A 72,089-nucleotide genomic window follows, 5' to 3' on the forward strand; every position below is an offset into this window, starting at 1 on the left:
TTTGATTGTGGAAAGCTAATAGGCACCAGATCCATATACTGCAGTAATGATGTAAGGACCGAGCTGGTTTGGTTCAAACTTTCCATTTTGTACTCATTATTGTTGATTCTTGGGGTTCTCCCTTAAGACGAGGTCACCCAACTAGAAGTCACGTGGCTTGACCCTTCGATTGTAGCTTATTGCCATTCATTGTTGATATGCTCACAGATAATCACATGCCACTTGTTGATGTTCATCCAGTAACACAATCTCTTGAAGTTGAGCTATCATGTAGTCATCATCAGTGATAAGGCCCTTCATAGAGATTCTCAAGGTAGGAATCTCAACCTCTATTTGAAGCATAGTGTCTGCCCATACACCAACGCAAATGGAGTTGTGCCCATTGGAGTTCTAATGCTTTTTCTATATGCCCATAGAGCTGGATTGATCTGGAGGTACCAGTCTCTCCCCGACTTGCTGACTGTGTGATGAATAATTTTGAGGATTGCCTTATTGGATGCCTCAGCCTGGCCATTACCCTGGGGGTAATAAATGGAAGACCAATGTTGTGTGATTTTGAATTTCTTGAACAATTCCTTGAGGTCTTTATTCTTGAATTGTCCTCCATTGTTAGTAATGATTAAGGATAGTACACTATATCTACAGATAATGTAGTTTGTGATGAAAACTACTATAGTTTTTCCATCAACAACTGTGAGAGGGACTTCCTCTATCCACTTTTTAAAATAATATGTAGCTATGATAATGAACTTATGTCCATTAGAGGAGGTTGGGTGGATCTGTCCCACCAAGTCAAAGGCCCATTCTTGAAATGGCCATGTTGTAGTAGAAGGAATTAGCTCTCTGGCTGGATCATGAATGAGATTCCCATGTAGCTGACACTGCTTGTAGGACCTAGCATACTTGATAGCTTCTTGCTCCATTTTGGGCCAATAGTAACCAGCATGAAGGAGTTTGTGAGCTAGTGTCAGGCCATTGGAATGGGCTCCACAAATACCCTCATGAACGTCAATTAGTGCACGTTTGGACTCTTCGAATTCTAAACACCTAAGGAGTGTTCCATCGAGACCTCTCCTATATAGATCGTCAGCAATAATGACATAATGTGAAGCATTACAGATTAGGTAACATTTCTCATTCCAAGTCAGACCTTTCGAAATGGTTTGATTGTGAAGGTAGGAATAAATGTGATGGTAGCAAGATGATTCTTGTCCTATAACAAAATAGATCATCTTAGAATCAGGGGTTTCATAGGCTAGGTAGTGTAATGCTTCCACCAAGAACTCATGTCGGAGATCATTTTCAGGCATTTTTAGCAGAGAGGCCAGAGTAGCCATGGCATCAACTGCTTTATTATCTGCTTGTGGAACTTGCTGGAAGGTAATGTATGCAAAATACTTCTTTAAGTCATCAACCATGTGCTTGTAAGGAATTAGTTTCTCATCCTTTGTTTGGTATGCATCATTAACCTAGTTGATGACAAGCTGAGAGTCGCCAAAGATATCTAATTGATCCACTCTTCATTCAACTGCAATTTTCATGCCATTGATCAAAGTCTCATATTCAGCAATGTTGTTTGTACAAGGAAACAAAATCTTGTATGCTTTGGGCAATGAATATCTCTATGGTGTAATGAAGAGTAATCCAGCACCTGATCCTTGTTGGGTGAGGGACCCATCAAAGAACATAACCCATGTGTGGTGTGTGAGTGTTAGAATGGACTCATCTGGGAAATTAATGTTCATTGGCAAAAGACTCTGTATGGGTGCATCGACCAGTTGATTTATAATTGCCTATCCCTTGATAGCCTTGCATTCAATGTATTGGATATCAAACTCACTAAGTATCATAACCCATTTAACCAATCTTCCTGTGAGAGCTGTCTTACTAAGCAAGTACTTTAATGAATCTATTTTAGCCACAAGCTATGTAGTGTGGGAAAGCATGTAGTGTCTCAACTTCTGGGAAGCAAAAATGACTACCAAGCAAGCTTTCTCAATAATGTTGTAGTTCTTTTCATAAGAGACTAATGTTCGGCTCAAGTAGTAAATAGCTCTTTCTTTGTTGTCATTGTCTTCCTGAACCAACAGGATTCCCAAAGACATTTTAGTTGCCGAGATGTATAAAAGAAAAGGCTTCCCATGAATAGGAGGCATCAAGATTGGTTGATTGACAAGATATTGTTTGATCCGTGTTAAGCTTTTCTCACAATCCTGGCTCCAATTGAATTTAACACCCTTATGTAAGGTCTTCGTGAAGGGTTGTGATCTATCCACCAATTATGAAATAAACCTGCGAATAGATTGAAGCCTTCCCTGTAGTCCTCTCATCTAACTGATGTTTCGAGGTGGTGGCATGCCCATTATTGCTTGCACTTTCTTCGGGTCTACCTCAATTCCTTTTGCAAAAATAATGTATCCCAGCAACTTCCCTGATGTGACACCAAATGTGCATTTCTTAGGATTGAGCCGAAGACTGAATTTTTCCATACGATCTAGGATGGGACCCAAATCTTGTAGATGAGTATTGCATTTAGCACTTTTAACCAAGGTATCATCAACATAGTCCTCCATGGTTCTATGCATCATGTCATGAAAAATTGTAGTAATAGCCTGCTGATATGTAGCACTAGCATTCTTCAAGCCGAATGGCATCACATTCCAACAAAAGGTTCCCCATACACATGTGAAAGTTGTTTTCTCCTGGTCTTCTAGCATAATTTTTATCTGATTGTATCCAGAAAAATCATCCATAAGTGATTACATCTCATAGCCAACCATCATGTCCACGATCATATCAATATTAGGGAGTGGAAAGTCATCTTTAGGACATGCCAAGTTAAGATCGCGGAAGTCTGTACAAACCTTGATAGATTTATCATGCTTGGAAACTAGAACAATATTGGATATCCATTTGGCATAATCAATTGCACGGATGAAACCAGCCTTTAGAAGTTTCTCCAATTCTGCTTTGACGAGCAATGCAATGTGAGGGTGCATTTTCTAAAGCTTCTATTTAACTGGTTTGATGCCTGGTGGTATGGAAAAATGATGCATGATAAGATCGGGATCCAATCCTGGCATGTCAGAGTATGTCCAAGCAAAATTTATTTTCTTTTTTTTGAAAAAGGCAATGAATTGTTCCTCCTCTTCAGGTGACAGTGACTGTGCTAGATGTATCATATGAGGATGTTCTTTTGTACCTAGGTTAATTGGCTATGTCAGCTCTATTAACACTGATGATCTCTCCTAAAAGTGATTGGGAAGTACATCAAATATCTCATCCATGGGCACCTCAGAGAGGTTTTCACCCTTGGATACGTCTTTTGTTTTTACTTTTTTCGGTTCCAATACTGCAACAATGTGGTTTTCACTATCGGACCTTTTGTATTTTTTCTTTTTAATTGTGTGACTGAGATATTTTATGTGAGCCTCAGTCATGTTGATGCTCTACTCATTGGTGGAAGATGTTACAAGTTTAATAGTATTTAGGTAATAGGTGAGAGCATAGTCATTCTGGAATGTGGAGACTTTGCTAGATGCATTGGGGTTCCAGTCTATAAGCTTGAGATGTGTGAGTGAGAGAGTAGTGGCCGGTTCAATTGCATTCATAGTATAATCATTAAGTGCTTGGACCAGCAATTCGAGACCTACGACGACCTCATCCACAGGTGTGTTCAAATGCCTCAGAGTATGAACATTAATAATTGATGACTGTGACCTAACCCTAGATGTTTCACCCACTTCAATTTGGTTTTCATAGGCATGCACTTAGTCAATGTCTGTATCAATAGTCACATCTGAAAGAGAGTCAAACTCATATACCTTAGAATCAATGCTACATGGTGAGAGATTATAGAACTCCCCAACAGTGATAGGGACATAGTCACCTTCATCCTCTGGGTTCTTACACAAATACTCAATATGGCATGACTGACTAGATTCTCCCTTTTCTGAATGATATTTGAGTTGCTTAGTATTGTCCTCAGAAGAATCACTAGTATCATCCACAATGCTAACACATGGCACAAAGTCATCTAGCTCAGCAAAGAATTTAGCGAGATCATAAGGAATAGGATGAGGATAAGAATCCTCATCATCAGATTCTTCCTCTTGAGTATCTGACTCAGCTTGTGACTCATTTTTAGATGAACTCTTAGGTGTTGGTATGAATTTATTTGGTCCCAAATGAAAAGGAACCTTCTTAAATCCTAGGCCAGTTGTATCACGGTTGCTTTGAGCTCTTGCTTTGATAGGATCAATTAGGCCATTGTTATTGCACCCAATAGGGCCAGTTCCCTTGTAACCAAATTTCTTCATAAGCCTAAGACCAGGCCCATTTTTTTAGGAGTGATTTTGTGAGCTTTCTCTATTAGGTCCATTGGAGCCTCTTTTCTGTAAAGCCATGCAGCAATGGCTCTGTTTTCACTTTCATCTTCTAAGGGAACTATAGCCTTGAAAAAGGTGCCATTGTACTTGGTTTGAGGTGTTAGCACGAATGGTTTCTTTGCCTCTGAAGGTCTCCCATAATGTCAAGGAGACTCTGGGAGAGATTTCAATGACAGCACTAGTTCAATGTCATACTCTCCCATGCCAGTTTCTTTTAGTTTGAATGACTGCTCAATTTGTTTCAACTTATTGTCGTGATAATCAGTGGACTCATGGTTAGAAGGGACGAAAGTTTTAGCAGCTTTGAGCATAATGTAGGTATAGCTAGTAGTGGCAAGAATGGTAACTTTAAATCCATGAAATGGGAACTTAATGCATTGATGGTATGTGGATGGCATAGAGTGCATCTCATGTATCTATGGCCATCCTAACAAAATGTTGTAGGCCAAGAGAATGTCAAGCACCTAACAGGTGACATCCCTTTCGATAGGATTGACGCAAATCGGTAAAACCATAAGTCTTAGAGACTTTCATTCCACTTCATCGTATGCTTTGATATTGATCTTTTGTCAAGGATCGATAGAGTCCTCAAAATAATTCAATTGTCTAAGCAGATCAGCAGAGATAATATTTAGGCCGGTGTCGTTATCAATGAGCACCTGACGAAAACATGTCTTATGGGTCATAACCTCGATGTGTAAAGGTTGATTGTGTGGGTGACTTAGTGAGTTATCATCCTCCTCAGAGAAGGTCATAAGATAAGGTGATGTCAAGTGACCTACCATGGATTGAAATTGCTCAAGATCAATATCTTGAGGAACATTTGCCTCAGCGAGGGCTTTGTCCAAAATTTTCCTATGAGCAGGCAAGATTTTAAGCAGCTCAAAGATGGAAATCTAAGCATTAGTTAATTTCAATTGATCGAGAACACTATAACTAGTTGTTGTCGAGTTCGTTGTGGGTTTTGCACCTTTGCCAGATGGACCAGCAAGGGCTTTATCTTTGTGTTGTTCAAGATCTAAAGTAGGAGGCGCAGGGCCTTTGAACACCAACTTGGCACGAGAATAAGTGATAGCATTAGCACAGTGTTGCAAAGGCATATTATCCATTACATTGGAAGTAGGGCCCCTCAAGACAAATGGTGTGTTGGGTTTGTCATTATCTTGCTTGCCCTTAATGGTAATAACATCATAGTATTCAGAATCCATAGGTTTAACCATGTGAATGACATTTTCATCATTGGAATATGTATAGTTGACCTTGTTGTAGGGTTGTGGTTTTGAAGTCTCTCCTTTTTCATAAGCTGGGAAAGGTTCTTTGAACGCCTTGTGATCTGAGTTTTTGTTATGTCCATCTACCACAAGATCACCAGCATAAATCATGTCTTGGACTTTATGGCACAAGTTTATATAGTTGCTAGTTTTGTGTTCCTTGTTTTGGTGATACTCACAGAATGAGGTCTCATTATACCATGGTGGAAGTGGTTCTGGATCATAGGGAAAAGGGTTATCCATTGGTGAAATAAGCTTATGTTGTAGCAATGTTTTGTAAACCACATCCAAAGGTTCTCCCAAGGGTGTATACTCTCACTTGGGGCATGTTGTCCATGAGTTTCTCAATTTTTTTTCAGATGTTTTGTTGTCAGAGGGAGGTTTCTCAGTATTTTTGGCTACTTTGAGGCCATCTATGAGATTAAATGTCACTTTAGCAGGTTTGTGTGTGACATTGTCAACAACTCCATCATGTACGATTTCTCAATTCTTGTTGACGTGTTTGGTTTTATCCCTGTTGGAAGTGGAACCTTGTTTTATGTCTCTCTAAAGAGTGAGTTCACCTTTCTTGACCATAAATTCCTCGATGTGAATAGCTTGTGTGATCATGTCTTCAAAGGTACGTGGACCTTGAAGTTGGACTCTGTATCTAAAATCAAGTAGGAGATTATCGGTGAAAATGTCAAGCTTCTCCATTTCTAAAATTTTGCAGGAATACTTAGTGTACAGTTGTCTCCGCCATATTAGGAATGTGAGAAAAGGTTCTCTATTTTTCTTTTTAAGGTTGCATAGATCTCAACTATTGATAGGATGTTGTATGTTATGAGAATATTGCTGAACAAATAGATTAGCAATTTCATCAAACATCTTGATACTAGGAGGTAAATGTGAGAACCACTCCAAAGCCTGACCACCTAGGCTTCTAGGGAATAAATGCATGAGGTAGGTTTGATCCTATATAAACTCCATAGACAAAGAACCAAATTCCCACAAGTGATCTTGGGGATCAGTAGTACCAAAGTGCTTGTCATATTTGGGTAGCTCTACGCCTTATGGGAAAGGTGGCATGTTTATACTTTTGTCAAATGGAAATGGACAAAGAGCATCCAATGTGTATGTCATTGTGGGTTTCTCTTTCTCATGCATCATCTAAGCCAATTGGTCTTGCATAATTTTTTATTTTTTTTGGAGTTTGGAAGTCTCAGTTTCTTCTTCAGGCGTGATAATGGTTTCCACATTGAAATGAGAAGGCAGTTTAGCTCCCTCTTGGGCAAGTTTGAGAAAGTACTTTTCTTTCTCTTCATTGAGGAGGATTATCATGACCTTTTGAAAGTTTTTATCTCTTCGACATTTTTCTATGTGTTCAAGGAGTATTTCTACTTCTTCCTGTTCCTCATCAATATCATGGTCTTTCTCTTTCTCTTTGTCATTCCTAGGTGGTTCTTGATGTCAACTATAACTACTATGTTCAAGTTCACGATTAGTCATTATAGGAATGTGTTCAGTTTTAGTGTTTTGTGTTTCAAAAGGTCCTCTGAAAAAGGAATCAGACATCGTGTTTGGTAATGGAGGACCTCTACCTATCTCAGTATCCTCTTGGTACAAAGGATTCCTAATTTGTTGCAAATTTATGGAAAAAGTTTGCTGAATACGAGGTGACCTAGCAGGTGAGGGGGATTGTGAAGATACCTCACTAGCCGAACTAGATACAGATTGTGTAACAAAAGGTAAGTGACCTTTTCCATGATTACAACCCCTAGCATGACGATGTCTAAGTCTAAGAGGATAAAATATGTTGCCACTTCTAGTTGCGACAGTCATAAACAAGGACAAGAAGCAAGAACCTGGACAAGGACTGCACCAAGACTAAGTCTCAAAAAGAACAAGATAATAGCAAGAATGTTGTCCACCAAGGCACAAATGGTCTGATTTAAAGGCTAGAATAGCCAGAGATTATGACCAATGTGACACAAGGTATGACAAACATTAAGAGATAAAGACAAAAGGTAACCTAAGAGATGAGACTAGTCAAAGTACGAGACACAAGTCTTCAACTAAGTAAAGTGTCACTATTTTAGGACTATTCATAGATAGAGATTGATAAACAGGTGTAGAAAAAGGCAACGTGCAGGCCGTAGATAGCTAAAACAGACCAAAAGTGGTAATGCTGACACAAAGTCTCATATGAGAAACCTTTATAGGCCACGCAAGGAAGTATTTTGGACCACGTGAGATTATACTCTGGGCCGTGTGAAATTCAATGACAATAGTTTAATTTTGGTCAGGAAGTTCACAGGGTCATGCAAAAACTCATGACAGCAGTTTGATTTTGCATGAGGACAAAATGATTTCGGACGCAAGAAGGCAAACTAGTTTTACAACAGCGACTAATTTCAACAAGATTTTTAGACTATTTGGAAAGATTGGATAGATTTATCAAAAAAATTTAATTGGGTAGGCAGCAAGGTTGACCGAGTAAGATGTTTAGACAATGTTTCAAGACTCAATTCAGGCAATGTGTTTGAACAAGATAGTGGGAAGCAAGCAGTAGTCAAAAACAGTCCTGCCGAGGACAAAGCAACTCGACAGGATAGGGGAGTCTTGACTTTTTTTTGTTGTAAAATGGTTTGGACTTTGTTGATGACTTGATAACAAACATGCTTTATCCCTTGAAAGAAAAATTGGTAGAGAAGGCAAAACCTTTGTCACACATCTTATGCGCATGCATGTACCTCACACAGCCATGTCACCCTCTAGAGGGCACACATTTTTTTGGTATATTCAAAGGACTCAATAGTATATGCTAAATGAGCACCCTTATGGTAGGGGACAAGCACGTATACCACCTTCAAATGTTCAGTAGCATGCCTATGGTGAGTTCTGCAGGAGAGATTCTTCCCCCTCCTTGCACAAAGATTATGCCTCCTTTCAGAGGTGAACCGAGTGGCTTCTAACTAAGAGGTTTTTACTTGGCTTCCATTTGTATTAATTCCTAGTGGCTCCACAAGTGGAGTTGACACCATCAGCCCACACCAACATCTGAAAGTGCACATTACTTGCTTAACAAACTAGGGGCCAATGCCAACTAGTGCATAGATAGAGCTTCCCCTTAATATGCGATATCAAGAATCAAGGGGAAGAAATTAATCCAGCTTTGGAGTCTTTTTTTCTACAAAGCATCTTGATTACAACGAGTTAGAATCTCTAGCGAAAGGAGTGTGCTCACTTGGGTTGTTCTCGGAGGTTGGATCACAAGCCCTCTAAAGGATAGACACAGACTGGTGATTTAAATCTAAGGGTCTAAGTTTCTAATTTCCCTCAAGGAGAAAGAGCATAATCCTCTACCTTATTTCCTCACTCAAACACGCAAAATAAGTTAATTACCGACTTTTCTTAATCAGTCCAAACTCATTCTTCCTTAAAGATTTTGATTCCTTTAAAGGAAATCATTGTCTCATCATAGAAGAGAATAAGCTTTGGAGAACCACCAAGCTGCTTGCCTCCCTCAGAATGTCATCTTTCCAAAGCGTCTAGGTTTTTTATTCACTCTCAGTCATGACCTCTAAGAAGTGAAGAGCATATTCCCCTATTCTTCCATCTTGCATCCTAAGAAGTTCACAAGCCCTAGTTATCTAGTTTTGAAAGCAATAAGAGAAGACACACATTATTTTGTGGGTTTGAAAATATTGATCTGTGACAAGCATATCTTCGACAATCATCCTACAATCAAACTGTTAATCTATTTTCAAGTGGGTTTTAAAAGGAATCTTCGGCAAACATCCTGCAAACAATAGCTAAGCTACCAGAAATAAGAAAAATAGATTCAAAATAAAACACGTTAGTGAAATTAGAAAATTTGTAAATTGAAAAATGCTTAAAATTGAAGCTGTTGTCGCAAGATTTCGTGTGAAATCTCTTTCAGAGCAGTGCAAAATTATTCCATGGCCCATGCAAAATTCTTTTACAGCTCGCACAAGGATTCACGGATGCTGCACTTTCTCGCGTGGTACGAAAAGAATCTTCGCGCGAAGATTCTAGATCCTTACGCAAAAATGAACAGTCTTGCGTGAAGATTTCTGAATCTGTATGGAACAGTACGGATAGAGAACATGAAAATGATTTAAAAATGTAGAAAGAGGCCAAAAAAGTTGATTTTCTTGGCCCCACGGTGTGCGGCAGAAATGTACCTATGAATTGTGGGCCTTTGAACCTCACAGACACTTCAACATGGTCATTACCTACAAAGTCATCCTGGGATAAACATTGGATTGTTCATCTAGAATGCTCGATACAGTGACCCGTTGCCTCCTATCTAAAAGGGATTTTTCCTGTTAATATCCTCAAAATCAAGGCACATGCAACTAGACCCTCTAAGAATGAAGGATTTGAATGCAACTATATGATTATGTAGATTAATCTATATGTTATGCAAACATTAATCTAAGAACAGATAAAACAAACTAGATTATGTGTATGCACATTAAATCTAAATGAGAGAGAACAATTAATCTAAATGATATTAAGCTAGATGATATCAAGATATGACAATAATAAGCAAATGAGTATGCAATTTAGCAGCAATTCGATAGCATAAGAATTCAACCTCTGTAATGAAGAAATGAGGGTCTCTTAAATAGACTTTCCTGGAATCCATCAATGATTGAGATCGATTTCAATCAATGGTCAGGATTGAAGATGAGGTTCAGTTAAGGTGGAAGATTCTCAAATTAGAGGGAGTTAACTGTCTTAGATCTGAGTGTAAGAGTTAGTCAACTCAAATAGACTTCAGTATGAGAGCAAGTGATCTGGGTCACTTCTAATTTGATCAACAATGAACTGGAAATTTCCATTCTTGAACTGAAGAGAAAATTAGGAGAGATATTTAATTTAATAAAATAAGATATGCTATCATAATTAACTTTTTCTATTTAATTAAATAATTCTATTTAATTAATTAGAGACATTTTTATTATTTAATTAAATAACTCCATTTAATTAATTTAGGAATAACTTCCCATTTAATTAAATGACTTTGTTTAATTAATTTAGAAGTAGCTTCTCCATTTAATTAAATAATTTTGTTTAATTAATTAAAATAGGCATATTTATTAAATTAAATTAATTTAATCCCGTAGCACAATAGCCTTAGGAGATAATTTAATTTAATAAAGTATGAACACTTTAGATTAAATTAAATTGAAATCAAATAGGTTTAACATGGCTAATATGAGTGCATACTATAGAGATTAAATAATGAGTGTGATGGATGCAGATTCTATTTAAAATTGAATACATCAAAATTCTATTTAATGCCAATCCTTATCCTCCTAATGTCTTAATCCTCCTAATCATATCTTAATCCTCCTATATTGTGTATTTAGTTGATTCTAGAGTTGATTTTATTTTACAATTTAACACATCAAACTCTATCCAATCTTACATCAATACTAAGTTGTTCATCCTAATTCAAAATAATTATAATAATCAAAATTTAATCATAATTCTTCATAATATATCATCTTTCCTTGTTTAATAGATGATATATTAGTAAAAGTGAGTTGTAATCATACAGATCAAACCCTATTGTTTTCTTTTTGATAATTGTAAACAATTTGTATTGAAATCCTTTTAACAAAGGTTGACCTAACAGTCATTTGAAGGACTTAATAGTCTATGTAAATCCTTTAAAAAGGTGGAATTCTAAATAGAATGATCAAAGTCATCTAACAAGGTCACTCCTAACAAGGTGATTAAATCCTCTAACCAAGTCGCATTTGATATTGTGTATTGTAACCTTTAATAGGCTTGGCTCCTACAAGAGCTTACTTCAAAAGAGTGCAAAAATGTTGACATATTGTTGATGGTTTTTTACAAATTGGGTTTCCACGTAAAATCCTAGTGTCAAACTTGTGATGAATTTTTTATAATGTTTTTACATTTAATAAAGTTTACATTCAATAAGTATGTTATGTTCAGGATAGTAATTTGTATAGTAGAGACCGAGCAACAGCAAGATAAGCATAATAGTTAATGTTTAAATGTTTAATTTTTCAAATGGTACTTATGGACCTTAAGTAATTAATTCACCACCCCCTCCCCCCAATTATTCTAAACATTTCTAGCAATCTTGTTACTTATTGTACATGCACTACTCTGATTAAAGTGCCATGGGGGGTTGATGTTCTACCTTTATTTGTCATCTTACTTTGTCCAGTGAGTTTTCCTTCTATGACATTAGCCTCATGTTGTGTATGAGATTGATCACCTAAGTACACACATATGTACTCTTTTGTACATCGTGATCGGGTTCCTTGACATGTAGTTCTTTTGGCCCACTTTCCCAATTGCCTATCATCTCACCTTTGTCTACATTAGGGGGGGGGGGGGGGGGGTGGTTCTTTTATTATTTCTCATGCTTCCTCGGTTTGATGGAGTGAGTTATTTATTAACTTTTTGTCCCTATGTATTAGGCAAATGTATTGGTTGGGTAACTATGCATTTTGGTGAGATGGATCATTTTCCATATAGACACTTTTATTTTTGTTTCTACTTTAGTTACAGCCTTCCATGTTTGATTGATCATCTTTTCAGGCTTTTGTGTTTCATGTCATATGTATCTTCGAGTTCAATTGTTTTCCTTTACATGCTTCTTAATTTGATGTAGATTATAGTCTTCTCTACCTAGTTAGGTTATATTTTAGTGGAGGTTCTTCAGATCGGTAGTTACTTTTGACAAAGCTTTGTAGCTTCTACATGCTTTAGTGGTGTTCTTCATGATCATCTTGTGTTCCTATCTTATGTTACATTCTAGTTTGGAGGCTTTTACAATCCTTCACTAGTTCTTTCCACCATTATTTCCATCTCTTTTTGGAGTATGGTTTTTTCCATATGGTTTTCTCTATTTCTCCTCTTTCTAGAGATTTCATTGTGCTTGGGTGCCTCATTAGGCCTTGTTGTTAGGACCCAAATTCTATTTTCTATAGTAGCTTTTAGGTTTTTAGCTACTCCCTAAGATTATCTTAAGGGGAGGTGTTAGAGTAATAAAGATTTTTCTTATTTATTAAATCATATTGATTTAATTATTAAGTCACTTATTATCTCTAGCTTACTTAAGATAAACTTTGGGCATATAATAATTAATTCTTTTATTATTAATTATTATCATGCAACCTAGGTTAGTTACCTGTTAGGGTTTTGATATCCTTTATACGAACAATCCCTCTTTTTAATTTAACATTAATTCTCTTTTGATAATAGAAATCTCTCTTTTTCCTCATCAAGAATATCTCATTTATGAATTTGAGAATTCCATCCTCCATAGCTTTTGCTTCTCTCTTTTTTTGATAGGTATTTGCATGCAGGTGATTCTTGAGAGTTGTGGCGTTGATCTTTCATCAACTTCAACATACACAATAGTTTTAAAATTTTAGAAAATTTAGAAATTGACTATTTATATTTGTAAAATATCAATTTTATATTTTCATATTATAAAATATGATTTAACTACAAATATGAAAATTATATTGCACTTATTAAAGTGAAGGCAAGAATTGCAAAAAAAACCACTAATTTAGTATTACTTTGTATTTTTCTTATGAACCTAGAGTGCACATTCATTTTCCTCCCCCTAAATGAATGTATAATTAGATTGCATGTATTTATCAAGTTTGAGCCATTAAGACCATGATTTAAATCTAAAATAATGATGTTTGGGTTATATTAGATTGAAGTGAAGAAATTTTTGTTGCAAAATAGCGACATGTCGGTCTATGGAAAGTAATGTTTTAAAGAGCATGATATAATAATAAATTAATAACATTATTCATTGTTACTCTTTATTTCAATTGTATACGATGTACCTATATATTACACGTCTTCTTAGAATTTAGCTTTACATTTGTCAATTATTCTCTTTAATGTGTTTAGTTTGTGCATATGTTGTCGTCATGACAATTCAAAAGACTATCTTTCTTTGAGGCATTTTGTAAGAATCCACATGTTAGTTTTGGCTTTCCAATTTTCACACGTGTACAGAAACATACAAAAGAAAAAACCACCTGTCAGCAAATAGAAATTGTGTCTACCAGATTAATGTTGTCTGTGTAAAAAATGGGAAGCACAAGAATGAGCAATGGAAGAGTGTATTATTCTTTATGATGAACTTCTTTTAGTACATAAAGCTCTACACAAGCACATGTACTACATTGAAATTATTATGAAAACCAATTGAGTGTAGGATGTGCTATTTTAGGACATAGGGGTCTTGCATCCATTTCTCAAATACATCATATTAAATAGTTAATATGCTAGCTAGAAGCTGGAAATTCTATTTATTTATTGCTATGGTTTATGTATGTTGTTTTCTATGCCTGCTAATCAACAAAGATGAATAATAGTATGTTATTTTATCTTTGGAGATGCTTTCCTATTAGTCCCCAAGAATGTTGACAAGATTAGTTAAATACCCTTATTTTTTTTATGGCTTAAAAATGTAAAATTGCATAGAAGTTAATTTTTGATACATGCAACTTTAAATTGATCCACAATATCATCAACCAAAGTTTTATAGATTTATGAGATTCATTATTTCTTCAATTTTTGAATGCATTTATCTCCACTTATAGAAGCTATCTATTGTTTTAACTAGTTGAACTCCCTATTTTTTTCAATGGCTAATCGTTGAACAATCTAAAAATGCATAAAAGTTTCTTTTTTATGTTGGTTTCTTTAGAATGGTCTATTTTATTACATGTATTCTTTGGGTCATACTACATCAATCAAAGCCACACACTTAAACCATTATCAAAACAAAAATTATAGATGTTGTACCCAAAGTCAATGCCTTGAATGGTTTGCATTACACCATCATCAAATTTAATTAAAGATAGCCTTGTAAAATTTGGATCCTTGGGCCAATTTTTATTTTTCCTCTAAAAAAATCATGAACAAATATTGGATCGTATACTCTTACAATGGCAACATAGCTTAAGAGTGCTCAGTAAGGCTTCTATATTTTGGTCCTACAACCCAAAATGCACAAAGAATCCCTATGGTAGGTGTCCCCTTAATCATGTTAAATGGCTCATCAACATAAAGAAAAGGAAAACAATAAGTGCGTTGCCCCTCCAAAAGGCAAATTAAACATGTACTTCAATGTGGCCTCTAAGGGAAATATCAAGACTTGTTCCATCAAGCTCTTTAATGGTACTAACAATAATGTCAAATTATGTACACTTGTAGAAATACCCAAGAAATGTCTCAAAGAAAAAAAAATCCCTAAAAAGCATTAAGAAAACTATTTATAATTAGAATGGAATAAAATTTTGAACTGTGTTGGTAGTTGGAATCACCCGACTACCATCATTACAAAATAAAATTGTTTGGGTCAACTTTATTTCCCAAGTTTTCCTTGCACCTGTGAACATGCCAAAAGGCTAGCATTGAGGCTCAACTAAAGTGTGATTTTATCATTCCTTTTTCTATCACAAAGAATGCAATTAATAAAAGACAATCATTAGAGGGCACAATCTCAATAGAGAAAAAATTCATGATGCATCTCTACTGGGAAATTTCTCTACACATAGTGTGAACTAAAGGAGATTCCATTTGGGCTTTCTAGTAGTTGATAAGCTAGGCAACTACATCTGAGGAAGGAGGTGGCATCATCCATCTCCACCATGGATGAACAACCTACCAAAGACCTTGTTACAAATTCCTAGAAGAGCCCTTCAATCACATGTTTCAAGGTTGGCATCAAAAGGAATAACATGGAAACATATTACTTCTTTATAGGCCATAATTTCTATCTACTTATTGCTTGTGTAACCCAAGAGCTAAAAATGTAGTTTTGAAAGAAGAAGCTAGTAGAGTTGTAAATGTTGAAAATGTTACAAAATTGGACATTTTTGTCTCAACAATAGTTCTTGATAATTCAATTGGTGGTGGATTTAAGGTAGTTAAACATATATATGTTGTTGGAATACTAAGGATAGATAGGGTGCTAAGAGGGGGGGTGAATCAATCTCGTCCAAATTTTCACTCTTAAACAAATTTAGTCCTTTTCCCTTTTTTACTTAATGTAACTCAGTAATCATCAATATCTCATCACAATACTTTGCAAATGAAAATAGCATTACTAATTTAATATTCACAATCTAAAAGATATAAGATCATGAAACATATAACATAACACAAATATCTAGTATTACAAAAACCCTTAGTTAGATGGAAAACTAAAATGGGGATGGTATCCACAAATCCATCACTACTACAGTAAGAGGTTTCCTTGTTAGGGCTACAATGTTTATCACTTTTGATGACTTACTCAGTTAGGAGTATACAATAAGACCTATTTAGTTCTACCTTTTATAATGATCTTATAATGCTCTTCAAGTGTGTCCTTGGTTAAGAGCTTACATATAAGATTGTTAAGTCCACCTTTTTAAAGGATTTAGAAAACTACTACATTGGTTAAACAATAGCAGCAATGATCTTTACAATAGAAACTTACTTTTCTTGATTACATCCCCCATCTGCTCTATAATTATCGCCTTGTTCTGATAGATTTGTAGTTCATTCCAACTCTGTCTCTGTCTCTGATCTCTCTAACCTCCATACTTGACCTTGATCTCTTCCTCACTTCAATACTTCCTTCAACAATACTTCTCCAAAAAACTCTACCTAACAACAACTTTAGTAGCAACTATAAAAAAAATTGTACAACTCTTTTTATAGTTTTCTTCTTTTTTTTCGTAGTTTGACCTAATTAGGGTTGTAGAACTTTCTAAAATTATTTTCTGACTATGATCAACATTTCTTAAAATCATCCATCCTTTCCTTCCGTTACATATTTATTTTTATTGTTCATTCCACTTTGTAATCAATAACAATCAATTTACATTATTCAATAAAAGATTTTCAAATCTTTACCTTGATTCATGTAAATTGGTTTCCATGTTTGGTAGAATCATGTTGCATTAGAATTTGTGCCAATTAAAACTCTAATGTCATCTCTTTATCACTTGGTGAATACACTATTTTTTCTTATAGACACTCGATAAACATTTTCTTAGTGTCCTCTATATATCTTAGTAAACTTCATGCTCAATGTAACTGACTTCTCCTCAGGTCGGTATAGGTAAAATTGCTTGGTGAATACTTGATCTTAGGTATACTTAGTAAATTTTACTTATCTCCTCCTTCATATCTTGGCCAATATTGATAGCTTGATTGTTATACACATTTTGACACTAATAGAAAATATGATTCTTTCTAGAAGTAACATTCTCCCCATTTGGCATTAGTGTCAAAAATATCAAATATCTTTTACCTTTCTACAAAGTTCTCCAACACATAAACTCCTCTTATACATATGCTTTCGCTCAGTATAGCTTTAGTCTTGCAAAATCATTTTCAAAATTATTTTTGTTTGTTGTATAAATATATAATATCTCCTTATAAGTTCAAAATATATACAAACAAACATATATATTAGAGAAACATATATATATTTTACCCCTTTTTTTGACACTTATGTCAAAAGATTTCTTAACATAGAAAAATATGTACTTTGGGGATAGTCAAAAATGTTCCAAGAAATCTTTGTGATTTTTTAATATTATCTCCAAAGTATTGTCCTAACTAGACCTTATCAACTCTAAACTTTCTTTTTAATCTTTAGCTTGGTTGCAAGATCAATCATATGATCAACAATGAAAAGACTTTGGGTGGCTATGAGAACCTTTGCATCTATGATATGTGTTTGCATAACTTTCAAATGAGGTAGTAGAAAAACTTGAATTGCATTTATTTATGTTCTCATATTGCTCTCTTCTTGTAGAAATTCATGTTGAAGTCCTATGAGGATTCTCACTCAGGTATAGTGTAGTAAAGATGTACTCAGGTCTTTGCTTAATTCTTCTACACTTGACTTCATATCTTCATCAATTTTCCTCAACTTATCTTTGACCTCTCTGGTAATAAATGGAATATCACACAATTTTCAGAATAATGACTAAAAATTTTGAACAATAGCTTCCAATGTTGTAACAATAGTGGATAAATCCACTTGCTCAATAGCAATATGGATTGAGACTTTGTCTGACACTCTATTTTCAAAATTCTTCTTACTCCTTTGCATCAATAGTGAGTATGTAAAAATATCTAGATCAATAATTTGAACAAATTGATCCAAAATAGGTACTTTTTCATTGAAATCAATTCTTGGAGCTACCTCAAGCAATATATCTTTTACATCATGAAGGACTTGCTTATGTTTTTTTTCTCTTCTTAGCCTTGCTTGCTCCTTTCTTTCACATAACTCTAAATAGTCATTTGGTCATCATCCAAGGTATTTGGATCCCAACTTGGTATAATGATTTCTTCTTCTAGAGTTATTGGGTTTGACCAAAATGTATGTGACTCCTTTTTAAGCTTCTTGCCTCTACTGGTGCTAGGTGAAACTATTTGTGGCAATGGAACTTGGATTTCCAAATTTGGCAATGTGGTCATTATTTCTATTTGTGATTCATCCTTCTGTTTGACTGGTTCATCAGTAGATAATGTTGAAAATAATTCTTTAATTGTATATTGTCATTGATGTTTACACAAATGTCAGTATTAACTAAGAAATATAGAGTTTGCAATATTTACCTTGTATATCTCAGTATTAATCGAGTAGTTAGGTAATGAAGACTTTCCAATATTAACCAAGTAGTTGGTTAATGAAAGGATTTATGCTTGCAGTATTGACTGAGTGGTTGGACATTAAACGAGTCATATTGTCAACTGAATGTTCAATTCTAGTGTTGACCAAGTGATAATAGAATGTAATTGTCAAATATTTTGTTAATTGAGGCCAACCATTTGGATGTTTATTGATGTTTTGGAAGGGTATTCAAGCCTACTTTTCCTAGCTTATGATATATAAGAAAGGTCAAGTTAAGAAGACAATTGTAACAAGTGGAATATGAAAAATATGGATATGTGAGTAGAGGAAATGCAGAGCAGGATAGTGTAAAAGATAAGTTGCAAAGAAACATCTGATTAGGAAGGATCCAAAGGTCAAGCAAAAATAGAGATCTAAATCTACAAAGAAATTTGCTTCATAAATCAAGTCAAATTATTGTTGCTTTTTGACCATTGTAATAGTAAAGAAATCTCTTAACAGAGTTGACCTAATAGTCATTTTGTAAATCCTCTAACAAGGTGACATTTCAAGATTGAAGTGTTTGAATACCTCTAACCAGGCCACTCCTAATAGGGTGATCTAAATCCTCTAATAGGGTCATACTTAATAGTATGTTTTGTAACCTTCAGTAGGGTTGGCTCCTAATAGGGCTCACTTTAGAAGAGTGAAAGTTATTGTGACTAGTTGCAAGGTAGTTTTTCCCAAATTGGGTTTCCTCATTAAATCTTGGTGTCATCTATGTTTGTGTTATTTTCTTATGCTTTATATTTTTGAAACTAAGTTACTAAAGGATAAAACAATTTTAATAATCTTAATATTGCTTTGTTAACTGAGCATCAATAATATTATAGTGCTAACTGAGCTATTCAGTATTGTATGATCAATGGAATTTTGTACTGACATCTAAGAGACAAGGATTTATCTTTGTGATAATTGATTCACCCCTCCCCTCTTAGTTACTCTCTTATATTTCCAACAATTGGTATCAAAGCAGTTGGTGCTTGTAGGAAAAGGTTTTAAGGACCTAAGCTAAAGATCAAGATTTCTTACAAAAGGGAGATCCCTAAGCTTAATAGAGAAAACTTTTCAGCATGGTAGGAGTTGATGAAGCTACATATATCAAGTATTAGTGATGTTGGTGTATTCTACTTAGAGAATAAATATGTGTCACCACCCAAGCCTATGTCTATGGAGAAAATAAAAGAAGAAAAGGATCACAATATAATGATGATTGATATAGTTTCTTCTCTTAGCTATTCTAAATTTGATGAGGTTAAAGATTGTCCTACTACATTTGACATGTGGGAAAAATTGTAGAACATTTATGGAAGCGTGAAGATTGATGAGTTTGTAGAAAGAAGTGAAGAAAAGAGCAACAAAGAACCTAAAGATTACAGAAAGTTTGTCTATTATGAAGAGGAACCTGAGACTTTACCTTAGAATTTTGAAGCCAATCAACAACTAAGTGCACCTAGCAATTCACTGGTACTTCAGCATGAGTCAGAGACAAAGGCACCTGAGTCTCGATTAGTTCAACCTAAGTTGTAGCCCCAAGAAGTAAAACTCGATTCATAGGAAGTACAACTTGAGTTACAACTTGATCAATCAAAGGAACTTGAGAAAAAAGGATGAAGATCTTGGAGAACCGAGATTAAGTAAGAAAGATCCAAGACTTGCAAAAAAATTTAGAAGGCATCATAGACCTAATCAAATAATTGGAGGAGAGACATAAGGCATTGACAAGAAAAAAAATTAAAAGGTACATGTTTACTTAGTGAATTTGAACCTATATCTATAAAAGATTCTTTAGAAAATGAAAATTGGATAAAGGCAATGAATGAAGAGCTTGAGTAAATAGAAAAGAATAAAACCTGGTCTCTTGTTCTTAGACTCAAGGATAAAAACGCGATTGGTACAAAATAGATATTTAGAAATAAGATGAATGAGAAATGAGAAGTAACAAGAAACAAGCCAAGAATTGTATGCAAAAGTTATGCTCAAGAAGAAGGTATTGATTATGAGGAAACATTTGCCCCTGTTGCAAGACTAGGATTTAGAACACTTCTAGCTTATGCAGCACAAAAGGGATTCAAAGTATATCAAATGGATGTCAAATCAACTTTCTTGAATAGAATCCTAGAAGAAGAAGTCTACATTGAACAACCTAAAGGTTTCATTTATCCAAGCCAAACAAACATGGTATGTAAAATTCATAAAACCTTATATGGATTAAAGCAAGCTCCCAGAGCATGGTATGAAAGACTACATGGATATCTAGTAAAAATTGGTTTTGAAATGATAAATGATAAATGATAATAGCAATTTGTATATCAAAGAAGGACCACATGACAATATATTACTTGCAAAAATATATTTGCAGATGATGTCATATTTGGAGGACATAAGATTTTACGCAAGTCCTTTGCTAAAGAAATGAGGAAAGAATTTAAAATGTTAGTGTTTGGAGAGATCAAAATTTTTATGGGTCTACAAGTTCATCAAATGAAGGATGGGTTATTCATCACTCAATCAAAATACATCAAGGGAACATTGAAATTATTTAGAATGGAAAATTCCAAACCAATTGGAACACCTATGTCTACTACACATAAGCTCTCAATAAATGATGATTCAAAGGAGGTACACCAAAATACTTATAGATTAATGGTTGGGAAAATTTGGTATGTGGTCCACACCAGTCCTGATGTTGCATTGGCAATTAGCATAGTTGCAAGATTTTCTACTTAAAAAATCACATTATGACAGCCAAAAGAATTTTGAGATATCTAAAAGGAACTAAAAGTTGTGGGTTATGGTACAAGAAAGGAGGAAATATTGAGTTAAGATCATTTACTAATGTAGGTTGGGTAGGAATCATTGATGATAGAAAAAGCACTTGTAGAGGAGCATTCTTTCTTGGAAAGAGGCTAGTGTCTTGGACAAATAGCATAATTATATTTCTCAATCCATAGAACAAGCAGAGTATGTTGCTGCAATAGTTAATTATCTAACATGATGTGGATCAGGGAACTGATGTCAGGAATGAAGGAAGAAATCAAGGAACTAGTGGTTATTTATTGGGATAGCACTAGTGCAATCAATATATCCAAAAATCATGTGATGCACTCAAAGACAAAACACATTGCAATAAAATATCATTTCCTAAGGAAATTGGTTCAAGACAAAGAGGTGAGATTGGAATATGTAAACACCAAGGAGCAGATAGCAAATATGTTTACTAAATCTTTACCTAAGGATGCATTAATGTATCTAAGAGGTAAACTAGGGTTTACTCCCCTATCTAATTCTTACTAAAGAAAAATATAGTGAGGCATCAACCAAGCTCCATTGAAAATCAATCAAGTTGATATAGAGTGTCACACTTCAGGTTTGAAATGTAGAGAATATTGCATATGAATCAATACAAAGGTACATTATAACTTCAAAGTTTATATCCTTTGGCAATTGATGTCAAAGAGGGAGATTTTAGTATCAACAAGGAAGATTATGAAAAGATCAGTATTAATGAGAAAGAGGGAGAGTCTTGTTATTCAGATGATTGAATGTACAACTAAGATGAAGAATATGATAGAAGAGTAGTGACAAGAAAGCAATAGACACAAATCCAAGTTGAATCTTAGAGGGAGTTGGTATGGATGAGAATCAGAATGAAACTAAGGATATTATCTAATTGCTCATATCTTTATCAGCTTATGTCAACACGTTATGTTGCCATCAATTCCAAAGAGGGGATTTGTTGAAAATAATTCTTTAATTATATATTGTCATTTATGTTTACAAAAATATCATATTAACCAAGAAATGTAGAGTTTTTAGTATTAATCTTGTATATCTCAGTATTAACCGAGTAGATGGCTAATGAAGACTTTCTAGTATTAACTAAGCAATTAGTTAATGAAAGGATTCCTAATTGTAGTATTAACTAAGTGGTCGGGCATCAAAGGCTTGCAATATTTGACCTAGTGGTCAGGCATCAAAGGCATGTAGTATTAACCAAGTGGTCAAGAATTGAAGGAGTCATAGTGTCAACTAAGTATTCAATTCCACTATTGATTGAGTGACAATAAAATGTAATTGTCAAATATTTTGTTAATTAAAGTCGACTATTTGGATGTTTATTGATGTTCTGGAAGGGTATTGAAGCCAACTTTTCCTAGCTTATGATATATAAGAAAGGTCAAGTTGAGAAGACAATTGTAACAAGTCGAATATGAAAAATATGGATATGTGAGCAAAGAAAAGGTAGAGTAGGATAGTGTGAAAGATAAGCTACAAAGAAACATCTGATCAGGAAGGATCCAAAGTTCAAGCTAGAACAAAGATCTAAATCTGCAAAGAAATTTGCTTCATAAATCATGTCAAATTGTTGTTGCTTTCTAACCATTGTAGTAGTAAAAAAATCTCTTAATAGAATTGACATAACAATTATTTTTTAAATCCTCTAACAAGGTGACATTTTAAGATTGAAGTGTTTGAAGACCTCTAACCAGGCCACTCCTAACAGGGTGATATAAATCCTCTAATAGGGTCATACTTAATAATATGTTTTGTAACCTTTAACATGGTTAGCTCCTAACATGGCTCACTTTAGAAGAGTGAAAATTATTGTGACTAGTTGCAAGGTGGTTTTTACTAAATTAGGTTTCCATGTTAAATCCTCGTGTCATATGTGTTCATGTTATTTTCTTATTCTTTATATTTCTACAACTAAGTTACTAAAGGATAAAACAATTTTAATAATCTTACGATTGTTTTGTTAACCACGCATCAATAATATTATAGTGTTAACTGAGCTATTTAGTATTGCATGATGCACTAGTACATTTGGGTTCATTTTTTGACCTTTATTGGTCAAATTTTCAACCCAATTTTTGACCAAATTCAACCAACCCATTGGTCAATATTTTTTCGGTCAAATTTTTGACCATCTCACTGGTTGGTCAAAATTTTGACCAATCTATTGGTCGAAAACCTTCCATAGTTATTGTCTAAGTTCAATTAGGAATTGGTCAAAATTTTGACCAACAAAGGTAGCAAAAAATTTGGCCGTTCGTGGAAATTTTGACCAACAAAGGTAGAAATTTTTTTGGTGTTGGTGGAAATTTCAACCTATGAAGGTGGAAATTTTGACCAACAAAGGTGGAAAAAAAATTTGGTGTTGGTGGAAATTTTGACCAATGAAGGTGGAAATTTCGACCAACAAAGGGGAAAAAAAATTTGGTGTTGGCAGAAATTTTGACCAACAAAGGTGGAAAAAATTGGGTATTGGTGGAGATTTCGACCAACAAAGGTAGAAAAAAATTTAGGCATTGGTGGAAATTTCCACCAACAAAGGTAGAAAAAACCTAGGCGTTGGTGGAAATTTTGACTAATGAAGGTGGAAATTTCCACCAACAGGTAGGTGTAAACTTTTTTCAAGCATTCTATAAAACAGTCACATGCCTTGCGTATGAAATGACAATTTGCATGCATCCTACACTCTCTCATCCGAATGATGATGGATTATGCAGAGTGATCTAAAACCATGATTCTAAAAAACACACACAATCAAATCCAAAATGAACTTGTACTACTAATGGATTGTGGAAATCTGATATTGTTAATTTTGCATGCATGTCTACCAGGACAAATATATGTTTCAGTTGTGATTGTCTTGGTAGACATGCATGCAATTTTACCAATATCAAATTTCCACAATCCATTTGTAGTGCAAGTTCATTTTGGATTTGATTGTGTGTTTTTTAGCATCATGGTTTCAGATCACTCTACATAATCCATCATTAGCCAAATGAGAGAGAGTGCAGGATGCATACAAAATGTCATATCATGGGCAAGGCATGTGCACTATTTTATAGAATGCCTAAAAAACACTAACAGTAACTAATATGAAAAATATATAATTAGTTATATGATTGAGACAAATCATGTACCAGTGAGTTGGTCAAATTTGGTCAAAAATTGGGTCAAAATTTTGATCAATGAAGGTCGAAAAATGAACCCAAATGCACTAGTGCAAGTATGCTCGCCAAGTTGACTCTTTGAGTTTGGTCATCAAGTCACCCCACCAAAGTGCCTCATCAAGATCAGTCTTTAGGTCTGCTCATCTAGCTTACTCACCAAGTCAGCTTGCCATGTCGCATCTCTAAGTGGCCTTGCTAAGTTAGCTCACCAACTTGCCCCACCAAGTTGCCACTTTAAGCCCACTCACCATGTTAGATTGCCAGGCTGACTCCCCAAGTCAACTCGCCAAGCTGACAATTAAAGTACGCTCACCAAGTTGACTCTCTAAGTTCACTCACCAAGTCTGCCCCCAATGCCAACTCTCCAAGTCAGCACACCAAGTCACCGCCACCCAGTCACCTCAATGAGTTGACTCATTAAGTTAGCTCACAAAGTTGACTCACCCAGTGGTTTTACCACCTTGCCCCAGCAAGTGGGCTCACTCAGTGTGCTTACAAAGTTTCCCCATAGAGTTTCTTCTCTAAGCTCGCTCAGCATGTAAACTCACTTGGTTGGCACGCCAAGTCGACTTTTCTAGTATGCTCGCCAAGTCAACTAATGAAGTCACCCCACCAAGTCATGTCACCAAGTTGTCTATTCAACTACGCTCATCAAGTTGACACTTTAAGTTTTCTCATCAAGTCACCCAACCAAAGCGTCTCATCAAGGTTAGTCTTTAAGTACACTTAGTAGGTCGGCTCACCAAGTCACTTTGTGAAGTTGCCTCACCAAGTGGCCTCGATAAGTCAGTTCACCAACTTGCACCACCAAGTCGCCACTTTAAATTGACTGGCCATATCAGCTTGCTAGGCTGACTCCCATAGTCAGCTCGCCAAGCTAACAATTCAAGTATGCTCACCAAGTCGACTCTTTAAGTTCGCTCACCAAGTCCACCCCCTAGGTCAACTCTCCATGTCAGCCCACTAAGTCACCCCCACTGAGTCACCTCAATGAGTTGACTCTTTAAGTCAGCTCACCAAGTCTACTATTCAAGTATGCATGCCAAGTCGGCTCACCAAGCCCACCGAGTCATGTCACCAAGTCGATTGTTCGAGTATGCTCACAAAGTTGACTCTTTAAGGTTAGCTCACCAAGCCAACCCACCAAGTCATGTCACCAAGTCAGCTTGCCCACATGTTCCACCAAGTCCCCAAGTCTGCTCGCCAAGCTGACAATTCAAGTGTGCTCACCAAGTCGACTCTTTAAGTTTTCTCACCAAGCCCATCCCCTAGGTCAACTCTCCAGGTCAACTCACCAAGTCACTCCCACCCAGTCACCTCAATGAGTTGACTCTTTTAGTTAGCTCACCAAGTCTATTGTTCAAGTACGCATGCCAGGTCGGCTTGCCAAGCCAACCCACCAAGTCATGTCACCAAGTCAATTGTTCGAGTACACTCACAAAGTTGACTCTTTAAGTTCGCTCATCAAGTCACCCCACCAAAGAACCTCATCAAGGTCAGTCTTTAAGTCTGCCCACCAAGTCAGCTCGCCAAGTCACCGCACCAAGTTGACTCACCTCTCGCCTCACTAAGTGGACTCACTAAGTCGGCTCGCCAACTTGCCCCACCAAGTCGACTATTCAAGTATGCTCGCCAAGTTGACTCTTTGAGTTTGGTCATCAAGTCACCCCACCAAAGTGCCTCATCAAGGTCATTCTTTAGGCCTGCTCATCAAGCTTGCTCACCAAGTTAGCTCACCATGTCACATCTCTAAGTGACCTCGCTAAGTCGGCTCGCCAACTTGCCCCACCAAGTTGCCACTTTAAGCCCACTCACCATGTTAGATTGCCAAGATAACTCCCCAAGTCAACTTGCCAAGCTGACAATTGAAGTACACTCACCAAGTTGACTCTCTAAGTTCACTCACCAAGTCTGCCCCCTAAGCCAACTCTCCAAGTCAGCTCACCAAGTCACCCCCACTTGCCCCACCAACTCACCACTTTAAGTCAACTCGCCATGTTAGCTCGCCAGGATGAATCCCCTAGTCAACTCACCAAACTGACAATTCAAGTACACTCACCAAGTGGACTCTTTATGTTTGCTCACCAAGTCCACCCCCTAGGTCATCTCACCAAGTCACCCCCACCCAGTGCTTATTGTGAACAAACCAATCTGAATCATAAGAGAAGTAATTAGAGATTATTATGAAAGGGTGCAACTGAAAAGAGATATAACTCACGTCATTTACAACATGACTAATCATTTCTAATGAAAGCTGTAAAAGGTAGTTCTACCATTCAACTCAAGATGATTGGAAGAACTTATTAAATTTTGTATCTTACAATGATCGCTCTGTAAGAGAGCATATTGCCTTTGGCACCCATTCAGTGCAGGCATATAAAGTCTACCATCAGAAATAGCATCATCTTTGAGTATATTTATATTGTCATATCAGACAACTTATCACAATATTTAGAGCATAAATATTAAGTTATATCAGAGATGGCTTGCATATTTGCAAATTCTTACTTGTATATCAGACACAACGAACAGTACAAGGTACTGAGAATTTACTCATTCATTGCATGTAATTTCCTATATATCAGAAATAGAAAATATATGTCATCTTGATTGTTATGCAATCATAATTATTTTGATCTAAACCATATTGTATATGCATTTGGAATTAAGAATCATTCAAATATTACTTTAATACAAGAAATTGTTTCTACATTCATTGAATTGTGAAGAATTCAAGTAGTATCTCGTAATTAGAAACATAAGGAAATTACAACCACCAAATTATGTGACTGAGAAGTGAGTCTGTAGAGTTTGCACTTTCTCATTTTACTATAGATAGCATTTTCCTAAGAAGCTTTACCCCAGTCAAGAATTGATACTCCAATGACACATACTCACAACCACTAGTTTTCTGTCCACCAAGGTCCTTGCCAATATTTGAAGGTTGCATATGATGCATGACTACTACTAGGATTTTCTCCACAAAAAGAAATTCATGTTGTCATAAAAGCTATTGTCTAGTAACATCCTAGAAAATCTCATGCCTCTAAATTTCTAATGATGTATGTATATGTCGGATCCCAATTGTGACGATCGCAAATAACACATTACATATCTTCCAAAAATGTTTTTGACAGGAAGAGATCCCCTATTTTAAAATAAGACAAATCAGAGTCAGTCCATTTAAAAGTCAGATATACAAATATAGGTGGCACACAGTCTATTAGAAACATAAGCTTCTACTCTACTTACCAAACATGATAGTCACAGTTGTTGTTCCGGTTATCGCCCATCACAAAAACACGGCCATGAGGCACATGCTACAAATGGATATAACATGAAATGTAGAGATTTTAGTTAACTTGTTTATTGATCGTGTAATCAATGAATAACAAAAGGATATGTGATGTGTGAAACCTCTATCTTTATGGATATTGTAACTTTAATTCCCATATGATTACTGTTTCCAGTGTATCAAATTATGTTAATTTATCAAGATTCAAATGCATGGAGGGTTTGAGTCAAAATTTATACATTTAGCATATTTTCAATTTTTTGCTTTAGAATGTTTGAAAATAAGAATAAGGTCATGGACATCATCAAAAATGAAAATACCAATCAGTTTTTAAAAATACAATTTCAACTACACCCCATAGAGTCATTTCAAATGAGGATCTAACTTAACTGTAAACAATTAGCAAAGTGTACTTAATTTTTTAATAATTTTTTTTTTTTTAAACATGCATTCAGGCATGACAAAAACAAAAAAGGAGTTGTGTAAATAAATAAGAGTTGTTAACGAATACTTTTTGATAATTGAACTAGTAGTAGCACACATAAATAGATGCTTTGATATATGTGAGGAATTACAAAGCAAAAAGTATTTGAACAACAAAATGCGTCACTCTTGGGGAACAAACTCAAATAATCTACATATACAAATAGTTCAATGCATGCAACTATGAGAGTGATACTTCAAAAGCATCAAATGCCTGCTGAATAGATATGGCATTCTGCCTAGGATTTTTGAAAATCTAAAGATAAAAACAACTGGAAGCAAACTAGAATGTTAATTAGCATTATCCTCATTGCAAAGAGATTAAACAATCTACCTTTTGTATAGCATCCTCTTTAGACTCTTCACTATCTGATTCTTTAGAGCTTGTTTCTTTCTTTGGGGGGCCTTTCACCTGGATAGAAGCATTATGCAAATGCAAAATATAGTAAAATTGTTATACAAAATATATTAACAAGCAACTTGAATTTCATACAAGAGAAACTGGTTAATATTCTCACATATAGAATGGACTTCATTAGAAACAACATCAAGAAAAAAGTGGCATTTTAGTTTAAAAAGAGATTTTAGGCACACCATAAACCCTAAATAGTAGAAAATTGTAAGCAACAAAAATACTAAAAAGCATGGTCACAATTCCCACACAAGTAGCAATATTAAAACTCATAGACCAAAATAATATCTTGTCATCTCTTAGCAATGCATGGCAACCTAAATGTTCCTTCTCCAACAGTTGACTCTCATACTAAGATAGTAATTCATTTTGTACTTAAGACCTTTTTCTCCGCAGGAACTATGCAAGAGAGTCACTGTAAAAATAGAGTTAAAATAAAATAGAGCACATTGAAATAATAGAGACAATCATCAAATCTACTACAGAATAATTAGATTGACTCAACATATAAAAATACAAACATGGAACTATGTAGATATGCACCAATATTACAAGGAATGCCTTACTTGAAATCACTTTTGTCCTATGATGAAACTGATCCAAACTAGGCATTGCAGTCTACTGAGATATCTATTTCCAAAGGGACACATTCACACAATCAGCAAGGTTGGATTTTTAATCAGTTCAATGTTTGGTTTGATATGAAATTTCAAAGTATGGAAGGAATTAGTCTAGTAAGAAGCGGAATTCTGATTTTCTTGAGAACATCCACAATCAAAATCAGAACTACAAGGTTCTAGTGATGAATCTTTTGGTCCATCCAAGCTATATGGTGAAAAACTTTTATTTTTGTTCAATGTATGGTGAATAAGGGCTAACCATTTTGTAGTGGGACCATTGTCTTCTACACCCAATATGTTGCCCATAAGGGCTAACCATAATAAATAATTGGAGATATAAAAACCTTACTGTTTTCAACAATTGTCTTATATCAAGCCAAAACCACAAAATATTGAAAAGCAGAATTGTCTGAACTCTGAACTTTGAAGGTGCATATATTATTGAAGTAATATGTTAAAACTTAAGACACATAAATCATTGATAAGTAGGTGATATTTTCCACATCAAGTCAAATTCTGATATTGCTATCAAGATTCAACAGTGTAGTTTTTGAGTCAAATTCATTGAACCATGATTCATGCATAGTAGTTCACACAGACTCATTTCTCATGAGAATGAATGAACACTTTGCACTCATTGCATCGAGGGAGTGCTCACAAAGATGAAGCACCATGACTTGCTCAAAGGCTCAACCATTCCAATACTACTCCAGTTGAAGAAGGCTTAACTATGGAGTTTCCTCCATGGTTTAAACCACTATACTTGGAATCCAATTTGAAAAACCTAAAACAAGTGTTGTGCCTTATGAAAAATTCATTAGAAAGCCCCTTGAGTTCATCAATAGATAAGCCTAAGATATTTTCCACAGCAAGTCAAATTGTGATATTCCTATCATGATTCAACTGTACATTTTTGAGTCAAACCCATTGACCCATGAATATAATATATGACCCAAGAAAGAGGGTGAAATTATAAATGTAATGGATTATAAATCCTTTCCTCCTACTACCAGATGACTAAAGGTGCTTGTGTGCTAATTGTACCCCCTTTTCTTGTAGTTATTTGCAATTTGTACCATCCGATCAGTATAGAAATTCATCTACAATTTTTAGGTCTTATCCTCAAAAATTTACATATTTAATAAAGAACAAATAACTCTCGTAGTAAGAAGTAGAAAGTAATCTGCGTGATACTTCAACATAATAGTTGTATTGCATAAAAATGTGACCTGTTGTATTTGCATCAAAACTCAAAATAGCATGGTAACAATGCAAAAATGGGAGATGCAAATTCTCGAGACAAGCCTTCTATTTATAGGCTTGACAGAGGGCTTGGTGAGGTGGCATCCATGTAGATGCCACATAAGGTGACATGCAAGCCATGCAAATGGTAAAGAATTCAAATTTTTCTCACACATGTGTGAGCAAACTTGAGAAGAAGAGTGGGAGACAAGAGTGTGTAGGCATGCCATCTCACACATGTGTGAGCACACTCTTAGGCTAATGAGGGGGATTAGGGAGATGATTAGGAATGATTAAGTGGGATTAGAGAAGAAGTAGGCTTAAGAGGATGAAAATGATGGTTATAGGTTTGATTAAGATTAAATTAAATGAAATTTAATTTAATCATGGTTTAGAAGAATTAATGGGTTATGAGGATTAAATAAACAAAATTTATTTTAAAAAGGAGATGATGGAGGATCATGTGTTAAATTAATTTAACACATTAAGGCTAGGAGTATTTAAATTAGATTTAAATACTTAAGAGAATGAACTCATTTAATTAATTAATTTAATTAAATAAGTAGAGGAATGTGAGCAATATAATTAATTAATTACAATGTCACGGACAATATTAATAAATTAATATAGTGTTTAGGGACAATTTTAAGTGTCTACAACAGCTCCCACTATACATTAATGACAAATAAATATGCCAAATTTGTGTTTCTTCTATAGAGGAATATGTCATAGCCTACAACATAATTCAGCACTTGTTACCTATTACTACCAAGCAGTAACAACTGAAACAATTTACCGGCATCTTCATGGTAGCTTGAGATTGAAGTAGATATAATAACCTTAAAAAGGCACTAACATATAAACTATTTCACAACATTAATAAATCATACAGTATTAGTGAATAATTTAAGCCAAATGTTCAAAGGAGCATAAAGACATACTTTGCTGGCAAATACAATATATAAAATAACAAAAAATTCAATCAAAATCAAATTTGACAAAAGAATCCAAATAGGAACGCTTCTCTGCAAAAAAATACATAGAACTGAACCAAAAGAACTTTCATTGTAACTTCAATCAGTCTGATAGGGACTAATTTATCCTCACATTATTGAAATTCTATCATATCAAAAGAAGTAGTATGTTGATCATTTCTTTGGTAGTACATATTTTGAGTTTTTTACAGTTGGTAGTTTACTTGGAGTTAAATTTGTTTAGACCTCTCAACAAATTTTAATGTCTTAAATTTGTCTAGAACTCTCAACAAATTTTAATGTCTAAATCCTTAGAAATCTTCTCCTACATTCTCTTCCTGTTATTCCAAAGCTATGTCAAGTGGAGTTGAAGGCAAATGACCCATATATGTTTCAAAAGGTGACTAATTTGTTGAGAATAACCTACTTTATAATAGAAATGTTAAATTTAGGGAAGTGACACACTCCAAGATTGAGGATGCTAGTTCTTGTATCCTCTTATGAGCTGCACTGAGTTCATGTTTATCACCTGTGCATGGTCATTTATCTGTGTGTGATAGGAAACACTCTTCTTGAGCCTTGTATCATTGTGGACCAAAATTTCCCAACAAATTTTATGTCTCTACTTCAAACAATAGACTCAGAAAGCCCAAAGTAGACCCAATGAATTAGCAAATAACATCAGTCAGCATCTTTGTTGCTTGATAATCTTTCTTGCAAGGATATGGCATTCACATTTTGCTAAAATCTAACTACTGCCACAAACAGATAATCCTACATTGTCCTGAGATACATACCTAGGTTCTCCTTCGGCCGCTCCATCCTGGCACATCCTAGGAACAAATTTCTAGGAGAATTTGACATTAATTATAGAGGCATTGACAAATTTTTGAACTTTTCCTACAAGCCATAATTTTGTTCTCCTTGATTGTTCTGGTTTTGTCTAGGCCTTGTGCATTTGGTGACACCCAAGTAGTTCCTAAAAGAGATGGTTGATTAGAAATTTGGTCCCAAGGCTCCCATATTTAGCCAATAGTTTAGCATGCTCATTTTCCTCCACCAATTTTACTTGTACATTTTCATCTTCTTGTATAAAGTGGGCATCGACAATGAGGATCAACCAGAAAAATGCACCTTATTGTATATAGTTTTGTTGCTTTCTTCTCTATGCACCAATGTCCTACCTTAGATGTGTTATGAGCCATTTAACTCAAATAGAGATTATTATGACTCAACAATCTTATCATGTCTGAAAACATCTATTTTGCTTCTTCTTCACTGGATAATGGAGATTGATTTGACCCTATCATTGTTCTTTTAAATTTCTACAAGCATTGACCATCTTTTCTTTGCATGCAATAAAAGCTAGTAGGCTACCAAGTCTTGCAACTTTGATACCACTATAATATCCTCAAATGGGATACTAAAAATTATTTTTGAGCTAGATCAGGTCGATCCCTATCTTTCATAATTGATAAATCTTGCACAAAATATTCGTATGATGGATTGTCGATGATTGAAGAACTCTTTGTCATCTATGCATTAGTAGCAAAGTTTTTTATGTGGATATTGCAATATGGTGACACCTTGCAACAATGCAGTGGTGAACTAGCCATATCATCTCTTATAATTTAGGCATAGCCATTTACCCTTCAATAAGTACCTTTTAAAGTAAGAAAAGTTTGGAATTTACTTGGTGCTTGGTGTCCCCTTCAACAAAATCTTTTTCTAGGAGCTCCGTAATATACCTACATCACTTTGTCTTTTTGAAAAAAGAATACCTTCTTTAGCCTTGAAATAGTTATCTCTCTATAGAAAGTGAACTGTCTCACAATGGAGTGAAGTAGTTGAGAGGGCTTCATGTCATAGTGAACACTACTGTAGAGAGCCTTGAGAAAATAAGTATAGGAACTAACCCTATCTTGTAATAGAGTATAACTCATAGCAACACAAAACCACTTAGAACTCTAGCCATCTTGATGTATCATCAATCATCTTTATCATATGTGGTTGGTGTCTCTTAAACAATGTTGTATGGTAAATTTCAAAATCATATCCAACATGACCAACCCTCCTCCAAGATGCTCCTAATTTTCCAATTTGAATATTGCTAGTTTTTTAAACACAAGGCAACTACCATTCAATCACCTTTGATTACTATATCATCCATATTAAAAGAAAAAAGAAAAAAATGAAAATGGAATTATAGAATCCTACAATTTTAAGTAAATAGTAAATATGTACCTACAAATGGCTAGATTGTCACAAACAAGTAGGGAATATCATCAAATTTTCAAGATATTTTAAAATATCAACGATTATCCTTCTATTTGATTGCTGATCAGTTTGGTGTTATTGATTCTATTCTAATAAGAGTCTGGCTATAATTTCACATCTACCATATCTCTCAAAACTATATAGTTTAAAAACAAGAACTATTCTGCAGTATTGACATCGATGCAGGCTAAATATGTGCACCAACTGAAGAATAATTTTAACAGTAAAGAGCATATCTATATGGAAAGTACTTTCAGGATTATAAAACAAGACAAGACAAGACATTTTAGGATTATAAAACAATAATGTCAAACACATCTGCTAAGGGAAATCAAACAAAAATAATTAATGATATGCACTAACACTAGTAAATGATAATTATGCCTGAAATGATTGGAAGCATCATTGGTGTATACAATGGAAGAGCTTCAACCAAGTTGAAATCAAGGTAATATTTTCTTTTTTCTTTATTCAAATGGACAGTGTTTTGTCTCATCAGTCCTGTTCCTTGGATCACAAAAAATAGTGAATAATAAGATTTTTTCTTGTGTTTTTTTATTTCAACCTTAAATGATAGGAAATTATCTGGTAGAGTTTTCTATTTCATACAAGCCAGTGAAGCATGTAAGGCCTGGTATTGGTGCCACTCACTCCTCTAGGTTCATTCCTCTGAAATAGGCTACATCTATCTAGTTTATGTAGAAGTGCAGAGAGGATGATTTAAATATTTTTGGTTTAGGTATGGATTATCTATTGTATATCTTAGCTTGTACGAGTAACTATTTCTTATGAGAATGAGTAGTTTGAAGGGTTTTGTTTTCTTATGTGTATTGAGTACATTCCATGGTTTGGGATTTCTTTGATCAGGCAAGTGTAGAGGCTTGCTATACTTGTCTAAATTGTTGCTTTATGCAAAGAGACATTTCTAATAAACATTGTTATAATTGTAAGTCTGGGTTCCTTTTTTCAATGAAATTTTATAATCATATATTTTAATTTGAAATTTTATTATTTTGAGATTTCTCTTATTATTGAAGATTGCAATTGATTCTACTTGTATAGCTATTAGGTGTTATCATATGATCTGTCTAAAAGGGTAAACTTGTTTACTGTTAAGGACTTAATACCAGAATGGAAATGTTTGATTTTAGCTTTTTTGATTCTTAGGTGGGTTCGATCCTGGACCCTCCCACATCAAATGAGTTTGATTTTAATTATATAATGGTAATTGACTGAATATTGCAAATTCATAGCTATCTTAGCTATAGGATTGACCTAACCTCCTAAACAAGTTCAGAGGGCTACTGCTAACACCATATGAACTAAAATGTTACTAATATGATAAAGTTCAAAGATAATTTTTTGAAGCTAGCTGTTCACTTCCAAGTAGTATCATCGCAATCACCACCATACATGTTCACTTGCGCAATTGTGTAATATACCCAATTGTTATTTCTTTAGTTACATAGTGAAAATTATTCAAATTTGCATAGTGATTTCTGTGTGAGATCACTCTTAAGGAATTGTGCATTTTCATTCAACTCTAGAGCTAGTTTTTTGTCATTAGCTTGAGTGAACTGAAGCCCCATGCTCCAACGAGGAGTAGATACTAGAATCAGACTAAAAAACAAAGTCTGCAAAACACAAACATTTTTGTTAACTTGTTTGCGACCTATTATTGAGATAATAATTTATAAATAAAGGAGGAAATGACAAATGATCTAACACTCTCAGTGCTTCCAACTATGGAAGCTCATTTTTACTGTCAGATTTAGACAATATCACTGGTTGATTGTCATAAAATAGTACTCCATATTTTAATGTATAAGTAGAGATTATTGACTCTCCCATAACCAACACTCATAATTCCTCATCTTAGATATAGAAAACCTTAATATTTATAGGAATACTACTGGTAGCTACTAAAATTCCTTGCAATTTTACCAATTTAGGTAATTTTGATAGTAGTGTTCCATAGGGATACATGATCCCTAAATCTCACATTTCTAAGAGGAGAGGATCCTCAGAAGGCCAATATGCCAAGGAAATTCCATCTCCTCTCCTGGGATGTGTTCCTCAAAGAGGGGATATTTCTGAGGTGCCCTCCCCTAATGACAATATTTAGAAATAAATAGCAATCAATATGATAATACAGTTGCTTTTGCAAGTGTGTAATACTGGTGCATGGAGCTAGATATGATGAGGAACAATAGAGAGAAAAGAATACTTAGGAAAGACTAGTGGAATGCTCAAAATATAGACAAATGAATACTTAGTGCACAAACTTCTTTACATATAAGGTGCAAAAAAAAATCTAGATAGCCTGGAGAGTTCCATACACCCATAGAGCTTTGAGTGCATGTACATCATCTTGTACAGTGTTTTGGTAGGAAATTTATATAATAGTAATACAAATTTATCATTTTTAGTAACTATTATTATATATTTTAGATTATAATTTATTTATTTTATTATCATCATTACCATTATATATAGTGTGTGTGCCACTGTCGCAGTTTACATCTTTGATTCCCCTTCCAACCATGTCCTCATCGAGTGGAGCTCTGCTTGGCAGTTTACCCCTTCTTATAATTAATGGAGAAGTCATATTGAATTTATTTATTTATAAACCCATCTTGGAGAGATTTCATATTCAAATTTTCATGACATATCATTGTAAACTTAGGACCAAGTAAGTATATCAATGTATGCATGATTACCAAAATGTAATGTTTACAAAATGATCCTCTAATAGTAAAAATGAGCTTCCAAGATGTAATGTTTAAAATTTTTTTAATAGTACAATAGAATTATTTAAATTGAATTAAAAATTCCTTCAAAGAGGAAAACAGATATTTAACCATCAGCTTATCAAGCAAGTACAGCAGAAGTACAACTACTGTAAAGTGTAAATAGCTAGCAACATGTGAAATAATTCTAAAGATTTTTTATCTAGATCATCAAAAACAATAATGATAAGAGTAAATCCAAGGGACAACTTACTGCAATTGTGGCTATTTGGCTATGATCTCCCCACTCGGCCAAAAATGTCAAAATAAATGCCTGCACCAAACACATTAAAATTGTAGCTGTCACAAAAGGCAAACCAATAGAACCCATGAAAGCACATAAACATTGCTAATGATCTCATGAGCCAATAAAACTTATAAACTACATATGTATAAATTATACAAGATTTGAAAAAGGTTGGATTGCAGAGATGATGTTAAGTTACAAAAAATGTGGAGTATATAAATCACATCATAAGAAACTAAGATAAAAAAATGTTTTAAATAATCCAAAGTGCTATGGCAACTTAATTTCTTAGAAAATCTATTAAAAATGATCCTCTAACCAATTGATATCAAGAGTTCATAGTCTAGTAAAGAGAGAGAAAACACTAACATACCTCTTGCATCTCTTTTTTTTGTAAATTCTTTGAGTTTGACCTCCAGGAAATATAAAGTAAACTCAAGCCAAAAAAAACATATAAAACTGCAAAGAGACATCACTTGTTAACAATCATAATATAATTTCATATATTAGCTATTCGACCATGACCACCACATACAAAGGAATAAAGTCTCCATATATCACAGGATGTAAATTTTGCTAGACAGGGTCTTCTACATTCTGAGAAAGAATGTGAATCCAGCAATTATCCTTCTTAATTTGTTTAAGATCATAAATCAGTCAAAAAGTGTAGTCACAAAAGCATTCTAACCAATTTCTAACTCTGGTTTCATTTTTGACATTTGATGGAAAATGTTTCCTCTATGATTATATATGTGATCCTCTAACACCCACTTTATTCAAATGGAAAATGATGAATACCACAGGACATAGGTATCTTAAGTTTTCTGAAGGAAATATCAAATAAGTAAGGAACATAGAGTATGCAATCAAACAAATAATAGAGAACTAAGTATCATAGATCTCTAGACATGGTGAGGTTGTAATTCAGAGCACTAAGAAATTATGATATGATAAAATATTTAAAAAGCTCTATGCAAAAAGAAAGTCAAATAGTATCTCATCAAAATAGTATGTACACTTCCCTACCTGTAGTGGCACTTTTTGTGTGCTTCCTTGAGATCAAATTTGAAACTATTTTCCCTAATCTAGTTGATAGCACCTTCACTCACAGCATCATACAAATTAAATCAATTTAGTATTTGCTCAAGCTCGACCCCATATGAATGAGACAAAGATGTCTTTACCAAAATCACTTCCATTAAGAACATTGTATTCCAAAACTAAAGCCAAAAATATACAATGCTAGAGTAACTGTCTTACTTATAGTCATAACAATAAGTGCACTAAGAGCACCAGACAAGACAATGGACTTTCGATGATGCACTGCCATGAGTGCAGCAATAATGAAAGTCTCATATCCAATCTTGTAGGGAAAAAAAACATGTAATCAGCATACTAGAAGTCTTAAAAGTCATACTGCAAGAAGCAATTATGGTGCAATGATCCCAGTGAATTCAATTTAAAAGCAAAATGTTCAAAAATAGAATACTACCTCATTAACAATGATCATAGAAAAACTTGCAAAAAAACCATCAAGAACACCCAGTCCAAGGGATTCCAAAGCACCGTTAATTATATTTGGCTTCCCCATAATGGAGCCCTTTTGCATAAAGTCTATATCCAATTGCAAAGTATCCATCACAAATCACATTCAAAGGAAAGAGAAAAAAAATGGTTTCAGTATATCATCAACTAATATATGAAGGTAAGAGCCTTGAGGGAACCTGCTTGTAGTCTATTTCATGCCCCCTTGGCATAGTAAATCTATCATCCTTCTTAAGGTTAGTAACTAGGAAAGAAGTAAGGAATTAAGACATATGTATTATGAATCAATGATTGTTCCTTAATTTGATTTAAAAACATAGTGACATACGATTACTCATTGGGAATTGGAATTTTCTACTAGGGAATGTCACAAAATGTCATTCCAAAGTGATCAAAAGCTTTTTTGTATCTGAGTTTCAATAAATTCTATGCCTTTGCTCATGCAAGAGGCAGTAATAGAAAGAACATAAGAAAAATGGGAAACACAATTGCCTTATAGAAAGGTTTTCAATTGATCTAAAATGGAACTGAAGATTTATAGAGAGACCATTAGCCACACAAACACCCTAGAAAACTCTATAATTGATGTAAAGGAAGAAGGCCCAGTCAAGTTTCAACGACTTTAAAAAAATATTAGCATACTTTAGATCACCATTTACCATACCCTCTGCGACTTGTAAGGTTCAGTCATGAGAAGGTGGTAATGGCTACCTTTGGCACAATATAATGTAGAGGAGGCATCCTCTTACAACCACCTCAAGTCTATAAATGCCTCCCAGTCAATCCATTTCAAAATTCAAGCAATATGTGAAGATCAAAAAACTAGATACATCAACCAGACTGGTGGCAAAAAATAAGGTAGAAGCCTTCTTTGGAGATACCACAAATTTAAGACTGAAAAAATGTCTTCAAGGCTATGTTATTAAAATGCTTGACACCATCAACGTAACTCTCAAGGAGCACTTACATCAACCACTTGCATGTGCAAGTTTAACACAGATGTTTTGTCAATGTTTTGTTGATAAAAAAACAATGCCATGGTAACTGATTTTGGGCTCCCTTCTATTAAAGTGTAGCTTCAGTAGAAGTGAAGTACACATTATATTAATTATATGAAAATCTATGACTACTACATTCATATATATATATATATATATATATATATATATATATATATATATATATATATATATATATATATATATATATATATATATATATATATATATATATATATATATATATATATATATATATATATATATATATATATATATATATATATATATATATATATATATATATATATATATATATATATATATATATATATATATATATATATTCTCACTCTTATGTACTCTGGAATAATTCTCATATACTTATACTAATCATTATATAATATGCAATGTACATTATTGCTCATTGTGAATCAATAGTTCTTGATCGGGTCTTTTAATTACACATTTGTTGGCTTAACTAGTCAAGTTCATGGCCCTGTAGAGTCATGTCCCTATGGGAACATGACACTCTATGTTTATATATATATATATATATATATATATATATATATATATCGATAGCTGAAGACTATCATCGATAACAAAAGGTAATGCATTAGTCTCAGTAGCAATCAGATCTACAACACAGTTTGTCTACATTCAATTTAGTTACATAATATAAATTATAGTTTGGAAGTAAAAGATAATATAGAATACCTTGAGTATTCATATAACTTTCATATATTAGAAGTCTAAATTTATTTCAGTCTTCCATAAGAGTTACATTTCAGTGTCTTGTCTTTCATATTAATATTAAAAGGATATCACTATATCTCTATCAAAGACCCTATTAAACTTTTACACCTTCTAGTGTAGGATTATATAAGAAATATAGGCCATGCAGCATAGCCTCCTCAAGTACCTAAATACCTTTTAACTGCTAGAGGTCAAAATGACACAATTTACAAACAAGAAGCTAAATGGGGATTTGAATTTCTCAAATATATGCAACTGGAGCAAAATGCTCTAGCATTGATTGGTCCTTCATAATGGGCAAGGACACCGTAGGTAGGAATGAGGACAAACAAGAACCGTAAAGCATAGACAACCAAATAAATGCTATAAACAAAAAAATGTGTAATGGGATGATTGTGTATAGATACTTCCTTTTAGATAGTACTTAATAAGCTATACCACTGCTAATAGTGTTGTCCATATGAAAACAAATACCACAATGGAGTTTTGCATTCTAGTCCCCCTCTAGATAGTTCATAACAAGTTATACAACTATTAATAGTGTTGTTTGTATTAAGACAAATATGACAATGGAGTTTGGCATTCTTGTCATCCTTAAGAGAGCGACCTTTTCTTTTATACTTCTAACAAAATTAATGGCCCACTACTCATAACTAAAAACAAAAAAGAAATTAGATATTAAAGTTTATATAGAATATAACAACTTCCATGACCAAGATAGCTATGTAATGTACCTCTCATGTTTACATTATATTTGTGGAGCATAAGTATTGTGTGCCAATTTGTGCCATCTGCAAACTTTATCCATCAAAATCATCATGAGACATGTATCCAACAGCCACCTCAAATGAATAAATGCCTCCCAGTAATTCCATTTCAAATTTCAAGCAATTTGTGAAGATGAGCAAATTGGATACATTGGTTAGACTGGAAGCAAAAAAGAAGTAGAAGCCTTCTTAAGGAGATACCACAGATTTAAAACTAAAAAAATGTCTTTATGGGTAATGTTAAAATTTTGACACCATCAACATAACTCTAAAGGAGTACTTATATCAACCTCTCACATGTGCAAGTTTAACACATATGTTTTGTCAATGTTCTATTGATCAAAAAACAATCCCATGGTAACTGGTTTTGGGCTCCCTTCAAGTGTAGGATTATATGAGTGATATGGGTTGTGTAGCATAGCTTCCTCAAGTAGCTAAATGACTTTTATAATAACTGCTAGAGGTCATAATGATACTCTTTGTAAACAAGAAGCTAAATGGGGATTTGAATTCCTCATATATATGCAACTGGAGCAAAACCCTCCAGTACTGATTGGTCCTTCAAAATGGGCATAGACATCACAGGAAGGAATGAAGGCAAAGAAGAACCATAAAGCATATACATACAAATAAATTCTATAAACAAAAAAAATGTGTAATGGGGTCATTGTAGGGGGTAGGGGGAGAAGATTGGTTGGTGCCCCGAATGGAGGAAGGTTCCAACACCAATAGAAGGTGGGTTCTTGTCACATTAAATGAAACTTCCAAAAATTGATTTTTTTGAAGTAGTGAGCATGCTTATGATGAACTTGCAATCCAAATTTTACTATTGAGTATGCTTATGATGAACTTTCTTTACCTACTTCATGGTCAAATCTTAGGCAACAAAGACTATGCAAGAAAGGTATAATCACTAGTACACAATGGCTACATACCAAAAAGAGTGGATACAAGCATAGACTATGACAAGCTAGATTATCATAAATGCCAATCATTTAGGTTTCCCCATGAGCAATCAAACCCTAGATGAATATTTGTCAAAGTTGATAATTGATTTACTTTGTGCTTGCTTAATAAGATATCCAAAATAATTTTGCATTGTTGTGGAACTACGTTCATCCTAGATCATATAACCATTTTTAAGATTTTAGAAGAAAAAAATTTAAAGAGGCAAGAAAGGACTGAACCAAGTCATATTCATCAAGAAGCTCCTAATGTGGTTCATCCTTGAAAGACCAAGTGAGTTATCTCAGAAAAGGTTTCATAAATGAAGGAATATTACTGCAGTCCTTGATTTCACTAATCAATCTTAAAATTTTCATTTTCTAGGTGTCTTAAACTTCAATTCTATTTTGTATACCATCCTCTCGTTAGTTCTACTTTATGTTGCATTATTGCAAGCATGAATGATTGTATTTTGCACATGGTTCAGTAAATCATTTAAGAGAACTATAAACACAGGTTAAGAAAAATGTTCAATTATTAAACTCATCATTCTTTAACACTGATCATAAACAACTCCCATGTTTTTAAGACACAACTCGCCATAAAAAAACTGGAGCAAAAAACCAAATGCATCAATAGGCAGTGCTTATCATGGCACAAAATATACCACTTTATTGAAGATTGAGTTAGTAGCAACCATTAAGAAAAACAAGGTCTAAAATCCAGCCAGAAACAAATCCTAGACGAGGCTCCAATATGCAATTAAATACCACATAAATTAGTAAATTACACATGGATAAATTTAAGGGGATGTTGTGCAATCCATCAATGTGAAATTAAAAAGTCTAGCATAGCTATGTTGTACAATAAATTGAGGGAGATATCTATAATCCACTATACTAAAGAGTAAATACCAAGCAATTCCACATAATTTCTGCCCAGAGTCCATTAAAATACTCATGAAATGAATATAATGCCAAAAATTTCACATTAGACATGATGGAAAGGTAGGATATACATCAATTGAATGCAGAATCAAAATCAAAATCAAGTTGAATGCAGCAATTAGCTGAAATTCCACCAAAATTTTGGTATGACCATGCAATATTATTTGAAAATAATCCCTGAAGGTGCTGTTATTGGAAACAATAGGCCAAAACTAGGAATTGGAAATCCAAAGGCCATCTATAACATTCATACATGAAAATCATGTTGTGGTACCATGGATTTCAAAAAAAGTTAGTTGTACCACAGATTTTCTCCAAAACTTGCATTGTGGCTTCAAATGGATCTTCAAGTCACAAGAAGGTCAAGCTTAGAAGTGAACTCAATTGGAGGGAGGGGGAAACCTTTGCACAAAGCCAGATCAAATCATCAGAATGAAATTGGAGTGATAGTTCATTACACAAAAAAGGATAATTAGGGAACTGTGTCCAATTTTCCATAAATACATAAGTTTGGCAGTAGTGAAACTTGCATCCATTTTCCTCAAAATTTGTGATCAAGCACAAGATAGTAATGAATAGACAGACAATGCAGATATGGTGTTGATCATGTTATTGATAGTTATTTTCATTTTTAAAAGACAACTCAAATTTACAAATAGTAACAAATGGACAAACAGTGTAGTTTTAGCACTGATTAAGTTCTTCAGTTATTGCCAATTTTTTAACACAAAACTCAATTCAAATATTTTTGACATTTGATTCTTATGTATGGTGAAGGATGGCTAGCATTGAAATGGCTAATGGGTTTGCAACACTTATCAGCAACATTGTAAAGCTAAATGCAATGAACGTGTGAAGGGTCTCTTTGCTCTTATGTATTGTATCGCTAATATGTAATTCAAGATTAAAATTCATTGATTAGTCCAAAAAACATAAACTTAACTCTTATAAGTGCAAGGTTAAGTAAGGACTTTGAAAGCTCACCGCATTACTGAATGAGGAAATAGCAGTCTCCATGTCAACTTCTGATGGAAACGAAACAAATCCATAGCCACATGACTTTCTTGTTTGTGGTATGCAAATGAATTTTCCATCTAAAACATTCCCCTTCTCCGCAAATTTCTTTTTCAAGGTTTCAGTGGTTACAGTCTTTGCCAGATTACCAATGTATATTTTATATGGGCTTTCAATGAATGGGACTTCTTTTGTCAATCAATTTAAAGTGGATATATCCAAGGGTTTCTCATATAAGGTATCTGGAAAATCATCTCTATCTCTTACACCTCTATCTCCCCCTCTTTCTTCTTTTTTCCACTTGCCCACTCTCTCTCAACCCACCAATCAATAGTAAGACACTCTTCCCACTCAACTAATTCCTAGCATACAACCTTTGGCTTTTTCCATCTACAAAAATTGTAGTAAATTTTGAATTAGTGAGATGGAGAGATGTAAGGGTTGTAGATGGGCATAAGAGGATGCAGAGGGAAGAACACTAGCATACAAATTTTCCTGATCAACTAGATCGCTAATGGCAACTATAGATGGTGTCATCTCCCCCTACTCTGGTGCAAACTCAAGCAATTTATTCAATATCTGTTGCTTCAGAATGCATGCACAAGTCAAATGGGAAGGCCATAGCCATATGGTAATACATATCAGGACCTGGAGCAAGCAGAAAAACCTTTTACCTCAACCAGTCGATGAGGTCCGGGTATAGATGATCGAGAGTAATCATTTTGCCAGATTTAGAGCCGGATGTGAGAGATGGAGAGTCTAGTGTTCCAAATGAGGAGTCGGTGGCAGGAAAGCAAGGTTCTGTAGCTCCATCTCCTTCGCGCAATAATGAAATCAAAAATGATATTTCATTTTAAAGTTAAGCATGTGTTGGTCGAAATTTCAACCAACATGGGCTTAAATTTTTTTTTATTCCTTCTACAATCCGACCAACCTAAACCGTTTTAATTGATGGTCAAAAATTTTGATAGAAAAATGAGGTCAAATGTAGTAGTGATGAATGGAAGTTTGTATTGACATCTAAGGGACAAGGATTTTTTTTTTGTGGTAACTTATTCACCCCTCCCGTCTCAGTCACTCTCTTACATTTCCAACAAATAACTACGGCACAAATGGTACAAGTTGTTAGGACTTGACAGATCTAGAACAATATAAGAATAAATGATTATATGCATAAACAAAAGAAGAATACCAAATGAACATAGATACACATAGATTTAACATGGTTCACCCCAAAACCTAGGCTACATCTAGATACGTAGCCTTCAACCTTTCTATTATCCAACAAAAACATATACCAACATTACAATACATTATGCATATCAGCCGCTTATAACAATGTTTTAGGGAAACCTCTAAAATCAACCATTTTAGGGTTTTAAAATGTTGTCAGTTTTATTTTCCTGAAAAAGCATACTTTTTTTTGGTACTGCACATCAGCCAGAGGTTCGGTCTCCTACCCCTCACCTCCAACAACTATCAGAGAAGTTGCCATAATATCAACACAAGTACCATGTTTGGTGATGTGTCTTTTTCTCCACTTTTCTCATCCTCCACACTTAGTATCTCCTCTACTTTGACTTCTATAAGTTTCAAAATTGGTGTACATTATGCATATTAGCTGCTTATAATAGTGTTTTAGGGAAACCTCTAAAATTGACCATTTTAGGGTTTTACAATGTTGTCAGTTTTCTTTTCCTGAAAAAGCATACAATTTTTTTTGGTAGTGCACATCAGCTAGAGGTTCGGGGCTCCTGCCCCTCACCTCCAAAAACTATCGAAGAAGTTGCCATAATATCAACACAAGTACCATGTCTGGTGATGTGTCTTTTTCTCCACTTTTCTCATCCTCCACACCTAATATCTCCTCTACTTTGACTTCTATAAGTTTCAAAACTAGTGTTAGTAAGAATATAGGATCAATACAAAAACTTGATAAATTACTCTAGAAAGTGAAACCTTCTAGTTTTAAGTTCTTTTGAAAGTATTAGTTGATCATGCCCAATCATTCCCTCACTTAGAGGTCTATGGGATGATGCTAGATCACCTATAGTAGAAATATTTGCATTTTGCTCCATGGAGTCTCCTCTAATTTGAGCATGTCTAGTATCACTTTTCTTATCTCTAGTATTACCTATATGTCCCCCTTGAGCCTGTTGCTTGATATTAGTATTACCTATATGGTTGTATTGTTGGAAATAATCTAGACTAACAAGGTTACTGAGAGGGGAGGGGTAAATCAGTAACTCTAAAACTTTAATTCAATTTTTGCATAATAATATTTTTACCATTCATCCATCTAATCTACTATATGCATGAAAAGATAAACATCAATAACACATGAACACATAGATTTTGGTGACCCAGAAACCTTCCAATTAGAAAGTAAAACTAGGGTGGGGATGATACCCACAAAAATTCAATACTACAGTATAAAGTTGGCCGTTTAAGGCTTACAATGATCACTTCTGATGATCTACCCTGTTAGGAGCAAATAGGATTGCTAGATCCACCTTGTTAAAGGATTTGCAAACATACAATGAAGTATGCACTCTGTTAGGAGATTTACAACAGACTGTTAAGTCTACCTGGTTAAAGGATTTAGAAAACTGATTCACCTATTAGGATGAAGCAATGAATCTGATTGCAACTAATTTCTGATAAGATCCTTGTGCTCTGATCACTTGATGTGACAAATATATCTTTTTTGCATCAATATTGACCTTGTTGTATTCTTCTGTTCTGCTGGTGATTCGCTTTCCCTCTTCTCAAATTGCTGCAACATATCACACTCAACTATGATTGTTTTATTTTCATCTCATTGTTTCAAATGATATATACCATTCCAATATTTACAATAGCAAGGTCGGCCAAAACACAAGTGAACAAACATTACTGAGTCGGTCAGGTGGTAGAAAACTTTGGTTCCACAAACTGACTCAGTGACCTTCTAATACTCGGCATCCACTTCAATACACTACATCATCATGCACTCAGTAAGAGTAGAGGCACAGTCCATACTAATCATTCTGAGTAGCTCAGAACTCGATAACCATTGGTGACTCAGTGAATGTTGTGTCACTCGATAGAAACTGAATCCATTGATAACCTTCTTTACTTGATAAATATTGATTCCCTTGTTCACTCGGTAAACACTGATTCCTTCATTTACCTTGTTTACTCGATAAACACTCACTCCTTCATTTACCTTGTTTTACTCGATAAACACTGATTCCTTTATTTACCTTGTTTTACTCTGTAAACACTGATTCCTTCATTTACCTTGTTTGCTCAGTAAACATTGATTCCTTCATTTACCTTGTTTACTCGGTAAACACTAATTCCTTCATTTACCTTATTTACTCGGTAAACACTGATATCTTTGATGACTCAGTGAGCACTGTCTGCTTGGTAAATACTGCGAAGCTCGATAATCACTAACTGCTTGGAGAACACTGTTCTGCTCGATAACTACTGTGAACTCGATAAATACTGTTGAACTTCCCATATGGTCGATTTCCAAAAGAATGCTCGGTATCAACTGTAGATTAGGTGAGTAGCTTGGTAAACATTCACAATTGAATAAGTGTTGTGACTAATGACAAATATATCATAATTCCAACAATCTCCCCCTTTGGCATTAGTGACAAAAACACTTATGAGCCAACACTTATATACAATATCTGACATATTGACAACTAATTCTATTGAATATACATGGTTTCCTTACATATGACTCCCCCATACAATATACACAAGGTATTTACATGAGTTATATGACTTTTATTTACAGTATCTCTTTGTCCCTTTTTGTACACTTATCTCACCAATAACTCTATCTGAGTATCTCTTTCTCCCCCTTTTTGACAATAATGCCAAAAAATAATAATAAAAGAATGTATTTACATAGAAACACCAAAATGTGAGATAAACTTTGAATGTACTTGAAGAATGAGTTGTAGAGTCTTATCCCAATTCTCTTGCAGGATTTTGCATGTGGATAGAGCTATCTGAACTTCTGCAGAAAGTTCAATCACATGATCTGCAACAGAGAAATTGTTGTCATGGATCAATGTTTTTGAATGGGCAATGTGCTTTTGCATTGTGTCCATGATGGGAAGGATCGTAGTTTGAATATCTAGCAATGTAGATCAAATCCTTGACTCTTCTCTTAGCAATTTTGCTTGCTTTTCTGACAAAAATTTGATTCTGAGGTGATGAGATGAGGTTGAACTAGGGTCAAGCTTCAAATTTTGTGCGCTTGCCTTCAAATCCTCATCTATCTTATTTAATTTCTCCCTTATCTCCTTAGTATACTCGGTAACATCACAAATCTTAGCAAAAAGAGATGTTACATTATTAAAAGAATTTTCAATATTAGCCAAAACTGAGGTTAATTCAACCTATTTCATTGCTATGTGCTGAGCAATGTGCTCAAGCACCTTATTATCAAATTTCTTCTCTTCCTTCTCCATCAATTTTTCTTGACTGGAGGTATCCTCATTGAATTTATTGACTGCCTCTTCTAATTGGATCAAAATGTGTTGAGTAGAATCTACATCAACACCTATAGCCTCTGTAATTATATTTCGGGCATTCTCAATTATTTTATATTCCTTATCCCTTTCAGACCTTAGCTACTTCTGCGTAGCCTTCATCTCAATTAGTTGACTAGCATACCTCATTTCTTCAATGGTAGCATTTTCATAGTCAATCTTTGGAATTACTATCTCAGTGTCTAGATCAATGTTTTTAGGAATTTCCTTTCCAGTGATCATAAGTCTTAATGGTTGCTTTTGTTTGACTTCTGTGATGACTGGTTTGACCTAGGGAATAGACACAATGGTAGAGATGGAAGGACTAGTAGCAAAAATTGGGATACTTGAGGGTGGAGTGCCAATAGGAGTATATGTCGGGTCAAAAATTGAAGTACTTGTCGCAAATGGTGATACACTCAGTGATGCAGTATCTGAACTAATTGGATTTGAAGTAGATATAGATATTGCTGACAAAATTGTAGAACAAATTGGAATTGACAAAATTGCAGAACTTACTGTTTTTCCGGTTGGTGATGATGGAGCTGAGAAGGCTTGCTCGATAACTAAAGAAAAGGAATGCAGCTTGGTAGATGAAGTGGTAGACACTTCCATTGATGATACCTAGAGCTGAGATGTGGTAGGTATTGATGATATATCTGATGTAGATGTGACCAAACCTGCTGAAGTTGACTCCAACCTTGATGATGCTACAGTTTTAGGTGAAGAGTGAGGAAGTGATGCAATAACTGCTGTTGCAATTTTCACCAGATTGTCTTCCTCCTTATCTGCCTCTTCAGCTTCTTTTTCCTTTTCTTCTTCCTCTTTATCTTCCATCAGTGCATGCAACTCTCCTAGTGAGACTGTGATAGATGGAGTGTTATCAATCTCATCATCATTGTCGCTGTCATCATCCTCGATTTCTACTGGGTCTACACTGGGCTTATGTAGATGATAGATATTTTTCCACATGTTTGTAGTATCATTTACAACATGTTCAATGTCTTTGATCAAAATCAAAAAAGTGTAGAATTTGATCATCATTTTACCTTCATGGTTTTTCATTTCAGTTTTTACTTCTGCTCCAGTGAGACTTGGTCGGAGATTCCTTAGAGATTGCTCATAAATATCTTTTATCATTTGGGTGGCTAACTCCCATCTCAGTTGCAATCTCTCCAGTAGTTCTTTTGAGATTTGAGCGGAAATTTGGTCTAGGGAGTATTTCCATTTACCCATCTTGTTGAGTACCAGTTCCTCAATCTGCATTTTCTCTGCATCAGTTCTAGTTTCAAATTTCAATGCTTTGAAATTTGTGATGCCAGCTCCTTCCTCCAACTATTTTAGCCTTTGCTCAAATGTGGGTGCAGGCCTAACTAGTATAGGTTCCTGCTTACCTTTCCTGGTTCTTTTGGTGAATACTGCAGTAGGCTTCTTTTTGGGTTTGGTAATGATTACCTTACCTTTCTTCTTTGGTTGTTCCTCTGCAGATTCTTTTTCTCCTTCTTCTTCACCTTCTTCTTCTCCTCCTCCTTCTTCTTCTTCACCTTCTTCATCTTCACCTTTTCCCTCGGTGAGCATAAGAGGACCGGTAGAGGTTTTCAATTTTGCTATTTTCCTCTTGCCCTTGCTTATGGCCTGTGGTAGCTTGATTTCAAGCTCAATTCTGGCCTTAGCTTCTTCATAGGTTCCAAAAATTGGTTGCCTTGGGTCTACTGGCTCATTTACCAATGCCTCTATGATGTCTCTGGTTTCATCAATATTTACCTCATAAGGAAGAAGTTTTACCCATGCAACTCGGGGTCTGACTGCCTGGATGTACACCTTGTCATAGTCCACCATGAAACATACATCATCTTTGTAATCCTCAACAAGCTTAGGAGGAATTTTGAACTTGTTATTCATCCTCTCCTTGAAGTCTTCAAAATAATTATCCATAATACTATCAAAATTTTCACCCATCTCTGCTACAAACTCATTTATTTGTTACAAAACTGGAATATCTTTCCTCCATACAATTGTACCTTTTGAAGGGAAAAATTTATGTACATAGAAAAATAAACAAACCAACAAGGAACCAAATTTACAAGAGTTGGTTTTTGAGGTCCTTATACTGTCCATGTTTTTATTAAATTTTTTAAGCAGCACATCTGCTAGGTCAAACTCCATATTTTTCTTCACAACCTTATAGGCTAAATCTATAGCCTCACAGGGCACGATGTTCAATCTGTTGGAACTATACATCTTATATGCAATTAAATAGAGTCTGAATCTTAACTCTACATCAGATACATTGTTAGGTTTCAATCCTTTGCCATCCCATTCAGCTAGGGTTAACCTCTGAAGTTCATCCTGACTCAGGGTTTTAGTGGTTTTTTATTTGCTTAACATTGGCAAACCCGTGATCTTATGAATCATTTTCTTTGTTATCAAGACAGGTTGCTCTAACTACAACTGACCATTATGCACATGGCTTAAAATGTATCTTATCCATTTCATTTGGAAGTGCCTTGGCAGATGCAGGATATGGGTCAAACCTTTGGTTTCCAGATGTTTGAATTTGGGTTTTAAGGTTTCGTTCACACACAACTCGGCTAGGGCATTATCCATGTCTAGTGTCCCTATTTCTTGAACAGTGCATTTAAAATGAGTACGAATGTCATTTATAAGTAGTACCTTTGGTGGAATTTTTGATTAAGCTCCATTAGGGTCGATCGATTCAGCTATGGCGGGAACGAGCTTGAAGCTGGGTGCTTTCCATTCTACTCCCTTCACAAGCATTTCAGAACCTCTTTTTGCCTTGCTACTGTTGGTGCTTGCGGATGCCATTGCTGCTTGGTGAGTGAATGATTTTGTTTGAAAAAATTTTTGCTGAAAAATCACTTCAAATCACTTGAACTCTCTTTCGCACTCTTGGAAACTCTTCGCTCTATATTCTGAATTTGCAGTGAAAAATGAGATCAAATCCTGCCCTTTTGATGAAAAATTTGCCATTAATGCTCAGGTATGAAGGTAGCTGAGATGTCCTAGGGTTTGTTAGATATTCATTGACTTACTCGGTAAACCTTGTAACTCAGTAAACAAACTAAAACCTTTCACATTACCGACCTAGCTCGGTTAAGTCTGAAATCAACCTTGCTCGGTAGATGCATCACAGTGAAATATGTCTAATATTTGAAATATTGATTTGTCTTTTGCACTTCTATATTCTGGAACTGCTTAGGATATTGCTTGAAGATGCAGTCCCTGGTCCTTCTTGATGAGTTTAATTAGAAATGGTGGAGTCACCCACTTCTTGAGTGACATAGCCATTATTTGAATTTTTTGGCTCAGTAGATTTTGGAATCCACTGTTGTCTCCTCTGCTTTCAAATGTTGTCAGCTCTGGCTTTCTTTTCATCTTCAATTCTTCCTATATTCATGCAATTATTGGATATATGACCAAGTTCGGTACATGTATAACATCTTATAGTAGTATCTTTCTTCCTTAGGTGATGCCTTGCACAGTTTATTCCAATGTGTCCATATTCTCTACAATAGTGACATCTGTACCAAGTATTGTAGTCCCAACCAAATAATGCTTTGATAACTTGTTCTGCTGGATTGAATGATTTTGATCTACATTCAGATGCCTTGTGACTTTGTTTCTTGCATTTGTGACATTTACCCTCAAACTTTGATTTTTTCTTGCATTCATTTTCTTTGTGACCATGTTGATTGCAATTGTAGCATTGACCATTGAATTTTCTTTTACCATTGCTCCAACATCTGTTAGATTTATGATCTAACTTTCCATAGTGATTGCAAGTAAGTTTTTGATTATTTTGAGTACCCTATTTTGAAGATTCACCTTCTTCATTGTATCCAAGGCCTGCTTTACCTTTTTGTCTATGAAGATTCTGCTCATTTTGCAAATTCAATTGATCCATATCTGCTTGAGATTTTATCATCCTTTCATTGACTTGTTTTTCAACATTTAAGTCATTTTTCAAACTTTCATTGTTTTGTCTTTCAGATCTCAGATCACTTTGCAAACTTACATTGATTTTTCCTTCAGTGATTAAATCATTTCTCAAGCTTTCATTCTTAGATCTTAGAATCATAATTTCTTCATTTGCATTAGATAGTTGTCCTATAAGATCTTCATGCTGAAGGGATAGATTATTTCTTACCTCTAAGTCTTCATTTGCCTTGTTTCTCTGTTCCAAAACTTCACATAACCTGATGGATTGGACTTCTTGTTCTCTTTTGAGCTTTCTTACTTCTTCCTGCAGAGAACCATTCTTTGCTAGGAGTTCCTTGATTGCTTCATTAGCTTCATTTGAATTGTATAATGGTAAAAGGTCTTCAATCCTTTCTTCAACATACTGATAATCATTCATTTGTCTTGCAAGTTCCTTCCTTCTTTTCAAGGATTGAGAAAGATGCTCTTTTGCTTCACTAAATTGATTCATGGCCATTTCCAGATCTAGTTTTTCATTCTCAATAGATTTGTCAAGTCTAAATATCTCCATTGTCCTTGATCTTTTCTCAAGTTGTCAAACTTTTATCCTATGAACCACAAAGCTCTGATACCAATTGTTGGAAATAATCAAGACTAACAAGGTTACTGAGAGGGGAGGGTTGAATTAGTAACTCTAAAACTTTAATTCAATTTTTGCATAATAATATTTTTACCATTCATCCATCTAATCTACTGTATGCATGAAAAGATAAACATCTATAACACATGAACACACAGATTTTGGTGACCCAGAAACCTTCCAATTAGAAAGTAAAACTAGGGTGGGGATGATACCCACAAAACTTCAATACTACAGTATAAATTTGTTCATTTAAGGCTTACAATGATCACTTATGATGATCTTCCCTATTATGAGCAAATAGGATTGCTAGATCCACCTTGTTAAAGGATTTGCAAACATACAATGAAGTATGCACTCTGTTAGGAGATATACAAAAGACTCTTAAGTCTACCTAGTTAAAGGATTTAGAAAATTGATTCACCTGTTAGGATGAAGCAGTGAATCTGATTGCAATTGATTGCTGATAAGATCCTTGTGCTCTGATCACCTGATGTGACAAATATATCTTTTCTGCATCAATATTGACATTGTTGTATTCCTCTGTTCTGCTGGTGATTCGCTTTCCCTCTTCTCAAATTGCTACAACATATCACACTCAACTATGATTGTTTTCTTTTCATCTCATTGTTTCAAATGATATATACCATTCCAATATTTACACTAGCAAGGTCGGCCAAAACAAAGTGAACAAACATTACTGAGTCAGCCAGGTGGTAGAAAACTTTGGTTTCACAAACTGACTCGGTGACCTTCTGATACTCGGCATCCACTTCAATACACTGCATCGTCATGCACTCAGTAAGATTAGAGGCATAGTCCATACTAATCATTCTGAGTAGCTCGGAACTCGGTAACCATTGGTGACTCGGTGAATGTTGTGTCACTCGGTAGAAATTGAATCCATTGATAACCTTCTTTACTTGATAAATACTGATTCCCTTGTTTACTCGGTAAACACTAATTCCTTCATTTACCTTGTTTACTCGGTAAAAACTAACTCCTTCATTTACCTTGTTTTACTCAGTAAACATTGATTCCTTCATTTACCTTGTTTTACTCGGTAAACACTGATTCCTTCATTTACCTTATTTTCTCATCGATTAGGGAGGATGTTTATAGGTCGAGTAACACACAATCATAGGAATAGGAGAGAAGGGAATAGGTTGGTTGTACCTACTAGATGGAAGCTCGAACCCATTAATCTCTAAATTATGTGTTTCATTAACCTTGGTCAATGGGCTTGATTCACTCCCATGAATGAAGAATCATGCAGAGAAGGACCATGTAGGAAAGCAAAGCCACCAAGGGAGAACAATGCCAATGTTGAGATAAGAACAACAGATTGCATCCACCACATCCCACCATAGGACAAGGAACCCATGGTTTCAAAGGGAGCATTCATATAAAAGACCACCACAAATAGTCAACAACATGGAGAAAGCTGTAGGAAATAGAAAGATGCCAGTATATGCAAGAGGAGGTTGGTCAAGGAAGGTCAAGGTTTCAAACAAAGGTGTCATGGGTTGTGTCCTATCTCAATAGAAAAGGATGGCTCATTGAAAAAATAGAGCATTCTCCCACATGAAGCAAAAGACATTTCAGGTAAAGCATGAAATTCAAAGGGAGACACCTTTGAAACTGAGGGCAAGAAAGAATGTAGGGTATAGCATGTAAAGGCATGAGCAAAACAGCATCCCACATCAAGAGAAAGATATTTCTAGCCACAGGCCTAGGAAGGAGCTCCACGTGAAAAGATAAAGAGAAAGCACATGAAAAACCATTTGTCAATTTGTAAACACACTTTAGCACACAAGTTTCCCATTTGAAGTGTTAGCATCCTTCCTCTTTAGGACAGTCGCACTACCGTGGTTTGGATGTACTATAACTGGACTCTAGCTTGTGGTTATTATAGCCCTATATAATATAGTTCCAAAGAGAAGGAATCGAGTTGACCTTAGGGGGCCTCTGCCTCGTAAGCCAAACCAAAAGCAAGATCAAAAGAAAGGATCTAGGTGCTCAAAAGCCCCATATTATGACCCATCCATCCCTATATTACCACCATGGGTTTTTGAATGGAGGCTTGAAGGAGAGAGGGAAGCCCATGAGCAAAGCATTCACTGTTTCATAAGAAGCAATCCCAAGTAGTAGAAATTTGTCCAACTGTTTGGAGTAGGCACTATGAAGGAAGCTGAAAGAAAAGGCGACATCCATGGCAGCGCATTATTTAAAAGATGAACTTGCAGAGTATAGAGGACGAACAGTTGAAATGATTAGTCTCACATCACCCGTGCAAGAAAATTTTAGATGTTTGAATACTCCAATACACATATCACTTAACATCTTGAAGATAGCCCCCTTTTGAGAAGCCATAGGCTAAATGGAGGGGCCCACCATGGTCAGCCAGAAGGAAGAAATTTTTGATACCCAAAAATGCAAACTAAGATGCTGACATGGATTTAAGGACCAACTGAATTGTGACATGTGGCAACCTACAGATCAACAAGTGGCGAAAGATGCTCCAATCTGGTGTAGATTCTGGTGTGTTGATGTGGCACAGGGGACACGTTCACGAAGGTGCATCCCTACATGCATAGTCAGCACCCTACTGACTGTAATGTGACAAAGTGCCTAGCTGGCCCTAGTCATAGTTGATGTGGTAGGTTTGAGATGGATGCATCAGATTTTGCCATGTGGCAACAGCTGGCACCTCCCCGCTTCGCGAAAGATAAAGAAAGTGGGAATTTTTCTAGGTGCCACGTGGCAATGGGCCTGAGTCAGATGCCACGTGGTGCTTCGGTCAGTGCACTTAGATGGTGATGATGTGGATGGTGACTATATAGGCAGGCCAATCAGGTGATGCCACGTGGCAGCCCAATCAAACAGGGTTGACCCAAAATTCAAGGGTGAGGGAAAAATAAAATATTTTAAAATATCAATTTAAAAAAAAAAAATCAAAAAGAAACATGTACACAAATTTTTAAATCTAAAAGAGGTTTATGGAATTTTTAAATTTTTGAAAAAATGAAGTGCAGATTAGAAAGCATAGCAAAGGTATATTTTTTCAAACTGAGATTCTGGGAGTTCTCGAGAGGCGAATATAGTGACATTATATATCACCAAAACTAGGAGAAGATGAACTTTCCAATTTTGGTGTTTGTTTTCACACAGGAAGTCACTAGTTCAAGTTATAGGTAGAAATGTAAAATTTGGGCCTTCTTAGTGAAATTGGCAAAAATTGAAAATGCAGTTACAGGCATGGTAAAAACACATGGTAAAAGGTCTGTTGGGTTAATTTTGAGAATATTATGCCATTCTGGTATAATTTGGCTCCAATTTTCAATTATGATGGATATTTGTTTTTCCATTTGGGCTGAATTTTGGGATTGAAGTTGAAGTCATGATTGAAGAATCAGATCTTTTGTGAAATGAAAGAGGAAATGAAAATATCTCTAGGTTAGGATTGAATCCTTTCATCCTATATATGTAATTTCTCTCTTTCATTATAGGGGTTGGAAAATTTTCAGTGTAATATTTCATTGTCAATTCCAATTTGTCTGTGAGATCACTTTGTTGGATCCAGAACTGTGATTCCACCATTATTCTTCAGCATGTCTTCTCTTGTATGATAGCAGTATGAAGATAATATAGCTAGTTCTAATATGTTAGGTATTTCTATGTTTTGAATTCATGCATCTGAATGTATAGTTTCAAAGAAATGAATACAAATGAGAAAGAATCTCTTAGTTTCATTCTGATTCTCATCTCTTATCTTTGTAATCTGCAATTTTGAGGACAAAGAATTGAGACCCATTTGCATCCCTTTAAGGTTATATGTATGATATGTTTTGTTGTTGGAACAAAGGGCCAAGTAAATGCTTGATGTGTTTGACAGGATTGCTAGTTATTTTGAGAAGGATACTTCATAAGAATGAGGTCTTTATGAACACCGATGTCTGATTCACAAAGTGATAGGATAAATTTGATGTCTGGGTGTATGAAATATGTCTTGTATATCATAGATGTATGTATTTAATTTATGGAATTTTCCAATAGATAAGGCACTAATCAGTTGTAGGATCACTTGTTCATATTGCTGCATATTTGGGTTGTGTTGATATTCAACATCATTAATCAAATGTCTTTCCCTTTCATGTTGAAGAGCTAAAAAGGATACCCTCACTCAACTTATGAATTTCATAGAGTTGCAATTTGCTACTGCACATCTTTGTTATTGCATAAGTATAGGATATTAAGGGTTTTATTTGCTTTGTTAGATTCAAGAATATGTTTTAGCACTAGTACCATATACATTGAATATGAGGTACACCCACCTAGGTTCTGCAGAGCTTGAAGTAGAAGAAGGGTCTAGCCTTCTAGTTGGCCCAGTGTCTAAAATGGTATGTTGGAGATGGGAGTTAGTTTCCCCTAGATGTACCTTATTCTCATCAGGGTAATTTGGAATCATCCTTGTTTCAAAACACCAACAGAACCAATTGGTATAACATTAACATCTTGTTCCTTTGGTTTGGGAAAATCTCTAATTTTTTGAATGACTAGCTGAAATCTAGGTATGTGTGTGTGGATAGACTCGATTGTTATTGTTAATTTTATAAAGTCATCTTTCTTTTGTGGCTCGATTGACACTACATATATCATATCTTCAATTGTTACATTGTCTTGCTCTCCAATAATGTCTCCCACCATATGATGTACGTAATCAAAAAAATCTTGTGTGGTGATGTTGATATACTCGTCTTCTTTATTTTTAGGTTCAACATCTTGTTCAGTTTGTGTCTCATCCAAATCAATTGTTTTGTTGAGGTCCTTAATATTATAAATCTTTCTCCATATCATTTCAAAATCTTCATCAACAAGTTTTAAATTATTAGACAAAATATAAATCTCTCTATGCTTCAGTATAAAGTGGTTCTTATATTTTTATAAACCCTCAATAATCTCCTCCAAGCCAAATTCAAGAATAATATTTGCCAATGTTTTGCTTCTCATTTCCTTCTTTGTTCTCAATGCATATTTCCACCGATTGTCAATCCTCTGATAAAGTTCATTAGGAATTTGGTCACTAATTCCAAGTGGTGCATATTTTAATTTTTTCATCATGACAATCAATGTGTCTTCTATTCTCTTATTATCTTCTTCACTCATAGTTTCATATTTATAAGATTTAAATGTCTCTAGGCCAATATTCTCACTAAGATCTTGAACAAACTTATCTATAGTTGTGGGCCTTTTATAAGAAATAACTTGGGTATGGCTTACCTAATCAGATTTTGTTTGGTCACTATCATCTACATCAGATCATCATCATCATCTTAGCCTATTTTCTAGATGACTCGATAATCTACTTTCTCTTTTGATAAGTCTTCACTTATAGTGCTACATGCTTTGTAATGCTACAAGCTTTGTAATTTTTACAACACCCTTCTTCGATGGTGTAGCTTCTTTTGTTGCTAGAGTTCTTGATCTTGTAGCCTTCGGGCTTGCACGGGTAGCAACTATTCTTTTCTTTCCCTTTGATGACTATGGCTTGGCAATAACTATTGCTTTTCCCTTCCCTTCTTCTCCTGCATCATCTTCTCCTTTCCCCTTAGTGATCATTAAGGGTTTATAAGTTTCATCACCACTAAATGTATTTAACATTTTCTTTGATTTTTCTCAACTTTGGTAACAACAATATCAATTTTTATCCTCTCCTTGGCCTCCTCACAAGTATCAAATCTTGGAGCTTCTTTGTTCACTAAGTCATTTAGTAATGCTTCAATGAACTTTGTTTCCTAATTGATATTCACTTCATAGCCCATTGGTTTGAACCATGCAACTATCGGTAAAATAACTTTGACAATTGTATTGTCAGTATCAACAAGTGTATATTGTCAATATCAACAAGAAAACATGCATCATCATGATACTTTTCAACCAGAGTAGAGGGAATCCTAAAACTTTGGTTCATTCTGATCCTGAAATTTTCAAAATATTAATCCATTACACTCTCAAAATTATTTTTGAGTGGTTGAATATATTCATTGATTTGGTAAATGACTGGGGTATTTGATTTCCAATTATTGGTGTAAATAAGTATTTACTTATTACACTTACTTAAGTTTTACTTAGGTTAATGCATTATTTAATTATTTTGCATTTTTTTTTATTATTTTAGGTGAGACACTTAGGAGTTTGTGAACTCTCATTGAGTTACGCAACTCTAATTATGCACATGGTGTCTACAACATAGGAGTATGCATCATTCACTGAGTTGTCATGTTGACAACATAGTTATCTGCACTCTCCATTTAGCACATGTTGTCTACTCCACTGATTTGCGTGCTACACCATTGTAGGCTTATCCTTACATCATCGCACTTAATCTTGTGTTTAATGGAGGATAATCCATATCTAGTGGACATGTGCCTGGTTGTATGACATATCATGATGCTGACTTCTATGCATTCTAGAAGCTCTCCTGAGGCCTTTATATTCAGGCACTCCTAGTGTACTCTTGAATCCAATTATTGAATGAATATCATCATTCTAATCATACTCTGTCTATTTTGGTCCACTATGTGCTTGTGTTGAGTTCTTTAGTTCTTGGGTGAATTCTGGCCTAAGCCAAATTCTTACATGGTATTAAAGCCAAGGGAGATTCTCTACATGTAGCCATTCGAGACCATTCATGCTTCAGCACCTCGACATGAATTTAGAGGATCTACAAAAATTGGAAGTGTCTAGAGCTAGATCTGACCTCATCATTGCGTTTGGAGTGTCAATTCGATGAAGATCGACTATAAATTTGCCTATCTTAGGTGAAAGTTGATCATGAGGCAAAAAAAATTCGCAAACCAGCACCCGAAAGCACCGATTTGCAATCCTAGTATGGTCATTTTCGGATCTATTTAATTAATTTTTTAGATCTGAAGTCATTTTTTCTCTGCAATTATTTGGATATTTTTTGGAATTATTTTGAATATTTTTTTGAATTTATTATCCAAGTCAGAGAAAATATTTTTAGCCAAACCGAGCAGTGACACCTTGGCTTGGCTCTATTATTTGTTGGTGGAATTATTTTTAGCGCAGGGTTAAAATTGATTATCCTGCAACCTGCTGGCCCTTTAATAATTTAGTGCAGCACTGCCAACCCTTGAAAATCTGTCGAAAGGCAACAACATCCCAACGACAAAAATCTACCAACTAGACAGCCAAACCTCTGGTGCCTTTTTTGTTTATTGGTCGTGGGCTCTTAGTTTTAAAGAGCGCATTCTGTGCTCACCCCATGAATGTGGGACTATTGCCTACATTCTGGCGATCGGCATCAATTCAATGCAAAACTCCACGGATGACCGACATATTTCGGTAGCAATTGGATATTCTGCACAGGTCAAATTCTCGGCTTGAAAAACTCAGACTTCAATGCACATCTAGGTTTTGGCATGGAGAAAGGAGTCCCTAACAATCTACACTATTCGTAGGCAAACACATCCATGCAACCTCATCAAACCTCGACACGTGGGCACAGTGCAAAACTCGCAACCGAATCCTGCCCTGACACGTGACAAAAAGACACATCATTATCTGCAGACTCAGCCTATTGCATAGTGCACAATCAATGATTATTTGTCTGTCACGTCAACACTAACACATCGTTTACCACCTAATCAGTTGAGTTAGAAACTATACCTGGCAACGTGGATTTTTCGTACGATCCGTACAGTACAGATTCTACATCAGCTGCCACGTCATCTAGGGGCACAAAAATTTGCTAACGTCATCAATCTCTTGTCTTAAATTTGATGCCCATCTGGACGTCATTCTAGGGCAACATAGAACTACTGCAAAAATTGTATGACCATCAAATTTAACCCCATCTTTTGCTTGTGCAACCCCTCACCAAATTGATTTTCAATTTTGCAGTTCGACTTCAAGAGGCCATAACTTACACATATGGACTCTAAATCAGGTGCAATTTTTTTTGAAATTGGGTAAAAATTTATAAAATTTTTAGTGGTGCAACTATTTTCTGGTTTTGGTGCATGGATTGTTTAGAAATTGTATTTTTTGGTGACTGTACTGGATAATCCTACATTTTACAACTTCAAACGCTCCGTACGGGCACATCTGCAGTCAAAAACAGGTTCCATTTTTTTGGAAAGTGCATATTTTCTTGTCTTCTTTTCAAATCTCATATCAGATTGTAGTGTTGTGTGGACAAAATTGTCACTTTCAATAATAGGGCCTTTCTTTGCTTTGTAATACTTCAGAATTGTAGCACATTGTAAAGTTTCAGATTTGTACTCCATTAAAAAGTTGTAACGAGAAAAATCAGAAGTCCACAAAGGCCAAAATTGGCAAGTGGCCCATTGTAATCACACTACTGATAAAGTGCCCAAAGCATCTATTTTGGGAGGGTTTCTTGATTTAGTGAAAGGGGGGGTGTTCTTGGTGTTGTATTCTCTCTTTTTTGCAATTTTCTTTCATTTTCTACATTATGGGCAACTTTAAGTTTCCTAAATTAACTCCTCATAACTATGCTTCGTGGTCAATCAAAATGTTGTATCACTTAATGCATAATGGAGTTTCACAATATGTAGATGGTACTCTTCCTAAACTAACAGGTGATAATGTATCAGCAAGTGATATTTCAAATTGGGTAGAAATGGATAGGAAAGCCCTAGGTGATATATGTTTGGGGGTAGATGATAAGATCATGTATCAAATTAAGAAATGTACTACATCCAAGGAAGCTTGGGATACCCTCGAAAGCCTTTATGGTAAAGTGTCTGAAGAGGATGTTTTCAAAATTGAAGATTAGCTTGTATCCTTAGATCCTAAGTTGTATGACTCCATCCAGGACTTCATCATTAAGGTGAATGAATTAAGGACAAAGCTTACTGATTGTGGGAGTTCTATCAAAGATGACAGACTGATTTATCTCACCATTACAAGCTGCCATCAAAATATTCCACATTTGTATCTTCTTTTTAACACCTCAAAGACTACTTTAGGGTCTACCTACAAGAAAGTCACTTTTGATGAATATGCAAAACTGTTGGATGATGAAGAAAAGAAGTTGAAATCAATGGGGATTCTCAAATCACCTCAGTCCAAAGCATTGGTGGCCAACAATGATAGTTCTCAACATTTAGGTGGACAATCTTCAAACAAAGGAAAGGGTAAGAAGAAATGGAAGAGAAAAGCTGAGGATGCAGAAAAGACAACACCTCAATCCAATCAACAAGGCAAGTCCTCGAATTCCAACAAGAAAGGGGACAACAACAATAAGGAGAAGAAGTGTGCTTATTGCAAGAAATCAGGTCATTAAGAGCATGAGTGCTATCTTAAAAAGATTGATGAGTTAACCAACATCATGAAGAAACATAATGTTCCATTGCCTAATACTTATACGGATAAAGGGTCTTCATCAGATTCCAAGGGCAAAGGGCAAGCACTCATGGAAAATGCAAACTCTTCAAAAGAATGGATATTTAACTCAGGTGCCTCATATCACATGGGTTCTTCAAAGGAGGATTTTTCTTCATTGAATTAGTCCAAGGTAATACACATCTTCATGGAAAATGATAGCAAAATGGAAGTTGAAGGAACAGGAAATGTGGAGATGGAAAATGGAGAGTTTCAAGAGGTTCTTTATGTTCCAAACCTAAGTTCAAATCTCCTTTCAATCTACCAAGTCACTCACTTTGGAGATGGACTAGAGTTGAGTTCCTTCCTGACTAAGTAAAGGTGCATGGTCTTAAAGATAATTCCTTGGTTGCAGTGGAGAAAGTGAATGATCACAAGAGGTTGTACTCTTTCTCTCATTTTGTACCCAAGTCTTCTTCAAAGGCCTTGTTAACTCAATCAAATCCAAACATGTAATTATGGCATGAGCAGTATGGTCATCTTGACTACCACTATCTTTAGCAACTTTGCACATACCACATGGTGAAAGGTCTACCTCAAATCAACCTTTCTAAGGGTGAATATTCAACAAATTTAGTGGATATGCATCCACAGGGGAAGTTACAAAGAGGGAATTCTTCAAAAGCAACATGTATTCTACAAATGGTTCACATGGTATTAGCATATCCTTTTGCATTCAGCCAGGGTTGCTACATACTTACCTTTGTTGATGACTTTTCAAGGTTCACTTGGGTCTACTTTCTGCATAACAAGAATGAAGTGTTGGACACATTTATATCCTTCAAGGCCCATGTAGAATGAAAATCTCGAAAAGCCATCAAAGTACTCCACATGGACAATGGAAGCATGTATGTGAATAGAAGACTTAGGGACTTTTGCAGACATGAGGGAATTGATCTTCAGACTCCTTCAGCATTTAGTCCGCATAAGAAAAATATTGCAGCTTTGAGGATTCGCACTCTTAAGTCTATGGAAAGTTGCATGATCCATGCCAAGTCTCTCGATCCATCATTAGAAGTTGAAGCAATCTCTAGTGCCACTCACATTCTTAATCGTTCTCCTCATCCAGCCTTAGATGGAAAAACTCCTTTTGAGGCATGGTGCGGCAGAAAACCTATTGTGACACGCTTCAGAGTCTTTGGATGTTCTACATGGGCAAAAAGATCTTCTAGGGGATGCAAGGCACAGTAATCTCAGTCTTGTACTTTCATTGGTTATGAAGACAATGTGAAGGCATACAGACTTCTAGATCCTGAGACACATCGGATATTTGTGGAGAAGGATGTACATTTGAGGAAAGTTCACCCAGCTTATCCTCTACTCCTCTTTGTTAGATTGTGGTGACTGATCAGGAAAGTACTGTACATACTTCATTAATTTTTTTATTTTTTTTGGGAAGTAGCCGACATGGTAGCCAACATATTATGGCCGACATGTTATAACCCTAAAGCGGTTTAATACTTGTATAAAAAGGGCTTAGGGTTGGGTATTTTTTTATGTGTGGTGATACGAAATTGGTTCTTGCAGCGGTATTGAGCTGTAAGGGATTACGGATTGTAATCAGGTTGTGATCACTGGATTGTAATAAGATCAGACTTGCTGTTTGGTGGACGTAGCCCAGGGATTGGGTGAACCACGTTAAATCTTGGTGCCTTGTGTTCATTTCTGTGTGTTCTATTATTTTCTGTTATTGGTTATATTTGCATGTAGTTTTTTATTTCTGTCTGTGGTTTATCCTAACAAGTGGTATCAGAGCCAGGTTGTCTTTCAGTTATCCTCTGCAGGAAAGTCTCACGGTTAAGTGGGAGTCTCACAATTGAGTGGGAGCAATGGCAGATGAGGGTAAGTTGAGGGTTGACAGGTTTAATGGGCAGAACTTTCAATTATGGGGAATGCAAATGGAAGACTATTTATATCAAAAGGATTTATGGAAGCCGTTGGAAGGAAAAGCCAAGAATCAGGGAACTATGTCAGAGGCTGAATGGGATCTTTTGGACAGAAAGGCACTCAAAAGCATTCGGTTATGCTTGGCACCATCGGTGGCATTTAATATTACAAAAGCAAAGACGACAGAAGATTTGATGAAAACCCTAGCGACACTGTATGAAAAGCCCTCCGCTTCAAATAAGGTATTTCTCATGAAGCATTTATTTAATATGAAAATGGCAGAAGGTGGATCTGTTGCAGATCATTTAAATGAGTTTAATACTATTACTAGTCAATTATCTTCTCTGGGTATCAATTTTGATGAAGAAATTAGGGCTCTCTTGATTTTGTGTTCTTTGCCTGAAAGCTGGAATGGCTTGGTAATGGTGGTGAGTAATTCTGTTCCTGGATCTAGTACCCTAAAATATGATGATGTGATCGGTGTTATTTTAAGTGAGGAAACTCGTAGAAAATCCTCAGGTGGATCTACATCAGGAAGTGCTTTAAATGCACAAAGCAGGGGCAGAACGACTGAAAGAGGAAGTAACTCTGGAAATCATGGGAAATCAAGAGGAAAGTCAAAGGGGAGGAGGTCTCAATCGAAAGGACCAAATGATTGCTAGTACTGTGGGAAACCAGGGCACAAAAAGAAAGATTGCTGGACTCGAAAGAAAAATGAAGGAGATAAATCAGATGGAGACAAAGAGGCAAATGTGGTAAGTAACAAATCCGAAGAGGATGCTTTGCTTTTGTCTTTAGAGAGTATTGATGATTCATGGATTTTAGATTCTGGTGCTTCTTTTCATGCTACACCTCATAGAGGTTATTTCATTGATTATGTCCAAGGGGATTTTGGGCTTGTTTATTTGGGGGATAATGAACCCTGTCAGATTGTTGGAAAGGGAAAAATTAAGATTAAGTTGCAGAATGGGAATCATTGGCTACTACATGAGGTAAGACATGTTCCAAAGCTGAGTAGGAATTTAATTTCAGCAGGGCAACTCGGTGATGAGGGTTGTGTAGTTACTTTTAATGATAAAAATTGGAAGGTTTCAAAAGGTTCCCTTGTACTAGCAAAAGGTGTGAAAGTAGGCACCTTATATCTTTGTACAGGTCATATTGTTCCTTCTACTTTGATTGTTTCAGAGAAAAATGAATATTCAGGAACAATTACTACAGTTGAGCAAGGAGAACAAATAGCTGCTGTAGATTCTGATACAGCGCTGTGGCACAATAGACTTGGGCACATGAGTGAGAAAGGTATGAAAGTACTTCATTCAAGGAAAGTTTTACCAGGTCTAAAATGTGTGAATATGGATTTCTGTGAAAGTTGTGTGTATGGAAAACAAAAGAGAGTGAGTTTTGTAAAGACTGGGAAGGAAAACAAAAAGGAGAAATTAGAGCTTGTGCATACAGATGTATGGGGACCGGCTCAGGTATCTTCCCTTGGTGGCTCTCATTATTATGTTACATTTATTGATGATGCAACTAGAAAAGTATGGGTTTATTTCCTTAGACAGAAATTTGATGTATTTCAAACTTTTAAGAAATGGAAATGCTTGGTTGAAAATGAGACTGGTAAGAAATTAAAATGTCTCAGATCTGATAATGGTGGTGAGTATTGCAGTCATGAATTTGAAGATTATTGCTCCACTAATGGTATTCGTAGACAAAAAACTATTCCAAGGACTCCACAGGAAAATGGAGTGGTTGAACGCATGAATAGGACTATAATGGAGCGCGCAAGGAGCATGAGGTTGCATGCTGGGTTGCCCTTACACATGTGGGCGGAGGCTATCAATACTGTAATATATTTGATTAATAGAGGTCCCTCTACTCCTTTGGGCTGTGGTATTCTAGAGGAAGCATGGACTGGTAAGAAGGTGAGTTATTCTTTTCTCAAGACCTTCGGTTGTGAAGCTTTTGCTCATATAGACTCTGAAAATAGAACCAAGCTAGAAGCTAAATCAAAGAAATGTGTCTTTGTTGGATATGGCATTAATGAATTTGGCTATAGGCTTTGGGATTTTGAAAATCATAAAATTATAAGAAGCTGGGATGTCATATTCAATGAAAAAGTGTTGTACAAAGATCTGTTGCAGCAACATGAGAAGAAAGAAGATGATTATGTAGTGCTGGATGATACTCCAAAAGCTAATGTTCCAGCCATTCCTCATGATGTGCAACAACTGCAACAACAAATACCACACACACCAGTGAATGTTAGACGGTCAACAAGGCCAATTAGACCTCCACAAAGTTTTTCTTCCTCTTTGTATTCTATTTTACTTACTGATGCTAGTGAACCTGAAAGTTATGATGAAGTTGTGCAAGTGGATACTAAGATTCAGTGGGAGTCTGCAATGAAAGATGAAATGGACTCTTTGCTGAAAAATAATGCATGGGATTTGTGCAAGTTGCCTGCAGGTAAAAAGGCTTTATAGAATAAATGGGTTTACAGGTTGAAAGAAGAGGAAGGAGGTAAGAAAATATTTAAGGCCAGGTTAGTTGTAAAAGGATTTGCACAGAAAAAGGGAATTGATTTTGATGAGATATTTTCTCCTGTTGTTAAAATGACTTCTATTCGTACTGTTTTAAGTCTTGTGGCTACTAAAGATTTGTATTTAGAGCAGATGGATGTTAAAACAGCCTTTCTTCATGGTGATTTGGATGAAGAAATATATATGGCTCAGCCACAGGGTTTTGAGGTCAAAGGTAAGGAGAACTTAGTGTGCAAATTGAAGAAAAGTTTATATGGCTTGAAGCAAGCACCTCGGCAATGGTATCTGAAATTTGACAGTTTTATGCATGAGCATGGATATAATAGGTGTCATTCAGATTATTGTGTTTATTTTAAGAGGTTGGATGATGATAGCTACATTATTTTATGTTTATATGTTGATGATATGCTTATAGCTGGGTCTAACATGGATCATATTAAGGGGCTGAAATGCCAATTAGCACATGCATTTGCTATGAAGGATTTGGGGGCAGCAAAACAAATCCTTGGTATGAAGATTTGCAGAGATAGGAAGAACAGAACATTGACGCTATCTCAAGCTGATTATGTTGAGAAGGTGTTGCAACGTTTCTCTATGGAGAATGCTAAAGCTGTCAGCACACCTTTACCTAGTCATTTGAAATTGACTAAGGAGATGTGTCCCAAGACACAGGAAGAGGAGGATAAGATGTCCAAGGTACCCTATGCTTCAACTATAGGAAGTTTGATGTATGCTATGGTATGCACTAGGCCAGATATTGCACATGCAGTGGGAATCGTTAGTAGGTATATGAGTCATCTAGGATTTGAGCATTGGAATGCTGTCAAGTGGATTCTCAGATATTTGCGAGGAACATCCAATAAGTGTTTACACTTTGGGGGCTCTACTACTGATTTACAGGGCTATGTTGACTCAGATTTGGCTGGGGATATTGACACCAGGTGGAGTACTACAGGTTATGTCTTTACTGTTGGTGGGGCAGCCGTGAGCTGGGTTTCTAGGCTACAGAAGATTAATGCTCTCTCCACTACAGAGGCAGAGTATGTTGCTGCTACAGAGGTAGCCAAAGAGATGATATGGCTTCAGTTCTTCTTGGAAGAATTGGGACATCCTCAAAAGGATAATTATTTGTTCATAGATAGTCAGAGTGCCATTCATCTTGCTAAGAATTCAGCTCTACATTCTAAGACCAAACACATACAGTTGCGGTACCATTTCATTCGGTCAGTTTTGGAGGATGGACAGTTAAAGCTGGAGAAGATACATACCAATGAAAATCTAGCAGATATGTTGACAAAGGTTGTAACAAGGGAGAAGCTGAACTCCTCTTCAACTTCAGTTGGTCTTTTAGACTAAATGTGAATAAAATAATAGCAGAGTCCAGGGTGGTTTGATCTAGTGGGAGCCCCATGCAGTAGTTGTATTGCTACAGGATCAGTCTCCAAGTGGGAGATTGTTTTTTAGTGTGGAGCCTGATCAGTCCCCAAGTGGGAGATTGTTAGATTGTGGTGACTGATCAGGAAAGTACTGTACATACTTCATTAATTTTTTTATTTTTTTTGGGAAGTAGCCGACATGGTAGCCGAAATATTATGGCCGACATATGGCCGACATGTTATAACCCTAAAGCGGTTTAATACTTGTATAAAAAGGGCTTAGGGTTGGGTATTTTTTTATGTGTGGTGATACGAAATTGGTTCTTGTGGCGGTATTGAGTTGTAAGGGATTACGGATTGTAATCAGGTTGTAATCACTGGATTGTAATAAGATCAGACTTGCTGTTTGGTGGACGTAGCCCAGGGATTGGGTGAACCACGTTAAATCTTGGTGCCTTGTGTTCATTTCTATATGTTCTATTATTTTCTGTTATTGGTTATATTTGCATGTAGTTTTTTATTTCTGTCCGTGGTTTATCCTAACACTCTTCACACCTCATACAGTGTGGATATTGATAGTGGTTTCAGCGATAGTGCTTCAACAGATTCAAACACGTGGGGTTCTATCAATAGTTATAGTGAGAGGTCACTTCATCAATTCAGTCCACACGCATACATCGCCACAGTGATAGGTCTAGAATAGCAGGGTATATCTAGACTTCTAGATACAGGTTCAGTGATCGATTTGGGAGACAGTATTCATGATCTGCCTCTTCTTCTTGATGTAGAATTTCCTTCTTCAATTGTCATGAGGGTTCCATACTCTTTTGTTCATTCTCTACATGATCAATCCTCCTAGGTTGAAGTGATTGTGGATACTTATGATCAATAGTTGTAGCAGGGTTCTTCATCAGTTGCAGAGACAGACAGTTCTTTGGGACAGGTTCTTCAGCCAGTTGAGTAGGTTTCAGAGACATCACTTATCCATGGGATTCTTTCCACCTACAGTGGAAACATCTCATTTGTACCCTTGGCAGTGTTTCTTCCTAAGGGGGGGAACACCATTTTGCAGTCTTGGATCAGCTTCTTCATCGGAGCACTCACTGTTCGGCATTCTTCTTTGGGGGGGGAGTGTATCCTATCTCTCTTCCTCTTCTCATTATTTTCTTATTTATATACTAGATTTATGTCATAATGGGGGGGTCCTAATTACTCCATCCATCCATGCATCCCTATTTATCTCTCTTTTCAGGGAAGGGTTTTTCCCATGAGCTTTTCCCTCTTTCCCCGCTTTATGGGAGACTACATATCATTATGTACATGGGTACCTAACATGGCCTAGTAGCTGAGACCCATATTGCATTTCATCCTAGATTTCATAAGCTTAAGGGCATTCCCCTAAGTTGCACTTAAGGGGGGGTATTGGTGTAAATAAGTATTTACTTATTACACTTACTTAATTTTTACTTAGGTTAATGCATTACTTAATTATTTTGCATTATTTTTTTATTATTTTAGGTGAGACACTTAGGAGTTTGTGAAGTATCATTGAGTTATGCAACTCTAATTATGCACATGGTGTCTACAACATAGGAGTATGCATCATTCATTGAGTTGTCATGTTGACAACACAGTTATTCGCACTCCTCATTTAGCACATGTTGTCTACTCCACTGATTTGTGTGCTACACCATTGTAGGCTTATCCTCACATCATCACACTTAATCTTGTGCTTAATGGAGGATAATCCATATCTGGTGGACATGTGCCTGGTTGTATGACATATCATGATGCTAACTTCTATGCATTCTAGAAGCTCTCCTGAGGCCTTTATATTCAGGCACTCCTAGTGTATTCTTGAATCCAATTATTGAATGAATATCGTCATTCTGATCATACTCTATCTATTTTGGCCTACTGTGTTCTTGTGTTGAGTTCTTTAGTTCTTGGGTGAATTCTAACCTAAGCCAAATTCTTACACCAATTGACTTGACTAACTAATGGGAAATAGTTTTGCATGTAAAAGAAAACACATACCAAAAGTGATCCAAACTTGCATGTATTTGTTCTTACAACTCAGATGGTCTTCAAATTATCTACTAGTTGCTTGAGCTGGAGCTCGAGAACACCATATTTATGACCTTTCTTAATAATTTTATAACCAATATCAACAACCATACATATAACATTGTTCAATTTTCTAGATTGAAATATCTTGTAAGCTACCACATACACACCAAATTTAATCTCCAAAGTTGTAATAGTTTCCACCTTCATTCCTTTATTATCCCATTAAGCATTTGTGTTTTCCTCGATTCCATTCTTAGAGGTCGTCTAGATGGTTTTGACTTTCTTAGTAACAAGGTATCTAGTAACCATGTGAATAACATCCTTTGTGATTTTAGCAGGTGCATTCAACCACGTGTATGTCATGCACTCAACTCAAAACTTCACTAATCCAGTTCGTCTTGAACTCCTTCAGGAAATGTAGGGTGTGTACAAGACTAGTTGACTCCAAATGTTTGAACTCATCTTTCAACTTTCCATCAATGTACATTTGACCATATACCTCACAAAGTTCATGGTCTCTAACTTCTCCAAATTTATAGTGGTAAAATGAATGAATATCATTAACTAGTAAAACCCTAGGTGGAATTGCAAATAGGGAATCCACCTTGTCCATCTGCATTGTAATTTTTGGGTAAATTTTATACTTTGGATCTTCACAAGCATCATTCTAAATTAATTTCACTAGGTTCACCTTAGTCTTGGTATATCTCTTTGCACTAGAAGAGCTTGAAGCCATTTTTCTTGATAGGGTTTTAGAAAATACTTGATTGATAGCTCAATTTGTTTCCAACTCACTTTGCTCTCAAATTTGCTCATAAAATCTAACTTCAAAATCTTTGAGACAAGATTCTTCACTCATAAAATCTCACTTCAAAAGCTTCGGGACAAGATTCTTCACTCAACTTTGCTCTTAGCTCTTCAAAATGCGAGGTGAATAATGAAAATTGAAAACCCAATATATATGTCATAACATTACCTTTTCTAACCATTATGTTGTAATAAATACATCATACTCCACATTCTCACTTCTTTAATGAATTTGGTTAACATTAGTTTTCTCAGGTACATCACAATACCATTATTGCTCAAGTAAAACATTACCATACCTTTGATGTTACTAACTCAATTATCTCTGCTAGTATATAGCTATCTATATACTCGGTCATTCTAACTAATTACAACATTTCCATACTTCATATATTGTCCTTGTGCAACAAATATTATGCAAAGATGGACTTTCTTCCAGTTTACTCTAGGAACTGGTGTAAGATGTAACTTTTGTCATGAAGGTCCTTTTCATCTCCTAAGGCCTAGTTAGCATCAATGGTTGTACCTTATCCATTGGATGATGTGTCCCTATTGGTTTCACTTGATGTCTCATTTTCTTCTGACTTCCTTTTCCAAATCATATTCATTTTTTCACAAATTTCATCCACACTTATCTTGCCTTTTCCTTTTGGGTCTCCTTCATTTGGTGTTGACACTCAATTTCTATAGTTCTTGCTTAGATGACTGGCCTTGTGACAATGATAGCATACAATGCCAAAGTTTCTCTAGTTACAAGATCTTCGTCCAAAATGTGATCTCATGAAATTTGCTGCAATGTGACCATACTTCCCATATTTAGTACATGAATACCATGTGTTATAATCCCTATTGATTGCATTACCTTTCTTTATCGGTTTCTAGTTGGAGTTCATCAATGATTTGCATTCTTGTGACTTGTGTCCAAAATTATTACAAGTATATCTAAGTAACCATTAAATGCATACTTTTTAGGTAATTGGCTAAATGCTTATCTACATTCAAATGCTTGATGTTTATACTTGTTACAATGATAACAATAACCATCAAAAGTGGGAGTAACATTGCTCTTACCATTTTTTCTCCTACATACATTTGTTGTGTCTAGGCTTTCCACAATGATAGCATGTTGGTTTCTTTGGCTTTAGACTAGTGTACACATTCCTTTGCTCTACTTGCTTTGATGATTCACCTTGCTTTGTAGTGGAGTGCTTGGTATAGCTT

General features: G+C 35.3%; 1 protein-coding gene across 1 annotated transcript; it reads right to left on the bottom strand.

Moving 5' to 3' along the window:
* Positions 1–9,577: 9,577 nt before the first annotated feature.
* On the bottom strand, positions 9,578–38,306 carry LOC149575276 (GDT1-like protein 4). The gene is made up of 7 exons (XM_089816015.1): positions 38,160–38,306; positions 37,928–38,030; positions 37,694–37,771; positions 37,041–37,126; positions 36,635–36,694; positions 9,847–9,910; positions 9,578–9,741 (listed from the first exon to the last, which is right to left on the bottom strand). Exons 1-7 carry the CDS (start codon positions 38,304–38,306, stop codon positions 9,578–9,580), a joined length of 702 nt encoding a protein of 233 aa, XP_089672141.1.
* Between the last annotated feature and the right edge of the window lie 33,783 nt (positions 38,307–72,089).

This window comes from Cupressus sempervirens, chromosome 2 (assembly GCF_028749045.1).
Source record: "Cupressus sempervirens isolate cs-2001-9-10 chromosome 2, ASM2874904v1, whole genome shotgun sequence".
Classification (NCBI taxonomy): domain Eukaryota; kingdom Viridiplantae; phylum Streptophyta; class Pinopsida; order Cupressales; family Cupressaceae; genus Cupressus; species Cupressus sempervirens.

Coding starts and splice junctions, on each gene's coding strand:
- LOC149575276 (XM_089816015.1), bottom strand. CDS start 38,306: ATGGATACTTTGCAATTGGATATAGACTTTATGCAAAAGGGCTCCATT. Junction 37,772..37,927: donor ACTTATTGTTATGACTATAA/GTAAGACAGTTA, acceptor TGATGCTGTGAG/TGAAGGTGCTATCAACTAGA. Junction 37,127..37,693: donor CACAAAAAGTGCCACTACAG/GTAGGGAAGTGT, acceptor GTCTCTTTGCAG/TTTTATATGTTTTTTTTGGC.